Source organism: Impatiens glandulifera, chromosome 5 (assembly GCF_907164915.1).
Source record: "Impatiens glandulifera chromosome 5, dImpGla2.1, whole genome shotgun sequence".
Classification (NCBI taxonomy): Eukaryota; Viridiplantae; Streptophyta; class Magnoliopsida; order Ericales; family Balsaminaceae; genus Impatiens; species Impatiens glandulifera.
The window spans coordinates 47556779-47621918 of NC_061866.1; the positions used below are offsets into that span (position 1 = coordinate 47556779).

General features: G+C 28.5%; 7 protein-coding genes and 1 non-coding gene across 9 annotated transcripts in view; 4 read left to right on the forward strand and 4 right to left on the reverse strand.

Moving 5' to 3' along the window:
• Window positions 1-13186: 13186 nt before the first annotated feature.
• Window positions 13187-14461, reverse strand: LOC124938666 (probable BOI-related E3 ubiquitin-protein ligase 3). The gene is made up of 3 exons (XM_047479148.1): window positions 14320-14461; window positions 13867-14221; window positions 13187-13772 (listed from the first exon to the last, which is right to left on the reverse strand). The coding sequence occupies exons 1-3, from the start codon at window positions 14376-14378 to the stop codon at window positions 13194-13196; spliced, it is 993 nt and encodes a 330-aa protein (XP_047335104.1). The 5' UTR covers window positions 14379-14461; the 3' UTR covers window positions 13187-13193.
• Window positions 14462-25146: 10685 nt separating this feature from the next.
• LOC124938619 (60S ribosomal protein L27-3-like) lies at window positions 25147-25759 on the reverse strand. The gene has a single exon (XM_047479090.1). The coding sequence runs from the start codon at window positions 25692-25694 to the stop codon at window positions 25287-25289; it is 408 nt and encodes a 135-aa protein (XP_047335046.1). The 5' UTR covers window positions 25695-25759; the 3' UTR covers window positions 25147-25286.
• A 1475-nt stretch (window positions 25760-27234) lies between these two features.
• Window positions 27235-34554, reverse strand: LOC124940080 (peptidyl-prolyl cis-trans isomerase CYP59). Its single transcript, XM_047480562.1, has 15 exons — window positions 34254-34554; window positions 34009-34113; window positions 33722-33839; window positions 33328-33378; window positions 33008-33099; window positions 32801-32900; window positions 32374-32496; window positions 32204-32281; window positions 32017-32063; window positions 31883-31938; window positions 30584-30624; window positions 29047-29152; window positions 28154-28298; window positions 27661-28086; window positions 27235-27564 (listed from the first exon to the last, which is right to left on the reverse strand). The coding sequence occupies exons 1-15, from the start codon at window positions 34349-34351 to the stop codon at window positions 27453-27455; spliced, it is 1698 nt and encodes a 565-aa protein (XP_047336518.1). The 5' UTR covers window positions 34352-34554; the 3' UTR covers window positions 27235-27452.
• Window positions 34555-35791: 1237 nt separating this feature from the next.
• Window positions 35792-35863, forward strand: TRNAH-GUG. The gene has a single exon. It is a non-coding gene; the product is annotated as a tRNA-His (tRNA).
• Window positions 35864-41945: 6082 nt separating this feature from the next.
• On the forward strand, window positions 41946-43574 carry LOC124940288. Its single transcript, XM_047480796.1, has one exon. It carries the CDS (start codon window positions 42104-42106, stop codon window positions 43373-43375), a length of 1272 nt encoding a protein of 423 aa, XP_047336752.1. The 5' UTR covers window positions 41946-42103; the 3' UTR covers window positions 43376-43574.
• A 2168-nt stretch (window positions 43575-45742) lies between these two features.
• Window positions 45743-48621, reverse strand: LOC124939541 (NAD(P)H-quinone oxidoreductase chain 4, chloroplastic). The gene is given in 5 exon segments (XM_047480006.1): window positions 45743-45955; window positions 46137-46207; window positions 46210-46225; window positions 46228-46321; window positions 48617-48621. Coding segments are annotated over 5 exon segments (399 nt in total).
• Window positions 48622-51689: 3068 nt separating this feature from the next.
• LOC124938013 (methyltransferase-like protein 25B) lies at window positions 51690-58948 on the forward strand. Of its 2 annotated transcripts, XM_047478370.1 has the most exons (13): window positions 51690-51866; window positions 51986-52081; window positions 52551-52634; window positions 53109-53183; window positions 53994-54074; window positions 54509-54648; window positions 55401-55531; window positions 55607-55673; window positions 55827-56001; window positions 56474-56557; window positions 56659-56845; window positions 57245-57501; window positions 58587-58948. In XM_047478370.1, exons 1-13 carry the CDS (start codon window positions 51738-51740, stop codon window positions 58767-58769), a joined length of 1689 nt encoding a protein of 562 aa, XP_047334326.1. In that variant the 5' UTR covers window positions 51690-51737; the 3' UTR covers window positions 58770-58948. The 2 variants fall into 2 exon arrangements, with proteins under 2 accessions (XP_047334326.1, XP_047334325.1); XM_047478369.1 differs by lacking the exon at window positions 58587-58948 and having other exon boundaries at window positions 57251-57555.
• Window positions 58949-64717: 5769 nt separating this feature from the next.
• Window positions 64718-65140, forward strand: part of LOC124939542 (NAC domain-containing protein 21/22-like) — a 2098-nt gene continuing 1675 nt past the window's right edge. Inside the window, exons 1-2 of the mRNA XM_047480007.1 lie at window positions 64718-64963; window positions 65037-65140. The exon at window positions 65037-65140 is cut by the window's right edge and continues 168 nt beyond it. Coding sequence (XP_047335963.1) covers window positions 64750-64963; window positions 65037-65140 — 318 coding nt within the window. The 5' untranslated portion in view covers window positions 64718-64749. The remainder of the gene's footprint in view (window positions 64964-65036) is intronic.

Genomic DNA, 65140 nt, shown 5'->3' on the forward strand with positions numbered 1-65140 from the left:
TCTTATTTTATTTGTTAAGAAGATCAATTTTATTTAGGGGGCGACAAGAAAACAATGCAAAGTAAAAAGGAAGGAAGAACAATGGTACACAACAAGAAAACCAAAGAACCTTGCCACAATGTGCATGATAATAAAAACCATTGTCTAAGATTGTCGAGAAACTCCAAAACATCTGAAACAGAGAAGATTGCAGAAGTCTTAAGGATGCCAAGGAAATTACTTTCTTATTGAGACCAACCCCTTGACCACATTCTATTCAATGATCCCAAAAACCAACAATAAACTCAACATAGTTTTGTTTCATGTTTTTAGACAACATTCCAATTGAAACATTTCTCCACCTAGGCACCTACCTTTCTTCACTTAAAGCATCTCATTATTGAAGATATATGCAAGAGTGATGATCATCTTTCTTTCCTGATTTACATTTATTTTTCATTAGATGTTAAATTGCAATACATTTTCTGTAACAACAGATTCTGGATCATAATTGTGATTGTTTTCCAACTATCAATATTACTGCTGTCACAACCCCATGCTTCTAATGCATTCAAGGTTTCTTTGGCCCACTACTTATTTTTTTCCAAACTCATCAGATTTGTTTATTTTTTTACTTAGGCATGCAGATATGGTACTGTCAAATCATGAGCACATTGAATAGCCATTTCAACCCTACTGAATCCATGTAAATACAGATAAATTTTTTTTATCATTTTTTTACATTTCTCATTCCTAAGCTAACCTGACCTGACTATTAGTGTATACAATGGCATATGTATGGCCTTGGAGTTGTCTGTAGTCCCCATAGATGAAGCCAATCCATTTGTTGGCACCACCTTTCCACATCCAGTGGTTGTACAATCTTTTCATGAACATTGTTTTCTTTTTATGCATTCATCAATGTAGGCCACATTATTATCCACTTCTTGTACGTTTCAGATTGCTAGAAGTTGAAGTTGGGGTCCCTTCAATTGTTGAAGTTGCAGCATGGATAATATGACTGAACTTAATACAGTCATATACTATCATTAAGATGGTTAAAACTTAAAAGCTAGTTTCTTAACCAATAAGTGGTACCAATTGATTTTCAATGCTCATGCTTAGTTAACAATTGATTCTTTTGCTGAAATTATTATGATAAAGAAGTGTTACATCATGCCTTGGTGGTGGTGGGGGACCAGTTAGCAGTGTGTTGGAAATGGGAGGCTTGTGAATCAATTAGTGCCTTATTTAAGTATGTGAGCACACAGAATGGGCTCCATTTCAATATTCTTATCATCTCTCTATCTGGTCCAGTAACATTTAACACATTTATGTCATATTGTTGCATATAGTACTTTTTCCTGACACTTTCATATGTGAATTAAGATGGATGGAACCTTTGGACTCTTATAAAATAAAGAAACCAACTGTACTAGCTCTAAGGCTTGGCCCCCCTCCTGTTTGTTTATTGTGTATGTAGTGGAGTATTGTCTTCTATTATGATGCTTCTGAAAATACTTTTCTTTTACTTTTAATATACATTAAGATATAAGGTTTTTTCCCATTTAGAAGTTACTGGTCCTTTTGATGCTTGCTCTTTGAATACATGTTTTATTGCAATAATTTCACCTCTATGTATTTGCATGTATTATGTATAGAATATATGAAATTATTGAAAGAATATTATACAAAGAGTCATGATTGAGAACGGGAATTTAGTGTCCTGAATAGTATCGAGAATGAGTATTGGCACAACATTTTCGACACCATTAATGACACTAAATTCTCGTTTTATATCATTACTTTTATATAAATTAAAGTTTTCATTTTCTTGGGGGCATATGTTTTCTTTTTATAATATCAATGGATTATGTAACCAAAGATATTGGTGTTTTTAGTTATTTACAGTTATGTCCACCTTTAAACTTCAGGTGGGGACGACATATTTGTGTGAAGTGCTTGTTGTTCGGTTTGGCGAGAAAGCATTTTTGCGAGGTATTATTCAAACTTTACACCTGTGTTTGATTGAAATGTGAAATGATATTTCTAATAGAAGATGATTTTAAGGAGGAATTGAAGTTGATTAGGCTTGTAAACGAATCATCTAGATTATTGTCGGCTATAGGTATTATTATATTATTTTATATTCTATGGTTAGGAAAAAATAATTATAATTGCAGTAATACCCCACTAAAGCTATAGCAATAAGATTATGATAGGGAGGGAGGACCATTATATGATTCTTTCTAATCAAGAAATTTGGAATCGGAACAATACCATTGAATAATCTTTCCATGGTCCATATCAATGGTGGGCCAGAAAATTTCTGAAATTTTACCCATATTGTTGAGTTGTCCACAAACAAAGCATATGCAATTCAACATCATCTCAATAATATTTTATTTATTTATTTTTGGGATCAAGAGGAGGAGAGAGAAAGAGAGTTGATTCTTTGTCATGTCACAATCAAGTCTAGTCTTTTGTGTTTAATTTTACTGTTGGAATGTGCAACCTTTTCAGAAAAGGGAAAGGAGAGAAAAGATGGGAGATTTAAAACATAGTACATGCATGATGTTAGTCTTGACAGAGATCTGGTCTTGTTTGATGTGTGTTAATTTATTATCCTAAATTAATAATTTACTAAAATATTTTAATATTTTATTAAATATTGTGATTTATAAGATTAATTAATCTCAAATAATTCAAAAGACTTGGGTAATACTTTTATCTAAGTAACTTAATTTCAATAACTTACATGAGACAAGATTATTAAGAAATAAGATATGTCTTTGATTGAAATCCTCTTTTCTCTTGTATTTTGTTTAAGACCTTAATTTGATGTTGGGTTTTTTGGATTCCAATAATATATTATCTAATCTATCATTTAAATTATTATTCAAATATTTTATTATATTATTAGTAATATGCAAGGCCTTGTTCGATTTTGAGTTATTCAAATAATTCAAAAAATTTAAACATCACTTCATTCATTTTCTCAATCATTAAATTAATCAATTCATTAATTAAAATATCTTTCTTTTTAAATTATTATTTTTTATTTTATTTATATTTATCAATACCATTTAAATCTGTTTTACAAAAAAAAACATTTCCATTTACTCAAAATTATCACCGGATCATCATTTTTTCCTCTTTAGGGCTAGTTTGATCTTTGGTTATTAGGGTTTTTTAATAGATTTTGTCCTAAAAAAAACCTTGTTTGATAAAATTTTGAAAAAACTAATTTTTAAAGTTAAAAAGTCAAAAACATCCTTTAGTTTTAAATATAAATTAATTTTATATAATTAAATAAAGGGTAATTTTGATATTTAAATATATAAAATAATTGATTAGATAGTTGAAATGATCGATGAAATGATGTTTGGGTTTTAAGATAAAATCCTGGAAAAACCCATAAAACCAGTTCATCAAACAAGCCTGTTATTTCTATAATCTCAACCGAACAAGACCTAACTTGTTTAGTTAACCTATAATTGGGGGTTAATTATTACATAGGTATTGAAATGAGTGAAAATCAAACAATGCCTAAAAAACTAGCTAGGATTAGGAGGCCGACCAATACACGGACATCTCGTCTTAAAAAAGAGAAAAAAAAAAGGTGAAAGAAGAAAAAAAGGGCACTAATTAATTTAGATATCATTGATCATGTGTGCCCACTAGGCTCTCTCTATCTCGGTCCACTCAACCAAACAAACAAGATGATTATGATTTTGGTGGTTGGCTTTATGACTGAGTGGTGCCTAATCTAGACAACAGGAAACAAACTATTCAACAAATTATTATTAAGTGAAATCCCAACTCATCAAAGTAAAGATTAATTGGGGGTGGGTAGGTTTGCATCCATCTAAATTATTATTATTATTATTATTATTATACCAATATTACATGTGTGAGTGAGTCAGAAAAGTCAGAGAGTAAAACACAAACGGGTCGTATTAATGAACAGTCGACAGTAGTAGTACTTGTCATTGAAAATACATTTTAATTAGGTCCCCACTTACTTTGTCCTTTTAGGGTGTGTATAGTTTGATGATGCATCATGTGACCACACCGACGAAGTCCTTAATTGTTTGGATTCATGCTAAACCCCAATCTAGCTTGGCTTGGCTCGGCTTGGCCTGACCTGATCGAACTCCCTCGAATAGAGGTTGTCATAAAGGTTTTTGGTTAAGAGGTGGGTCCTATTATAGGACCCTCTATGGGAAGGTGGTGGTGATGAGGATAGGGGGAACAAATTAAGGAAGAAACAAAAAAATCAATTGTGGGTTGATGAAGTTTCTGCTTTATTGAGTGCCCCCTTTTTTCTTCCTTCCTTCCTTTCACAAGGGAGTAAAGAAAGTTGAAAGTAGTAGTAGTACCCATCATTCATGGACCCCCACCACTTTGATGATTCACTCCATAGCCATATAGCCATAGAAATGGACAAATTAAAGAGCTCATGATCTCTCATGCCTTGTTAACAGTAATGGTGTCGTATTGTATTCTTTACAGCAGCTGCTTGCCCCCACTTCCAACTAGAGCTGGCCCAATGAGTTGGATAAATACGAATTGACACGATTCAACATGATATTTGTACGGAACGACACAATACGATATTATCTCACTCGAGTCTTGGATTGACACTATACAAGCACGAGACGACACGGTCACGACACGATTGTGAGTTTATACGAGCGTAACACGATTACGAGTTTACATGGACACAACACGAATATAAACACTACACAAGTATAAACATAACACGAGTACGAGTATAAACACGGAACGATAAAAACACAATTATTATAGTTTTATTCAATTAATAAATTATTTAGTTTCATAAATTTTATATTTATAATTAAAATTAAACATAATAAAATATAATATTAAAATATAATATTAACTTAAATAATATAAATTAAAATAAAATTTAAAAAAATAAATTATATGAATAGAAATGTGAGTCTATTAATAACTTTTTCGATGTTACTTTTATTAATTACTTATTAATTATTTAATTATTTATAATTTCAATTATTGTTAATACATTAAATAATAAATATATGATAATAATTTTAATTTTAATAATATAATAACATATATTTATAATTTCTACTCACATTTACCATTTTCTTACTTAAACTACCCATATTTATATTATCATCTCTTTCAGTCTCCTATAATTGATCACATATTTAATTATTTATCATCAAATATTTTAAAAAATCTTAAATCACTCCAAAATTTTAAAATTTAATAATATTTTACTTAAAAAAATAATTTATAAATTAAAAAATTAAATTAATTTTATTAATTAAATAAATATCTAATTTATAAAATTAATATTAATTAAAAAAATGCAATAGTGAATAGTGCAATAGTAACTACTTTTAATAAAATTATATTAAATAAAAAATTAATAATATACCAATTTTTAATAATTTTTTCTTAAAAAATATTCAAAGTAACATTAATAATTGATTAATATTTATATATCACTAAATTATTTAAAAAAATATAAATTACTCTAAAATTTTAAAAATAAATAAAACATATTAAAAAACTTTATTTTATCATGAAAAATCTCCATTATTTTAAATTATATATAATAATAATCATATATCTAAATAAATATTTAGGTATAATTTTTTATCAACTAACTTAATATATATATATATATATATATATATATATATATATATTTAATTAAATTAATAACTTTATAACAAAAAAAAAAACTATTTTTATTTGAATTATTATTTGTGTGTTTTAAAACACATCTTAAATAATTGACATTCAAATTATTGTTCATAGTTAAAATTATATTTACACATTCTACATAATAAATAATTTAAAAATTTTAATTTATCAAATTAATTTAAATTTTCTAAATTTTCTAAATTAATAATTATATTTTATAATTTTTACTAAAAATATATAATATAATATATAAATAAATAATTAATTAACATGAGTTTGTCAAGGATGACAAAATCTAGTTAGAATAACACGAATTTAAACACGAGTTAGCACGACACGAAGAGTCCGTGAATTTTAATATTCTGAATGGGTTAAGACACGATACAACATGGATAAAATTGAGACACGACACAATTAAAAGTCTACACGACTCGCCCGAGTCGAATACGGACGTTTACTATTCCTACCTCCAACTGAAAAACTGGAATAATAGCGTGTGATACAACAAAGTGGGTAGGGATCTATAAGTCACTGGCCCTCTCCTCTCCTAGCATCTTGTTCTTTTCCTTTTTATACAATCCAACTTTCTTTCTTTCTACTCACAAATTCAATTCCAATTTTTGTACTAGTTAGTTTCCCTTTATTCTTCCCTTCACATTTTCATTCACCAATTTTTTGTTCTAGTGATGTGATTATTTATGTTTTCTTTTTAATTATAATAAAATTTCATTAATAATCTTTAAATAAAGTGAAAACCAAACATCCCAATGAAGCTATAGAGATGATAATTTCACTTCAGTTCCTATTTGAGTAACTTCTAATTTCCTGTTTTAAATGTTCCTACACTGTTTTTCTAAAATAAAAGTTTGACTCTTAAAATAATAATAATTGTGTTGGTTCTTGTTGCTTTTAGGTTTTGTATTTGAATAAATCTGTTTATTCTTGATTGAGCTTTTATGATAATATATTATTGTATAATTTTCTTTCTCTCTATTGTATATATTTTTGACTTATTCTTTCTTAATACAATATTGATTCTTATTGACTTATTTTTTTATTTTATTTTTTATCAAAAGAGTATATTTATTATGTATGATATTTTGATCCCATCTCTCTGTATACTTCTTGTTTGATGATTATTATTTGAATTGAGTTGGTTTGGAATATTATTATTATTATTATTATTATTATTATTATTATTATTATTAGAGAGAGTTGAAATAAATAAATAATTGTATTGATTGATCTTGCACAAAAGCAAATTAAATAATTAGTAATTTTGTATTGATTCATTAAAATTGATATGTATTAATTATTGTTCTAATTTGATTTGATGCAGGTTGGAGTTCTATTGTAGTAATTAATGATGAGTAATGGGTTGGATAAATACGAATCGACACGATTCAACACGATATTTGTACAGAACGACACGATACGATATTATCTCACTCAGGTATTGTGTTGATACGATACAGACACAAAACGACACGATCACGACACAATTATGAGTTTATACAATCGTAACACGGTTACGAGTCGACACTGACACAACACGAGTATAGACACGATACAAGTATAGACACGACAAGAGTACGAGTATACACATCAAACGACATAAACACAATTAGTCACATGACTTAAACTACTCACATTAACATTCTCTAAACATATTACATTTTTATTCTGATTAATAAATTATTTAATTTTATAAATATAATATTTATAATTAAAATTAAACATACTAAAATACAATATTAAAAATATTAACTTAAATAATATAAATTAAAAAAATATAAAAAAATATATAAAACTAAATTATATGAATAGAAATAATGTGAGTCTATTAACAATTCTCTTCTATATTATTTTTATTAATTTTTTTAATTATTTATAATTTCAATTATTGTTAATACATTAAATAATAATAAATAATAATAATTTTAATTTTAATAATATAATATAATAATATATATAATTTATACTTATCTTTCTCATTTTCTATATCACTAAATTATTTTTTTTAAATCTTAAATAAATTTTAGTTAATAATACATTTTAAAAAATATATATTTTATCATATTCTTATCTAATATTTTAAAATTTATAAAACTTCTCATTCATTGTATTAAACTAACTTAATATATATATATATATATATATATATATATATATATATATATATATATATATATATATTAAATAAATTAATAACTTTATAACAACAAATTATTATTTATAAAACTATATTTTAAAATTTATATTTACACATTTTACCTATGAAATAACCTTTTAAACAAATTTAATACATTTAATTTATTAAATTAATTTAAATTTTTTAAATTAAATCAAATTAATAAATTAATAATTATATTTTATAATTTTTAATAACAATATAATTTAATATATATAATTAATTAATTAACATGTGTGTTAAGACAAGATTGTGTTGACACTATATTTAGTCGGAATAATACAAAATATAAATTTAAACACGAGTTAGCACGGCACGAATAAACTCATAGACACGAATAACACGACACGAAAGAGTCCATGAATCATAATATTTTGAGTAAGTCAAGACACGGTATGACACGAATTAGATTGAGACACAACACGACACGATTAAGAGTTTAACCCAATTTGTCCGAGTCGAATATAAATATTTATACGCCATCTCTAGCTTTAATAGTAATCCTCAATGGAATATTCTTGATTAGTGTTTACATACATTTGAAAAAAAAAAATATTTTTTTTAAAATAAATATATAAATATTTTCAAATCAATTTTAAGTAGAGAGAGATAAACAACAGACATGCTCCCACTAGGCAGCATATATGTGACCAAATAAGTATAATCTAAAATAGTTAATAATTAAATAAAAATGGTAATCTCCAATTAAAGTTAATAATAATAAAAATAATAGAGAAGTTGAAAAAGTCTCTGGTTAGGGAATTAAATAATTAAAATTATAATAATTTGCACGGTCTCCATCGAATAAATCTGCTGATTGAATTGTACGAATGTTTGGGACCACCACCATCACCCCTTGTTTATTTAAAATATAAACATTTTTTTATTTTCAAAGAATCAATGAGGAATTGATATTGCTGTCATTGATGCCCTAATTATTTAATTCATTTATTTATATTAATAATATACATGACATAACATAAACGAAGAAGAAAGGTGGTCAATTTATTTTGCATTTTTATACCCAATATCTTGCCGGGTCTCTTGAGGTAAAACGTTTTGATTAATTATTATTATTTTTGTTTGTTAGATCAAATTAATTAATCAAAATGTATTATTAATTAAATAGGTTTGTTTAAGGTGATTTAAAATATAATGACAGGATGATAAAAATACTTAAAAGTTATGAAATAAATTTATTTATTTTTAAATAAAAAATACTTTAATATTTTAATATATGAATTAAAATAAAATAACATTTGATCAAGTTATAATTGTTTAAATGATTTGAGAGAAAAAAACCCTAATTGTGAACTAGCATATATAGATAGATAGATATAAAGTCAAATTTATCAAATATCATTTCTAGGAATATATGCCTTTGTTGAATAACAATAACCATAGTTTGAGACGTGCCCGTATCCTCGTTAATGAATATGACATATATTATTAATATTTTCTGTAAATAAAAAAACTATCGATCTATATATGTTTTTTAACTATCTCAATTAACTACATTTTATAATACTAAACTGTTTATTTTATTTTTAAAATAAATTTACAGTTTCTCAAATAAACTTTTATTATTATATTCATGCATATACACGGTTAGACCTTAATCCGTTGAGTATCATTCTTATTCGTGTCAGTATTGTGTCTTGACCCACCCAAAATATTATGATTCAATGACTCTTTTCTGTCGTGTTATTCGTATCTACGAGTTTATTCGTTAACTTGTGTATAAATTCATGTTTGTGTTATTGCGACTATATTTTGTCATTGTGTCAACACAACCGTGTCTTGACACACTTTTATGTCATGTTAATTATTTATTTATTTTAAATTATATTGTTAGTACAAATTATAAAATATGATTATTAATTTATTTATTTTAGAAAATTTAAATTAATTTAATAAGTTTAATGTATTAAATTTGTTTAAAAAGTTATTAATACTTAAAAGGTGTAAATATAAATTTTAACGTATAATTTCAGAAATAATAATTAGAATGTGAATTATTTAAAATGTGTTTAAGATATAAAAATAATTATCCAAATAAATTAGTTAAATTTGTTGTTATAAAATTATTAATTTATTTATAAAATATATATATTGAGTTAGATAAATGTAATATTTTATAAATTTTAAAATATTATATAAGAATTTATACTTAATTATTTAATTAGGTATATGATATTTATTATTATATATAATTAAAAATAGTTGAGATTTTTTTATGATAAAATAAAGTTTTTTTAATGTTTTATTAATTTTTAAAATTTTAGAATGATTTATTTTTTTTAAATGATTTAATGATATACAAATATTAATCAATTAGTACGATTTATAGGTTAAAATATATTTTTTAACTATTCACGGTCATAATCTTTTGAATTAATATTAATTTAATTTTTTTATTATATAATTTTTTTTTTAGGCAAAGTTTTTTATTAACTTATAATTTTTGTATAATTTTTGTAGTGATTTAATTTTTTTTAAATGATCTGATGATAAAAATTAAATATGTGATCGTAATAATTTGATAATATTAATATAAATGTGAATAGTTTGAGTAAGAAAATATGAAAGAAAATGAGATAGGTGGGTAAAAATTATTATATAATTAAAATTAAAATTATTATCATATATTTATTATTTAATGTATTAATAATAATTGAAATTATAAATAATTAATTAATAAAAATAATATTGAAGAGAATTATTAATAGATTTTAATTTTTATTCAAGTTTTTTTATATATATATTTTTTTATATTATTTGAGTTAATATTTTTAAAATGGTAATTTAGTATGTTTAATTTAAATTAAAATAATTGATTAATTAAATAAAAATGTAATAAGTTTAGATAATGTTGATGTGAGTAACTTAGGTAATGTGATTAATTGTGTTTATGTTATTTCGTGTGTATATCCGTGCTCGTGTAGTGTCTATACTCGTGTTGTGTATTTGTCGACTCGTAACCGTGTTACGATCGTATAAACTCATAATCGTGTCGTGGTCGAATTGTGTAGTGTCGTGTTATGCTTGTATCGTGTCAACTCGAGTGAGATAATATTGTATCGTGTCATTCCGTACAAATATCGTGTTAGAAAACGTGAATTCTTGTTTAATCAACTCATCGATCAATTTAAGACCTCTTAATACATAAAACGGGACCCATTAGGAAGACCTCGACAAGAGAGCAGCAACATCAAAATCTCTCAATTATTTTGGTGTTGTACCTCGTCATTAAATGCCATTTCTTTTATTATTATTTTCTTGTTAATATCTAATAAATATATTTGTAATTAGGTCACCACCCCCACATGATGCAAATAAATTAGTTAATTTTAACAATAAATTAATTATTCATCCTAATAATAAATGGATATATTTATTATTACAACCATTTAGTCAAGTCAGTCAGGCATCTTTGGCGGAAAATGAACGTTCAAATCCATGGCCAGTTCTTTGAATTTAGTCAATTTATTATTAAATCAGACATCATGAGATGACATATTGACATGTAACAATTATTTATTTATAATAAATATAATAGACAAGTTAAGGTAAAAGACATACAGACTGAGAATTGCAGAAATAATATTAAAAAAATTAGTAATTTCATATATATGTAATATGAACGTTAATAAAAAAAGAGTTTTGTCTTTATTTGTTTTATTTCAAATGGGGCCATTGTTATTTATTATTGAGGAAAAATAGTTTTGATTTCAACTATTCCATACAACCACCCACCACCGAGATTAAATAATAATTCATAATATTAATTAATTAATAAATAAATAAATAAAAGAAATGAAAAGGAGTGAACAGCGACATTTACGGGAGTCCGGCGTGTCAGGCTTTAGACAGCACGTGTCCTTTTCAAGAAGATGAGTTCATGCACGCGCTATTTGTTGGCGCGTTAATGATATAATGTCTATAATGGTGTAGGACCCACACACAGATGAGCCTGTGTTAAGATATCTGCCCGTACTGCCCGGCCCCAACTGTCCTATTGCCTCTTCACGCCTTGGTCAGTAATGACAGACCTCCCTCCTTACACTGTAATTATTTTTATCAGGAAGCCTTGTTTGGATTTATTCTCACTTAATTTTTATTCTTTATATTATAAAAATAAATTTTTTAATATTTTGAGTGAATTTGTTTGTTTATAATGATAGATTAGAATATAATTTATTTATTTTTAATTTGTAATATATATATATATATATTTAAAAATTACTTTTATAGTAAGTTTGAATAAATAAAAAATAATTTATTTATTAATTTTTGAAAAAGACTTCATTTCAATACAAATTAAAAGGAAAAAAAATTTTGACTTAATTTTAATTGAATAAATGACATCAATGAATAACAAAATAAAACAAGGAAATAATAAGCACAATTACATAAAATTAAGTCATTTTTAAATTATTTAAACTAGTGACGTTTTCATTACCGCACTGTAGGCGAACTCGTGGTAGCGTTCGTGGTGGTGCTTCAGGAATCCAAGTAATGTTTAATCTTTGACCAATAACAATTCAATTTCATCTTCGTATAAATGAGTTTTCATCAAAAATAATATCCTTCCAAACTTGTTCAGTATTATTTTGAACTTTAAAAAAAAAAAAAAAAAAATTCACATTAAGTTATATAAAAAATATATATATATATATATAAAAATTCATACTTTTATAATTGAATAAATAAAACTTTCATCTACTCTTTCATTTATGTTTGATTTATAATAAAGTGTATAATCTTTCCTCTATAATTTAATTTTCAATATAATGAAATAGAGCTTATGAATTGGAGACAAAAAAACAAATTATTAAATAAAGATAATAGATCTTTAATCGAGTTTGATTCATTCCAACTTCTTTTTTAAACCCTCAAATAAGGTTTTATTTAAATCTATCTTATTCTTTTCATTTGCATAATCTTATTCAGTTTCAATCAAAATATTTCTCTCTTATCCATTAAACACGGTTAATATTATATATAAAGACATTTCCTTCACTCTTTTTCTTTTCTTTTCTATTTTTTTATACACAAAGATCTAAAACAATTACATACCCCTAAATCCAAAACATTAATAGAAAAAAAATGACAGTAAATAATCAAAAGTGACTAACAATAGTAAATAATCAAAAAATTATCCATTTACAATTATAGCATTAATTAATCTTAATTTTTTTATTATCACATAAACAAATTACAAAATAAATAAATAAATAAATAAAAGTAGATTGTAAATTCCAAAATTCATTTCATCAACTAACTGAACAGTATTTCCTCCATTTCTGTTTCTTTCTTTTTAAGACAAATTAATATGAACGCTAGCGTTCTTTGTCGATTTACAGATTGGACAAATATGAACCGATGATCCACAAACGTTACACAAACACAGATGCCTGCAAGGTAAAAGCAATACAGATGCTTCATCCCTACCGCAATTCCTGCACATTCTATCGCCGCCGCCGGCGGGGAAGTTACTTACCGGCGCCGTACGTCGTTCATCGTCGTCTCCGGCGACTCCATTACTTCCACAGCATGATTGAGCATCGTCAAGTTCAGCATCGTTTTCTACTGTTCCGGCACCGTCGTACCGGCGATTGATAAGTTGTTGATTTCTGACCTCGGTTAGAACATGCTCAAGATTACTTCGTAAAGCGTTTGCAGTTGCTTCATTTGCATGCGCTAGATCTCTCCATATTTGATTCTCGATACATAATGATTTCACTTTCTCTTCTAACGCCCAATTTAATCTCCCGTATTTATCGATTTCTTCATCTCTAGATTTTAGTTTCTTCATGATTCCTTGCTCAACCGCTGCGAAGATCCTTGTTGTATATCTCTTTCTCCTCTCTTCAATCTCCATTTTCACTTTCTCCGTCTGCATTTATTCAAATCTAATATCAACAACGATTCTAAGATAAACAAATCAAAATCGAAAACGAAATCGAAGAAGAAGAAGAATGGAGACGTACGTGTTGAGAAATGAAGTGTTCAATCTCTAACTGTTGTTGTTGGATCTGTAACGAAATATCCTCACCGAGAAACGTGAATGAACCGCAACGGTTATTATTATTCGGCTGAAACGAGTATCCGATCAATGGATTGACTGAATCTCTAGATCGTTTTCTAGAACCTGGAAGATGATTATAGGTTAAGCCGCTGTCAGATGTAACCGGCGGCAATGAATCAGCGATTACAGAGTTATAAATCGGATGAAGATTATCAGTCGTGATTCCAGATAGCGGTGCTGGAGCACCGTATCCGATTGAAGCATTGTTGTAAACAGTTTGTTGATGATTTCCTTCGTTTACAGATATCATCATCTCTCTGAAATTTCAAATCAATTCAAATCTATAGATCGTTAGTTGAGAAATTACAGATGATAAGAAAATATACATAATCGAGTTGAATGAAGATGAATGAACCTGTTGTTCGCAACAAGATGAGAAGGAAATAGATTAAGATGACGAGCTTCAACCGCCATTAGAACGCAGTCTGGATAGATATACAGAGGAGGAAGAAGATGATGGAAAAGAAAGAAAGGTTGAAGAGAGATAATATATAGGGAAAGCATTTATAGAGGGAAAGAAGAAAGGACGTGATTTTTTATTTTTTATTTTTTATTTTTTGGTTTCAGTTTCAAGAAGTTATTATTATTTATTAAAATAAATTATTTATTTATTATTGTCTGATGAGTCTGACTCTTGACTGTGACTCTGAATTATGGCAGTGCTATTTAATTCATTCATAATTTATTATTATTGTTTTTTAATTTACTATCACAATTTATCTAACTTATATTTATTACCACATTCAGTTATTCTATATTAAATATAGAATAAAATATAGAATAACGCACTTACTATATAATATATATATATATATTTACACATCAAAATTTGATTTAATTCTCTTTTTAATATTAGATTGTTACCTTATTCATAATTGTGAGTGTGTGACAGCTGAAAATTTCAATTTTGGTATATATATATAGACAAAAACTTTTCTTGTTTCAATTTATATTATTTGTACATACGAGTAATAATAAAATATATTAATTATATTCAATAAAATTCAAATATTAATTGAAATTGGTTGTGTTTGGGATTTTTTTCATTCTATAAATCATGAAAAAAAGTTCCATTATTATAAGTTTGACCTTTATATAAGTATATAGAATTGATAACTCATTTACTTTTTTTAATTTTTGTAATTTTTGGATAACTGTTATAAAGTTTGAATTGAGAGTCTGAGACGACTTATATACGAAGATTAAATATTTGAGTTATTATCCGATTATTTTTTTAATAGGCTATCTTATTAAAAAGAAATCGTTGAACATTGATCATAATGTAACATATGTATTATTTGTTGTTTTATTAAATATTTATGAGTTAGTGAATTTGTTGGGAAATATGTTTATATTTTTTTTATATATAATTCTTTGTTGTTGTGGGTATAAATGATTTTTATATTTTTAAGATACATTGATTACAAATTCAAAATGAGATTTAAATAAATTAATTAATTAATTCAATTTAATATAAGATGGGTTGAGTGGCTCTTACCCCCAATATATGTTATTATGTTATATCCATTATGAGTTTATTTATTATGGTAGATTAAAACAATTATTTCAAAAGATGGAAAGTCTCGAATTTAACTTTTTATATATATGTTATGTATGACAATTTAGGCATTCATATAGTTACTTAAGTAATCTTTAAATTATTTAAATAAATCCTAATATATTATATATAAAATCACATTATATAAATATTGAATATGGTATTTATTTAATTAGAATAAATATTGAATAAGGCCTATTTATTTTTATTAGAAAAAAAATTACTAATTATAATATTTGTGGTTTGTAGAGGGCATTATGGGCAAGGGGGTCCTTTTTGGCAGCTTGTGCTTTTTGAAGAAATCCTACGTGGCCATTCATACGTGCTACAAAAATTAACGCTGCCACGTCGCCTTCTCTCATTTTTTTAATATTATATTTATTTTCTGACAAAGGAAAATTATCTTCAATATTTTTTTTAAAATAAAATAAAATTAAATATTTTGATTGATATGTATGTTTTCCACCAAGTGGACAAAAAGTCATTCGTCTTGAATCTTCGCAATCAATGTCCTCATTTTTTTTTAAATGAACGGTTTCTATTTATTTTATTATAAATATTAATTCATTTGAATTTCAAATTTTAATCCATTTTAATTTCAAGATATTTAAATATTTTTTTAAGAAAAAGTTGTAGAAATTTTGAATAATTGAGTAGGTTTTTCAAAAAAGGGATATATTATTATATAATAAGAAAAACATATAAAGAAATAAAAGTAATTTTAGTATTTTGTAATGAGTTAAGGATGTATTAATGAAATTATGATTTGGGTTTTCGGTATTGAAGATTTTTTAGAATAAATTTTGAGTTATTTTTAAAAAATTATATTAGATAATTTTGAAAAGATTTTTTTTTTTTTGATAGAAAAACAAAATGATTTAAAGAATAGTAATGTATAATGAAAAATATTTATTTATTTTCAATTTAAGAATTATTTTAATTATAATTTTTTAAACTATAGCTTAAGTTAGCACAATCTTGTAAAATTATAGTCAAATTTACAGATTGAAAAATGATTTTTATTTTTAAATGAGCTGGATAATGGATCTAATTAAACTGAACCACTAATCACGTTGATTTGTGTTAATTGGATATATAAATAAATAAGTATACATTATTTTTACCGTGAATACTCGGGAATTATCATTTTTTTAAATTTATTTAGTCAGATCTTATTTTAAGGCAAATAATATAAAAATATATAAAGTTATATTATCAAGGTAAATTACATCCTTAATCCAATGTAACTTTCACTATTGGTTTTCCCTCCAGAAACATAATTATTTAATGTAAGTATTTATTATATAATTAGTCTTAATTCCTTTCTGTCAGGAGACAATATTAAATTAACATATAGACAGCCGATTAAGGTTAATTATTTGTTTATTCCATTAAATTTATCTGACTTAGTTCATCCCCTCTTAGTTTATCTATGAATGTTATTTGTTTGTTTATCGGGTACTCGATTTCGTTTAAGTATAACGACAAAAAAACAAAAAAAAAAACACATGAGTTTATTTTATAACCCAAACAGTACTGTTTATGAAACTTTAATGATCTTGTATAGTTGTCATATACAAATGTACATGATGAATTAAAAATAATAATTTGTTTTGAATTATATTATAATATTAATTATCCAGTAAGAATAATCGATGAAGATGATGAATTGAAACGGCACGCACGTTCAGACACTATTCATACATAGTCTATTATTGAACTATGCTTTTTTTTTCTTCTTCTTTTGTCTATATATATAATATATAATTGTACTAATCTATGATGTGGTATTTATTTAATTTTATTAATTTTTTTGAACCATAGACCAAGAATAGGAAAGGGAGGAATCTGCTTGGAAATTGGGGTTGAGATGCAACTTTGAATAAATTATTTTAATAAGATACATTTTATTTTAAATATCTCAAGTTGACAAATTTTCTTAATAATATATGGTGTGACATGGAAGGAAAATATGTATCTAATTAAAATGTAATGATTTTTTTCAAAGACATATTTAAAGTCCAAATCGAAAACAATTTATCCACGTCATTATAATTTTACATCATAAAATTCAATTCAATAAAGTTAGATATATGGTTTATTCAAATAATTGAACCAATTTAATACCTACTCAAAATATATTAATAAAGTTACATTGTAATGTAAATGTAACATGGTCATGTACGATCTTTGGTATACTCGAACCACTTCACTCGATTCATTAGAATCGGCGATGGATGAAACCAATTTACAACCTTTTTTTCTTACTAACTCAATTAATTTGTTTAAAATTGTATTATATTAATATTTTAATATATTTTTAACCCACTAAAACAACTCAATCGATAAGAATAATTTAAAAAAAAATCAAATTTTAGGGATTCGATGCGATAATAATGTTAGGTATTGTTAGAGTATCATGTTATTAATGAGTATTGATGAGAATTGTTTTATTGACCCAATATTTTGAAAAGGAAAAGAAGAGTAATGGTAAAGTTAGGGATGGATTGAGAGAGATGGATGGGATTGATGATGTAAATGGTTTGTTTATTTGTGATGGAGTAGGGAGGTGGGAAAGTGAAAGGGAAAGTGCATGTATGCATTATTGAAGGCATCAAATGAAATGAAATGGAATTGAATTGCAAAGCCATTATCCAACACCAGCCCCCATTAAAAGGCATCATCCACCCAAATGCATGCAGAGAAAAATATTATAATTAATTAAAGAGAGGGTACTGTCACATGAATCCATATATTATAGTTTGAGCTTTGAGGGTAATAATAATAATTTATTTATGGGATTTGGTTCTTTCCATGTTTGGTTATGATGATCAATCAGAATCTGTTCCTATATGAGAGAGGAAAAGATAAAAAATAAAGAAAAGAAAAAGTACTGTCAGGGCAGGCAAGCCAATGGACAATGGCACAGGTAAAGTATAAAAAACAAGATATTATTATTCCCCACTTTTTAGGGCAAAATTATACTCATCAAACCTTATATTGACTTTCTTTCTTTTTTTCACTTTTTTACATGCATTCACCCACCCACTCACACTATTGTAGTGTAAGTATACATGTGATATCTGAACCCTTTTTCTTAACTCTCATTTCCACATAAAAAAAGTGAGAAAAAAAATGAAAGAAAAAGTTAATGTCTTGTTCCATATGGATTATGTGTAAGAATCCTTGTTTGAATGAAAAAAATAATTAAAAGAAGAGGATAGTTCTCTCTTCCATCTTGTCTGATGTTATAAAAAATAATTTATTTAAAATTTTAATTAGTTATAAAATAAAAATATTATTTGATAAAATAAATGATTGAAATATCTAAAATATATAGGTTTTTATAAAAAAAAAAATCCAAAAAATAATGGAGCCTTGGACAAGAATTAGTTGAATAACTTCATTTAGTTATTTAAATAATTCACCATTATTTTATATATATTTACTTTTTTTTATTAAATTAAAAAAAATTAAATATAAAATGATATTGTAATTCATTTGATAAAATTTCAAATAACTTATCTATAATAATTAAAGATCCTAAATAATTAAAGATAAAAAACAAGCTCTTTATGAATAAAACTAGGGTCTAACTAGACTACTACTAATATATTCATAGATAGGGCTGACAAGACTAAAACAAATTACTGCAAACTAAATATATAAATTATTCATATATATATATATTTAAATGGAAATTATTAAAATAGTAAACACAATGGAAGTGGTGGCCAATACACAAATCATCCTAGCCTAATTTTTTAAAATAAGATAAAAGGAAAAGATAATTAATGTGAAAATAAAATTTGTAATTAATTTTACTTATATTTTATATGAAAAATACGATTAAAAAAAATAAAATATAAAAAGGAAATTATTTTTGCCAATCAATATTAATTTTGATCATTTTAATAAGAGAATATAAAAAAGACTAGACATATTTAAAAAATAATATGAGAATTGAATTCAAATTTCATGTTTCATTGTGTGTTCCAATTAAATTATTTAAATAATTATCGAATTAAATCATTAAAATTATCATAGAAAATTATTTATATACCTCAAATATTATATCTTGAATGCTTTAGTAAATAGTTAGTGTGATTCAACCATTGAGAGGTAAAATTGATAATATTAAATTATTATAGTAATAATTCAGAAAATAAGTCAATATAACAAGAAATTTAAAAAAATCAATTGTATACTTGTTTGAGGAAATTGTTTTTTTAGGGATTTTTTCTTAAAAAATCTTGTTACATAAATACTTAATAAAAAACTATTTTTTTTTTATTAAATTATCAAAAACATCTTTATACTTTAATTTTTTCTATCTTCCTTTATTAATTAAGAATAATTTTGATATTTAAATATATAAAAAGAGTTATTAGATTTTTGAAATGATGGATTTGAAAAAAAAAAAAAAATCAAACTAGCCCAACATGAATCATAATATGACTGTTTTTTTCACATAACAAGAAGATCTGAGAGACTGTGGTTTGACAGTTTGTTTGTTTATTTGACCCTGACCGGCTGACCCTAACCCTGAGCCTGACCCTGAGTCTGAGCCTGACCCTAACCCTGATCCTGAGCCTGAGGTGTATGGTCAGAAAAAAGAGAACATGTAAACACAGTATTATTCAGTAATGGGAGGGATGTCATCTTCTGTTTTATTTTATTTTATTCATTATTTAATTGGGCAATAATAATAATAATAATAATAATTATTATTATTATTATTATTATTATTATTATTATTTATTATTGATCAGTATGGTATGGTCCCTTTTTTTTCTTCTCGGTCATCCCACTAATAAGTTTCATTTATCACTTGCACACATCTCACTATTTCTTTATCATATTAATAAATTATAATTTAAAAAAATCAATATAACAAAAACATTATTCATTATCATTCTAATGAATCATTTCACTAACTAAAATATTTTTTATTTTATTTTTAAATATGATTTTAATGTGTTAATATCTTTTCATTATTTTATAAACAAAAATCATATTTACAAATTTAATATTTTTAAATAATCCAAAAATTTATTTCACAAGACTACATATGTAAGCTCTAACTTCTTTTAATGATAAAACTTAGAACTTGTTTTATCTGAGGTATTTTATCATTTTTAATGTGTTTTTACTAAAAAAAATATTATTTAACGAAAAAATATGTTAAATAAGTTTTAAATTTGTTGAATTACTTTATTGTATTTTTTTAATTAAAATCTAAATTTTATAAAAATAATAAAATATTTTTAAGTAATGAATAAGATGATTTAATAAAAATGAATTCTAAAAATATAAAACTAAATTATGATATCTCTACATACTTTCAAATATATAAGCTTATGCAAAGCCTTTAAAATCATGCCAAAAAAAAATTAATATTAAAAAAATAAAAATAATAATCCAATTTCTCATTCAAGGGAAAGTACCGCAACAACAGATAACCTAAATGAATTTTTTTTAAATGTATTATTTCTTTTAATATTTAATAAAAATTACTTTATATTATAGTGTTAAAAGAGATTAAATATTTTATTTAGTGGTGTTAAGTTATTTTTACTTATTCGTTAAAAGTTTTAATATATTTATTATTATTTGAAATATAGAAAGATAACAATACTCCCATAAATCTGTGAACTTTTGTCTCTTTAATATAAATTCTTATGAACTAGGGTTAAGATATGTTTGATTTTATTTATATACAAAAACAAATTATTTATTAAAACTTAAACTGAATCAAATTAAACAGCTGTAATAAATATAACAAAGAATTGATTAGACACAATAAATACATTAAAATAAAGATGATAGACATAAAAACAACTTTAAACATATCAGTAGTGACATAAAGATTACAAATGGTTTTTACCATCACTCTGCCTCACCACATCAGAACATTTCAAATATTACTATTTTAACAATTCTTAATGTCTTTTCTTTTTTTTCTCTCCATGGACTTGTTTGATGTACTTAAAAATATTTTATTGGATATTAAAAAATTAATATATATATATATATTATTTGTTAAAAAATATGTTATTTGAAGGTAAATTTAATTCAATTTATTCTCATATGTTTAATAAGATTCATCATATACATATTTTATTCACTCCAATCTATTCCGTTGAAGTTAGTTAAAACATGTTTGATTATAATTGTTTGAGTTAGCTTTTACACAAAATTAATATATTATTACGCAAATGTTAAACGTTTATCTTATAATCTCAATCCTGCGTCCAGAGTTTTTAATTTGATAAATTATCATAATTTATATATTTTTTAAAATTAATATTTTTAAAAAATAAAATATTTTAATATTTTATATTTGAAAAAAATAAAAACAAGATGTAAATAGGAAACTTCATTTTTTCAAAACATACAATTAGGTCATTCCACTTAAAGAGTAGCATTAAAAAAAAAAAATTTTTTGTCAAGGTTTGAATCATTATTTATTTGATTGAATTTATAACTTTTTTTTAATAAATTAAGTTAAATTATTATTTTTAATGCTAAAATATTATATATCTCTATGTTACTTGTTAAAGGTTAAAAAACACTTTTTTTTTTTATAAAAATTCAACTATATGGCTTTGACTGGTTGCAATTAGCCATTTACATATATAGTTTAAAGTATTTCTTGATTGTATTTACAAGTGATGTTGATATTCTTGTGTCCAAAATATTTGCAGCTACTCTAGATTTTTATTTTAAAAAATATTAACTATACTAAAACAGACAAACCTACATATAATAGAAAAGTATTAGCTACCAATTAAACATTTTTGTAAACATGCTTAATAATTTTGAAGAAATTGTCAGAACAATTCATTATCATCTTAAACAATATACCAATTAATTTTTAAATCCATTGATGTGATTAAATGCTTAAATAACTTTTTTTAATTAGTTGGCCTAGAGCTATCATTATATCCTCTTGATCATTAGTGTATTTCAGTTGACATGATTAAGACATCCATATATATCCATGGACAAAACATATCTAAGCACCTCTCCATCAACCCTACTTCTTTCTTCTTCATCACAAATCTTATCTTCTTCACCACTTTTGTTTTTTTACAAATAATAGATACTTTTTTCTCAATCTTTAGCATATATTCATTTCCCTTAATTATCATCTTACCTTCCAAATATTCCATCAATTTCCTTTTTCTAGATTAAGGAATAATATATTTTATCTTCCTTCTTCATCTAAGTAAGTAATTCTAACAATACAAAGCCTCGTGAAGTCTATTTCTAATATCTTTTAGTCGACACCATCGGGTGAAGTCTGATTCCTAGTTGACATGCTAGAGTAGAGTTGGGCATCGTGCATAAACGTTCGTATTAGACTCGAGTAAATTGTGTTAAACTCTTAATCGTGTTGTGTTGTGTCGTGTCTCAGTCTTATCCGTGTCGTATCGTGTCTTAACCCACTCAAAATATTATGATTCACGGACTTTTTCGTGTCGTGCTAACTCGTGTTTAAACTCGTGTTTCGTATTATTCCGACTAAATTATGTCACTGTGTCAACACAATCGTGTCTTGACACACTCATCTTAATTATTTATTTATTTATTTATTTTATATTGTTAGTAAAAATTATAAAATATTATTATTAATTTATTTTAATTTAGAAAATTTAAATTAATTTAATAAGTTAAATGTATTAAATTTATTTAATATTTAAAATATGTAAGTATAAATTTTAAATAAATTTAATACATTTAATTTATTAAATTAATTTAAAATTTCTAATTTAAAATAAATTAATAATCACATTTTATAATTTTTACTAACAATATAATTTAATATATATAAATAAATAAAAAATTAATAGAGAGTGTCAAAACACGTTTATGTTGACACGAGACAAAATTTAGTCGGAATAACACGAAACATAAATTTAAATACGAGTTAGCACGACACGAATAAACTCGTAGACACGAATAACACGACACGGAAGAGTCTGTGAATCATAATATTTTGAGTGAGTCAAGACACTATACGACACAGATGAGATTGAGACATGACACACCACACGTTTAAAAGTCTAACACGACTTACCCGAGTCGAATATGAACGTTTATGAACTATGCCCGACTCTAATCAGGTGATTGGATTTATTAAATGAGATTATAAATAATGTCAGCGCTACAAAGCTATAGCCTAAGTGGGCATACTTCTTACTTTTGAATGTCTAGTGGGCCTCTAAGTCTTATCAACAAGCCCAAATCAAGCAGCCATTAATCCAAAGGCAGTTTATGTAAAACTGTTAAAGCTGTGTAATTTGTAAATTCAAATTGAATTAATTTACTTAAAATATAATAATAATTTTTAAATTAATTATATAAAAATAATAATTATCAGATTAATAAAAATAAATAAATATTTACTTAGAAAAATAAAATATATAATATTATATTTCTAAAAATAAAATAAAACAAACTATTTTTCTAGTAGAGGTTTTTATTATTCGGTTTTGAGTTATTCATTTCGCGTTTTTCAAATTTTATATTTTGTAAGCAAATTCAAAAACTATTCGAAATTGGAATTCGATTTATTAATATTTTTTAAACAATTTCGAAAACTATTCAAAATTGGAATTCATTTTCATGTACATGTGTTTTTTTTTTCTTTTTTCCTCTATGGAAAGAGGGGATGCCTTTCATGTACATGTGTTTTTTTTTTCTTTCCTCTATGGAAAGAGGGGATGCGATCTAGCTTCTCCTTCTTATAATAGTTTTCATAATTTAAATGATTGATTAAGATATATTAAATATAGAATTCCTTATTACAATAAGTCTTTGCACTTATCTAATTTAATATATAATAAAATATATAATTGTTTAATTATATCTAAAAAAAATTAAATAATAAATTCAGTTTTTAAGTTTGATATTCAAGTTAAAACCAACTCAAAATCAAAACAAAAATCGTATTTAAATTTGAATTAGTGTAAAAACAATAATGGTCTTTCCACTTATCTAATTTAATATATAATAAAATATATAATTGTTTAATTATATCTAAAAAAATAAATAATAAATTCAGTTTTTAAGTTTGATATTCAAGTTAAAACCAACTCGAAATCAAAACAAAAACCATATTTAAATTTGAATTAGTGTAAAATTTGATTTGAAAACCAATAATAAAATTCAAATTTGGTTTATTCTAATTGATGAAATATTTTCAAACCAAATTGAACACCCCTAATCTATTCCACTCCCACATTTGACAGCACAGAAGAAGCGAAAATGTATGCTGATGAGCAACAACATTGTAGAGAATGTTTTAACCTAAAAAAATGTGTAATAGGTTTCATGAAACAACCTCAAAGAAGAACCAAGGAATCTAAAGATGTTTGAAGAATAAAAATCATCAGTTTTCAAATGAAAATATGAAAAAAATGAATCCAAATAGTTTTCAGAATGAAATCAAATGGACTTTCCAAGATGAGTAATAACAAATGTTTGACCTAACAAGTTCAAAGATTCTTATAATATCATCCTCAAAAAGATTGTCTTTTAGGTTCTACAATGATAATCAGAAAAGAACAGGAATCTTTTCCATAACCCTAAACCTGAATCTCAATCAAGAACATAGCAAGCAAACAAACAACTATCAAGAACTCAAAAAGCACTTTGAAAACATTCCAACAGAACATATAAAGTATATATATGAAATGACTTACTTAGTCAAAACAAAGAAACGATAACATTACTGAAAAGAAATGAACCAGAAGATCTCAAAAGCGAAGCTTGGTGAAGAACCACCTATTCTTCCCAGTCTTGAAACGTTCCTCAAGCCGAGCCTTGATCTCTTTAGCAGCGGTTACCTTCTTGTCCCTGGACTGAAGAGCCTCGACAGAAACAACATCTTTGAGATCGACATCTAGAGTGTATCGAGTAGGCATGATGTGATTGTAATTGACGAGCTTGAGGAAAGCCTTAACCCTAGATTTCTTGGCCGTTTTCTTAGCTGAGTCTTTACGGATTACCTTCTTAGGGTATTTGGAGATACCGGCTACGAGGCAATGTCCGTAAGGGCGGTCTCTGGTACCATCGTCGAAGGGACGGACAATGACGGCCTTCCGTCCGGCAAATCGACCTTGAAGAAGCACTACGGCTTTGTTGGGTTTCAAAAACTTCACCATTTTTGCCGATTGCTCTCTTCTTTCTCTCTGCAAATTGGGCACGGCGCAATAAAACTGCAATCTTTAGGGTTTCTTGAACTTGTACTCAAAATGGGCACAGCGATAAAATGACCCGTTACGGGCTTGTTTGGAAACGGGTAAATCCGGACCAAATCTGTGTTGGGTCGGGCTTAGATTCTTGTTTTATATATATATTTTTTATTTTATCCCAAAATTCATGTTATTTAAGTTTTTAATTTTCTTTTTGAGAAAGGTCAATTTTTTTTAGGGTTTTAATTAGGGAAATTTGATGAAATGGCCCTCATAAGAGGTCTAATTCCAAAAAAGGCCCACGGTTGATAAAGTTGGCAAAAAGGGTCTTTTTGCCCTGTGAAAAGTCTGTAATACCCCTTGCGCGCCTGTTTTATCGCTCAATTACGAGAAATGTATTTCTCGCATTTGGTGCTCAATTACGAGAAATGTATTTCTCGCATTTGGTATTTCTCGCATTTGGTGCTCAATCACGAGAAATGTATTTCTCGCATTTAGTTTTTCTCGTCTTTGGTATTTCTCGCCTTTGGTATTTCTCGCATTTGGTATATCTGAGTATATATATTGAGATTCGGACATTTCTCGCTAGGGTTTCGAATCGATCTACAATAAACTACGAAATAACAATCTCCAATAGAAGACGCGATTGCGATGCATTGATCTCTGGATATCAGATTAACACACATACATGACGACGACTCAAGACAAGAACGCCTTATCATCGGAGGCTCCACTTGCCCCCGTCACCGTCGAACGCAATGTTCGCTCCGACCTCGACACCACAATTCCAAAGGTTTGTATGTATTCTCTAGCTAGATCTTGTTCTTTCAAATTATTAGATCTTTGAGATTGGGTCTTTCATCAAATATGCAGACTTGGCTAGATAGGTCAACTGGGTTTGAAGGAAATGGTTGGTATTATATGAAATTAGAAATTCGAATACCTAAAGATTCTTTATCATCCAAATATATTGTGATTTTTGTGCTATTACTAAGTATTAAAAATCTCAAATATATTAAAATTGTAACATAAAATTATAATTGTAATTAATTTTTTATTTATAAATTTTATTCGTATGTATATTATTTTTATATTTTAAAAATAAATTTTAATTAAAAATGATAATATTTAATTATAATTGTATGATGCAATAAAAATAATTTATTTTAAAATATTTAAACAATTTATATGTTTAGGTTACATTTTAACAACAATTAATCAAAAGTTGTCTCTTCTTTCTTTATTTATTTTCACTTATTTATTTATTTTTTCTAATAAAAATTGTTCTTCTTTATTTATTTTCGTGTTTATCAGAATCTAAAAAGTTTAAGATTGAGAGACTTAACGAGACTATTTTGAGTTTATTGGAATCTAACATTCATCAATTCAATTCCAATTTTGAGTTTATCGGATTCTAAATCCGAAGGGTTAGAACATAATAGTAGATATCGAATCAGCTTCCAAATGAACTAAACAAATGCATTACAAAACAGAGTATATGGATGGATGGGTTCCTTATAGATAAGTTGTCTAGAGAAAAGATCAAACAGGACTGAAATATATCTGTTGAGAAGTGACATTTTGTTTTGTTACAAATTGGTCTTTAGATTAAAAGAAGGAAAAACACACACACAAAAAAAAGGCTACAAAATATAGATTGTCCAAAAACCACAAAATGCTCCATTTCAATCCAACAATTCCTACCAAAATCTTAAATATTAAGAAGAATCACCTCCTACTTCGACGATCATGATCATCCTCCCTTTCTCGACTTCTCTTCCTGTAATCCCTATCACCCTTTGACCTATCTTCGTTCCTTCTGTCACGTCCATCATTGAATTTCTCACGATCGCGATTATTATCAACATCTCGGCTTCTCCTCCCATTATCACCTTCTTCTTTTCTGCTCCTGCGGCCATCCTCATCATCATTGAATTTCTCACGATCGCGATAATTATCAACTTCTCGGCTTCTCCTCCCATTATCACCTTCTTCTTTTCTGCTTCTGCGGCCATCCTCCTCATCCCTACCTGTCCTCCTATGTCTTTCATCATTTTTCCTGTCTCGATTCTCGTCATCTCTACTCCTCTTTACATACTCTCTACTACCGTTTCTGTTATTATCTCTATCTGAACTCCTATAATCACGTCGTTTATCCATATCTTTCTCTCTTTCTTGTACATCCAATTCTCGTCCACGGTTCCTATCACGGTCTCTATATTCTCTACTAGCTCTGTCACGTCTATTATCATCTTCGCCTTCTTTTTTTCTGAAATCCTCTGAAATTTGTTTTTCTCCCGTTTGTTTCTTTTCAATTTCATGGTGTGTTTTGACAGGACCCTCGTCGAATACCATTTCGTACCTGAGAATACATTTTGTTACACAAGGAAATGAGAAGACAAGACGAACAGTAGATATAAATCACTGACCTTGAGTTATTATCTCCACCACCACCACCACGCTGGGTATTATCGTCTTTTATTGTGTACTTTGGAGGTTGCTGTTGAGTTGATGAGTCTCCTCCACAATCCTTAGCTATATGGTCAAGTGCGCCACATTTGAAACATCCTTTACCTAGAATAAGATTTTGCAAAAACAAATTCAAATTAGTTTTTTTTTTTTAAACTAGAGCATAAGTGCAGAAGGCAACTCTAGGGTTTAGATAAAAAGGAATAATGACGTAGCAGAAAATAAAATCAGGTTGAAGAGCTTTTACTTTTCAAATGCATATAAGCCTCTCTCCAAATCAGACTTTTTTCCTTTTGCTTGGAATATTTACAAGTGTGAGATGCAGCACAAGGAAATGGAAAATCCATATAATTAAACCGTGAAACATAGTAATATACTAGAAAATGTTTTAACTTAATATTCCAAGGAGATCCACTACTGGATACATGAATCTGTTTTTGTATCAGAATTCGGATCCAGATACAAAAACAAATATAAAAAATTTAATTGGTCTTTGACTAAGTTTGGAAATCTCACCGAGTTTAGTTTACCAACGTTTATATTAAAAAAGTGTCTTCATATGGGGCCAACTAATGGATTCTCCAGATACAAAAACACATTTGATTTGTCCCCAACTAAGTTTGGTTTTCAAATATTTATATATTTAATCTCAGAATCCATCGACAGAAGATAAACAAAGCCCTAGAAAAGTAGCTTATGGCAGTCTAAAAGTGGTGTCAACACACAAAAAAGAGCTGTTCTTAAAAGCATAAATAGCAAATACGAGTTTGACCCCCAAGAAGTATCTTCATCGGCCTATTAAACAACTTCAAAAAAGGTTTATGAATTTGTTAACTTAAGAAAGGACATTTACCTTTACCCTTTTGGAGATCCCTGCGCCTGTAGTCGGACCACAATTTTGAAACACTTTGACTGAAATCTACATGTATCCTTCTGTCATCAATTAAAGCATTGTCCATCTGCCATACAAAATTGTAAGGTGAAGATAAATACCCTCTACTATCCATAATGAAGGCAAAAGAGATAGTCAACATATTTTGTTGACATTTATACTTTTTAGCTAAAATCATGATAGACTGCCCCCTTTATTAGAAATGGAATCTTATTTACTAATCCCTTTTGTACACTTTTTTCCAAAGGATCTCTCCCTCCCAGAGATTCCATATTCAAACTGAGCTCTTTATGTAGAAACCACAGAGGAGGTCTGAAAACCCCTCTGTTTTTTATTTTTGGGGTCAAAATAGGCAATAAACAAACAGGGCTTCCGGTCATTACTTTTTTTTATTTGGTCAATACTTTTTTTGGACCATAATCTATGCAAAATAGACCAAATAAAGTTCTTTTACCTAAAAATGTCCTAAATAAAATCTTGTACATACAAAAGTATTCCTTATCACTGGAAAAAAGTTAATTGTGGTCAAAGCCTTGTACATGAGAGAAGGTGTTGATTGTTTTTTTTAGACTAGACTTTTATTCCTGGAAGAGGCTAGAACAACATCACATAGCCATCGTTCTCAAAAAAAAAAACATCCCATAGCCATCGTTCTAAAAAAAAACATTCCATAGCCATCGTTCTACATAAAACACATCCGATAGCCATCGTTCTACAAAATACACATCCCATAGCCATGGTCCCCACTTCAGTCAAGGTGCTTTAAGTGAAAATCAAACTTAACTTCTGAAGTTCACGACTCTTACCAATTGAGCTACCTTGGGTGGAGAAGGTGTTGACTAGGTTGGTGAATCATATAGGTCAATTTGTAATGCTTGTACACTTTTTAAACACAATATAAGGTGTGGACTAGGTATAGTTATTTTCCAAAATGAGTTGTTATAATTCTTAACACTGGATAATTGAAATACTTTCAAAGTATAAGACCTATTTTTGGAAATCTTTTTGGGTAAAAGGATATTGTTTGGGACATTTTGAGAAGTTTAGGTTCTAAGTGGGGTATTCAACTTTTATTTCATGGGTTTTCACTAAAATCACAATGCAACAATAATATGAACCAAAAGAAGAGAATTTCTAAATTTATCTCGGAAACTCTCATGCCCCACTTATTGAGGTTTAACTTAAACTGTCTACCTACATGGGTTTCCATAAGCAAAAGGATGAAAACTTAATCTGCTTCGAGAAGTAGAATACTTAGTTAGCACCTAAATGGGAGCACCATCTATAGTTACAAGAAAAAATCATAATTAACATTATGAGTAATATGGCCTATCTTCAAAGTTTGCTGACAGTGATCCACAGAAGCCATTGCCTCAAAGAAGGTTCACATTTTACTGATAGCCATAAACAAAGAGTCAATGTGCTACATTTACTCACTTAACAATCGGGTTATGCAAGCATGCAAAATAAAGAAACAAACTTTTCACTTATTGCATACCTTAAAATATGCTTGCTCACAGGCATCTTTATCTTCAAACTCTGGAAGCACGAGAAATTAAAAGCAAGAAAACAATTTAGGTTGTAAAATAGAAGAGATCAGAAACTAAAGTATGACATAGAAGTAAATAATGTAGATAACAGCAGAGAATTTGCAAAGACGCTTAATTTTATTATGAAAACAACCATAAGGTGGACAGTCAGTTACATTCACATAATGATAAATTAGTTATGTGCTTGTGCCAAAAAACAACAAATTGTAATGTTTTCTTGGCCACAGGACTACCAACAAATATATAACACCCTGTCACCCTCAAGAATAAGAATGTTAAATGATACGTCATTCAATGGTATATTATATATAATAGAAACATGTAAAGCCCTAAAGAAAGATTATTGATAGGAGACTTGACCACAATGAAAGCTCAATTTCTAACAAAGGATTCCTAAAGCAAATGGAACTATCATAAGTTCATAACATAATCAAATCCCATATTATAGGATATCATTTTATCTAATACTTGGATTTGCAATGTCAACATTAACATCTATCACAACAACCACTGAAAGGCTGCCACATGGCTAGCCATCCACACGTCATTGATTCAACCTATATATAAGAATGAGAAAATTCAAGCTCAAAATAAATTCAACAGACGGAAAGAAAATCACTAAGAGTTGTAGACTATATAACCAATCAACCCCGGTCCAGCACTAAATATATGAGCACTAAGTTGTAGATTATATGGTAAGAATACACTAAAGAAAGAGAGCATTTAGAAGTGTATACAAAAATATATGAGCAGGGTATGATATAAAACTGAAAGAGAATAATAAGTGAACATGTCCAGCAGCAGCAAACATGGCCACAGGACGATGCAGTCCTATGTCATAACCTAGAGCTATGATACTGATTAGAAACGTGAAGAAATATTTTGATTTTTTTTATAAGAAGAGCTTCATTAAACTACAAAGATCACATCAACTGCACATGTAAAAAATAATTTTAATGATAAGTAACTTTACAATGAAAACTTGAAAACCTATATTTATAAGCTTTTTAAGATAAGCATAAGAAATCTGCAATCACAACCAATCTCATACATTGAAGACTATTATTTTATCTAGCAGACAAAAAAGAAGATAAATTGTGATGAAGGAGAATCCAATTGAGATAGAGAAGAAGACCTTGCAATTGCATAACACAAGATTATAGAAAATATGTTAGAGAGAAGTCATGAGATATGCTTTAGGATTTCAGAAGGCAATACGAAAACACGCAAAGAAAAAGGATGCTTACCAATGAACGAGTAACATAAACTGTCTCCAGTCTTAAAATCCCGTATAACTTCAGCACTGTCATTATGTACCATGATATAAGCAAAGTTTGAGCCCAAGTGAAAATGAAGAAAAGAAGAAACGTGTTTTACTCACGATATAACCGTTCCAAATCGAGAAAATATTGTATGCAAATCCTCATCCTGCATTGAGGACGATAAAGGAGAAGAACTAAGATAATATTCACATAAAAGCAGAAGCATCCAGCAAACAGTAGAATCCTTAGCAAAGCATTTAGACAACATAACCTATGGAAACCAAAATAAATGGAGCAAGAACTTACTTCTGTAACAGGATTTAGTTTACAAACAAACAACACGTTATCAGGAGGTTTTACTTCAGCTTCTGGAATATCTCCAATCTGTGATGTGAATGTAAAAAACATTTGGTACCTTTAGCCGACATGGATAAGAAAAAGTGAAGAGGTAAATTATGTTTTTCTGTAATACTCACAGTCTCAAGTACTACTGCACTGGAATGTGCCTCTTTTACACGAATTATCTCCTCAAGCTCTGCTGTACTTAATTGCTCATCCATGGGCACCCAGTCATCTTCAAGCCGCACAACATCATCAACCTAATGCAATGTAACCATGACATAATCTCCAGATAAGTGGATAAATGCAAGTAAGAATTTTGTATATAACACCTAGCCAGTACTATAACATTTGATTTAATAGTTAGCTAGTCAATAATTACTTCTCTAATAAATAGTTGATGACAACGTCTTAGTTTATATATCACAAATTAAGAAAGGTATTTATGTGATGATTCGACAGACATCAAATACATTAGAACTCAAGCTACAGTTTTCTCAGCTGACACTAAAATACTATGACATCTTTGATTTTATTTGAATGGTAAGAAGGTACTAAACTTACCTCATCTTTGGGTTTTCCCTCAGGTGAAGCATCCGGAATAAATTCAGTAAGATGAGGAGGGTCATCAAATGGATCATCCAAGATGTAAGTGTGCTTGATTCTGTAAATGCAACAAATCAAGTAGTCAGCCATACATGAATACAATATATCCTTATCGAGAACATACTTTAAGAGAGATGAACCAAACAGAAAAGAGTATATCAAGACCTAATATTTTTATAAGGCCTGGATTTCTCATCAACATAAGCCTCGTTTAGCCTCTCTAGGGTCTCAATCCCCTCTGCCACCTCCCCAAAGACCTGCAATGGCAAGGATTTTGTACAAGAAACTTAACTCAAACTATAGTTTTCAACGACCTTTAAGTGCACTTAACTGCATAATGATAACAAAATAATCTAGCATAGGCAATTAAAAGGCTATGATATACATCATTATATTTTGTTGGTGAAACCATGGTTCAAGTGCAAATACCAAGTGTGCAAAACATATATGCTATTAAGAAGATTGAAAAAGACAGGCAAACTCACCGTGTGCTTCCCATCTAGATAGTCAAGGTCGTCACGCAGAGTGATATAGAACTGAAAGCAAAGATTTGATGAGCTTAGTGTAAATATACATCCAATGTGTAAATCTTTGTAAGAATAAACTCCAAGAAAACCGTACAGTATATCATATTTGGTTGTTGTTTTGAGGATGTTGATTTTGATGTTATGTTTTAGGTTGTTTTGTGTGGTTTCGATTATGGTTTTGTTCATTCTTTTTTGTCCTTGTGTTTAAAGGACGCTTTGATCAAGACAAACAAACATATAATTCTGTTTCTTCAAAACAACAACAAAAACCTTGCGTCTTATTAATTCATGAAGCAAGAAACAAGGGAAAATAAGCTAAGCTAATTGAATCCAAAACAGAACAGCAGTTAACCTGAGAAGCATTAAGATCCTCTCCTGCACTAGCCATAGCAACCGTCCCCATTTTTTTATGCTTTATATCCAGTCGAATTTCATCCCCAAAAAAACGAGCCTGATCTCCAAATAAGAATCTGAAGATAGAAGATGTTGAATATAAATGAGAAACCACAGTGATGATTTCTCAACTCTGAATAATGAAGTAAGATTGGTATATGGGAATATTGTCATGGATCTTAGGAACATTAAATCAAAGTAATTCTAGATGCTATTATACCACTTGATACAGAAACTAGCTCTTACTTGTAAATGGAATCACCTCCAGACCCCGTTCCTGTAGGATCCCCAGTTTGTGCAGTAAAATCCTTTTGTACCGTATGGAACAGACACCCATTGTAGTATTTAATCCTGCATCAAGTACATATGTGATTTTTGTCATCCCTATACTATTTAATCCAGCTCAAACCCAGTCTTTAATTAGGGTATGTCATGAAAATAAAGGCGAAATCAAAATGCTAAAAGTATGGAATTATTAATTGCATTCTTACTTGCAAAGCTTCAAGAAATTTTTGCAGGTTAAGGGACAGAGATCCGTGAAAAGGTCAATGACTATATCTCCTAAGCTCGTCACAAGCAAGATGGACATTTTCGCCTATTTACGGACCTCAACAGCTTCTTCACAACGGCGATTGCAGCTACGCTCACAATCAGACCTTCTCGGGTAGTAGGTCCGGCGACTAGAGTGACTCGGTCTTCGTCTTCACGAACAAGGTCGGCTGTGCGTTTCGTTTAGGTATGCATGAGAGAAGCCGGTGATTCTGGCAAGTGAAGTGTTTTCTGGGGCAAATTTGGACAGTTCATCAAACCTAGGGGTGAAAGGTTAAAAACCGATAACCTTAGAACCGGATTAAATCCCCTAGACTGAAATAACAGCATAATCGGATCGGACCGGAAAAAAACCGGAAAAGTCATTGAACCGCTCGACCAAAGTTTGCCCTTCCAAAATCAATTTATGAGGACTATAAATCAATTAAAAACTATTATTTATTTTATTTGTTTTTTTTCATTGGTTTATTTTTGAGAGTCGTCTCATTGTTGTTCGAACTCTTCTTTCGCTTATAGGGACAAGAAAGTTATAATATTTTTATATTTTTTTAATCATTACACCTTTGTGAAGGGTATAGAGGTGATTCGATTAAAAATGACTCTACCTCTTATTTTCGAGATCATTAAGACAATAGTCTATTTAAGAGAACAAAAATCACGTAATATAAGTTGAAATGTGATATTACTCTTATTAAGAGATTCTGTACCATCTTTCTAAAATAAAAATAATTTAGTTAATTAAATGGTAAGATAATATGTATTATGCCTAGTATGTTTGAGTTTTTTGATTTAGGATAAGAAGGAGGTAACATTATCCCCACATTCATTAGTCATTGAATGTTTAAATTTTATATCATTATGAAATTTTTATTATTTTGTTACTTTAACACTTGGCCTTGTTGTATAGTGAGTTATTTAATCTAATCAACCTTTGATTTATTTATAAAGTTATGAATAATTGTGATTTTGAGGAAGTTTTTTTTTTTTTGTTAAAAATATTTAAAAGATGTTAATATATATGATAAAATTATATATGTTTTTAAATAAAGAGTATTTTTTTTTTATCATAGTTCAACTTTAAGTTATGAAATTTTTTAATTTCTTTTTTTTTATTTGTTTCAATCCTTCTAGGGTAAAAGAGCAGTTACCAATGAGACATCCTAAATAGTATTTTCTAATATAATTTGTGCAAAGTTTTAAGATTTTCGTTATCAATAAACAAACAAAAGACAATGAATTTATCTCAATTTTGTGCATTTTTTCGATTTTTATTTCTCGTCATCTTTGTTATTTCAAAGTTTAGGTATATTTTACTATGTTGGATTAATTTAATCATACCATATTAGCTGTAAGACTTTGAGATTGATTTATTGTGCATCTTAAACCAATAGTTCATATTATGTGGCTGTATGAGAAATCAGTACATTAATTCTTAAATTACTTTAATACATTAATACATTGAAATATTTTGAAAACAAATGTGGCTGTAGTTTAGTGGTAAGAATTCCACGTTGTGGCCGTGGAGACCTGGGCTCGAATCCCAGCAGCCACAATTATTTTTTTATAATTTTCTTTAATATCAAACTGTAACATTAGTAAAATAATAGTTTTAAGACTTATAAAATTAAATTTGACAAAATAAAAAGTTGTAGAAGTGAATAGTGATGAATGATGCTTGTTCAGAAGCTTGTTTTTTCTGAGGACAGATGAAACTGTAGAAGACAGACCTATTTGATTATGATTTCACCTTTGGTCAAACAAAAAATTACAGCATTAAATACAATGTTTGCTACATTTTAAAATTGGAGCAACCATTTTCATTTATTTCTATCATTTTTTTGGGTTAAGTTTTTTATCTGTTTAGGAAGAAGCTAATCCACTTTCTTTACTAGTTTGGGACTTGGTCTTAAAGACATGAAAAGCCCAACAGTTTTTGAATTTCCTTTACATTAATTGGAATAAGTTGTAAAAGAGATATTGGTATATGTAAGTTAAAAGAGTTTAATGAAAGATATATCAAAATCTTATGTTTAATTTGCATTAATAAATGATTTAATTTGTTTCTAAACTTTCTAAATTAAAAATAAATAACATAAATTAATTTATGAATTCGTTAGATATTTCAATTTTACACCATTATAAAATTCTTAGGATGGATAGTGGTGGATAATTATGGGATGATAATTATAATCTGTTTTGCGGTTTTTGATCCGAATTGCTTCGTTGCGACGGTTTTTTCTGGTATGACCGATAGTTTACCGGGAATGAGGCGATGATGACTTTTGTGTCCTCGTTCCGAACACTGATAAAACACAATTAAATATATAATATCACCAGTATATATATATATATATATATTATTTATATTCTATAAAAAAATATAATTTTTTAATATATATAATATTAAAAAATTCGTTTATATAATTTATCACACAAATTTTTTATTTTTTTTAAAAGAATATGATATAATGGTATCCCGTTGAGATCCTCGAAACCGAACGAAACAGAGATGGTAGTAAGAAAATCTTCGAAATAGAATGAACGAGGATAATAAAAAGATTTTCCGTCCTTATTCGTCTCGTTATCAACCATATTATATCCAAATCATACATAAAAATAGATCACTTATATAAAAAATTTGTATTAACGTTTCTTCATCATCTTTTTATTTTAAATTATATTAAAGGCTAGGTTAAGAGAAAAAAATGTTAAAATATCGGGTATCTGGATTGTTTGGTATGAGAATTAAATATAAAATATTCATTAGGAAATTATTAATTGGGAATAAGGAATAACTATATTAAAATCGGGTATGAATTGAGTGCAATACTATCCGGAGGATAGTGTATTATTGTTATCCCTGTTTATGAGTGAAATTATCTACAAAAATCTATATATTTGTAAATGCATTACTTTCAATGGAAATTTCCTTCATATTTTCACTCAATCCATCTGAATTTGTTTTCTTCTTTCTTTTCAGAATTATTGAGGACAAAATTAATTCACTAAAGGTGTTAAGCATACCTCGATCCCTCAAAGCTTCTACTAAACATACCAACATAATAAATGTCACTTTGATTTTTTTTTTTTTAATATCAATATTATTCAACTAATTATCACATACACAAGTGAAGCTTAAAAATTATAGTCCCCAAAATTCTCTAACATTCTTTCTATTTTGTCATTCTCTTTTAGTAAATTAGCCTTGGGCTTTAGGTTAATTTTTTTTTATATAAAATCAATTTTCAAATAATCACTTATTATCACTCATATTACTAATTTCATTAACCAAAATATTAAAATATCATTTATTTTAAATTATTAATTTTTATTTTATTTATATATATATTAATATATTTTAAGTCTTTTTACTAAAAATAATCATCATCTATCAAAATCATTCACCATCGTTATTTTTTCTCTCTTTAGGTTATTCAAATAACCCGAATCGAAACATTGCCTTAGTTAGGGTTTTAAATCTCCATGTTACATTTTTTCAGATGATTTAACAATCATCCATTTCTTTTTCTTTTTTCTAGGAATCCTTGGAAATTTTGAAATGGAGGTTTTGACTTCCACCTTTGATCTTTTAGCATATGATCAAATATACTACACTACTTAAGAAATGTGCAAAGAGATGCATTATTTCAACAACATTCCTCTCCAAATTGAGTTTATCCGGGTTTTATGTATGAGTGTAAACTGGGATGGCCTAAAGTTTAGATTGGCCTAGGCAAAAAAAAAAGAAATTTGTTCTTATTTTTTTTTTTAAATTGCTATATTTTATATTATATTAAAAATATATAATAGTTAGAGTGAGTTAATATAGTTTATTAAATGTGTTTTCTATGATAGCAAATTTCAAATTTGTAAAAAAAAAATTATTAGAGTATCCGGGATGAGCGGACTTCACCCAATTGTCGGCCCTGAGGGTAAGTAAAATCAACCGAACAATTTAATCTGAATAGAATCTGTCTAAACTAAATTGAAAACCAACCGAATTGACTAAACTTAATGGTCGGCTGTTTTTGAAACCGCTAAACCGAACCCAATTGGTCAGTTAGCAACCGACTGATCATGATAAAAATTTAAAAAATACATAATTTAATTAGAATCTGTCGTTTATATTTATTTTTTTACAACAAAGTTTAGGAAATTGTATTGTTTAGCAACAATTTTGATACACGAACATTGATCAAGAAAATCAAACGAATCAAATTAAACTCATAAATAAACTAAAATAGTCAATTTTAGATTTTTTCGAATGACTCAACCATTCAATTTTACATTTAATTATATAAATTGATTGAAACGAATCTTAACGCTTAAATTCTATCCTTACGTTAAGTCTATATATTTTTCGACAAAACTATTTAAACAGTAATTTTTAGTATTCCCCAAATATATATATATAATGATCCTTAATTTTTAATGTGTTCGGATTGTCGGGTCGAGAGTTCTGGTTAATTTGGATATATATGTTAGAGTAAATGGATACTTGAGTCGGATTGTGGATTGACCCGCCCATATATACTTAAAAAGGTTAAAAATAAATTCAAAACAAGTACAACTTTTTAACCAACTACGCTAATAACATTTTATATTTTAAATAAACACCAAATTTGATGAATATGAGACATTTTAACAATATAAGTTCAACTTTTTAACTAACTAATGTATAATATAAATCAAATATTTGATTGAAAATATAAGGTCACGAGATGAGAGGTTCATTCAAAAAAATATAAATCAAATATTTGATTGAAAATATAAGGTCACGAGATGAGAGGTTCATTCAAAAAAAATATGTGATAAAATATGTGAGAATATAAGTTATTTACCTAAGTAAATAAAATGTGAAATGAGAGCCTTCTATTTTTATTCGTGATTTATTAAGAATTTTAAACATTAAATACATATTATTATTAAATTTATTTTAATTATATTTTTATACGTGTGCATAGAACGAAAATTTTCCTATTTATAATCTTCCTTTACATTAAAAGAAATTACAAAAATATAACATTATTATTACATTAGTTTATTTATAAGTATATATTAGTCCATATAGCTAGTATAATATACATAATATAAGTAATTCAGTATATATCATTCATTCAATACAATTCTTTTATATTAAAGCATTTTTTTTATTATTATTATTTTATTATTATTTTTTTTTTTTTATTATTATTTTTTTTTTCTGAGCACACTAAATCATAGTTTTCCATTGTCGAATGGTGCTTTCATAAATTTATTACTATATTTTCTTTAAAAATAATTTTTTATAATTTTTTAAAATTCTCTTGTTAATGTTCTTATTTTTTTCAGCTAGTGTTAATCCAACATTCTATTCTAATGAGATTTTATATTTTCGTTGGTTTCATTTAAGGTGACACACTATCATCCCGTCGTTGAATGGATTACAAGACTTAGAAGTAATTTCATAATTTGTTGTTGTTGTTTCACCACAGCATTGAATGCCCGTGAGATTTTATTTTATTCGTTGATTTTTTTTTTTTATAAAATACATTTGTAATCGTATCGTTGGATGAATCTCAACCCTTAAGAGTTTATCAAGCTTGCAGATTATAACATCAATATTTCACATTCTTATCTTCAACCTCAAGTGTTTAAATCATTTTCATCTTTAGTTTGATGAGGAATGTTAATATAAGATAATATAAATTGTGATAATATCATTATTATATTATATTTTTATAAGTATAATGTAATGTTTATATAATAGATAAACTTATAACTTATGTAACTCAATATATAACATTTTAACAACAATAATATCTCAATTTTACAATCTAAATCGCAATAGTGTATTTTTTCATTTTTCATTTTAGAGTATTCATGGAGTGGTGATCCTAGGCGGTCGCCTCATTGTCGACCCCTAAGTGTGAGTAAAATCAACCGAACAATTTAAACTTAATCGAACCGGTCTAAACTAAATCGAAAACCATCCAAATTGACTAAACTGAATGATCATCTGCTTATGAAATCGTTGATTGGTCAGTTTAGTGGTTGTCGAACTGCAAAACCGACCGACCATGATTAAAATTTAAAAAATACATAATTTGATTAGAACATATAGTTTATATTTGTATTTTAAAATAAATCTTAGGTAATATTGTATTATTTAGCAATAACTTTGACGGACAAAAAAATCAATTGAACCAATTAAGTCGATCAAATCGATCAAACCAATATTTTAACTAATCAAATTAAACTCACCAATAAACTGAAATCGACAATATGAGATTTTCTCAAATAGACTCAACAAATTATTTGTGCATTTTAGTATATTAACCGATCGAATCGAACCGTTTACACGTATAATTTCTGTGATTACATTAAGTCCATTTAATTTATTTTGTTTTATGATAGAATTGTTCAAACAATATATTTTAGTATTTTCAAAATTGTTAAAATCTTACTTTACACCTAAAAGAAATTACATAAATATAACATCTAAAATGTTATTTGGTGGGTCTAAAAAAAATACTGTTAGAATTATATTTAATAATTTTAAAAATATAATAAGTAATTGTATATTCTTGATTGAATTGAATGTTTTATTAATTAATAGTGTAGAAGATTTGTCACCCAATTGTAGGATACTTCCAAGAAGCACATCAATCACCCAGAGTTCTCTCTTCTTCAAACAGGCGTATTATGCGTTTGACTAAGTTTCCACCTGTCACAATTTCATTAGTCCATTTCTATATATTTCTGTAATATTACTATTTACTATTAACTATTTACTATTTACCCTTACTTCAAACCAAATAAAATTGACGAAATGACCCTAAAAAGGATCGGTGCATAAAATGGTGATCACTTCAAAATATTTTTATGAAATTATTCCATCGCGTAGTGCGAAGGCAGTGTTTTAAATGACAGTAGGCGGTGGCGGTGCGGTAAGTGACTGCCTATTGTCTCGGGTGCTTAGGCGGTCCGTTAAATATAAATATAAATATAATAAAGATGTTCTATAATTATCATTTTACCAAAAAACCAAATCAATATTCTCTAACCTAGTAACATTTAACAAAAATAAGTATATAAACGTGCTGAAGAAGAGGTAGATGATCATGGGAGGCGAGGTGAATAAGATAATAATCGAAAAAGAAGATAAATGAATAGGAGATAAAGTGTTTTTTTTATTAAATTTATAAATATATATTAATATTAGTAATTAATTAATTAAAAATATTAAATAATCTGACCGCCTCATGTATAGGCGGAGCGGTGTTGGACCGCATACCGTCTCGGCGCCGTCTAGGCGGCCGCCTCGGCCGTCATTTAGAACACTGCGCGAAGGGCAGAATCGTCTCGCGATGAAAAAACATATTGGTTAGTCTATAATTGCATTACTTTAATGGTATCGTCGCGAGATAATCTTGCCCTTCGCGAGACGATCTTGCCCGGGTATTCTGGACTTTTCACGTGTTTTTCTGTCGCAAGACATTATGCCATTCACATAGAAAATTTCGTCATAATACTTTAAACTGACCACCAACGCAATTAATTTTTAGGGTTATTTCGCAAATTTTCCCTTTTCTTCCCCTTTTAAATATATCCTTCTTTCTCCCCTCCCGTTTAACATATATACAAAAGAAAGAACAACTGCAATCATCTTCAATCTCTCTTCTTCCAGATCGATACAGAATCAACATTTTACTCAATTCAATCTCATTTCAACGCATTTTACTCTATCAAAGATTGTATAATCTTCATATTATTACTGTTGTTGTTGTTACACATTGCATGATTGTTGAAGATGGCATCGGCTTGCGTTAATAACGTCGCCATTCCGTCGGAGAACTTTCTTGACTGTTCTGTTTCTTATGGATGGTTGAATCCTCGGATCTCCTTTGGCCGGGAGAATAATAATCACGACGACCATACATCATCATCATCATCATCCAAGGGAGGAGGAACAGCAGCAGCTAATGCATTGCCGCCATTGAAGCGGTTAGATCCGGATGAGGTTTCAGATCTTCAAGTTACAGATAAGGATTTATATGATTTTGAGTTTAGACTTGAAGATCCTGTCATTATGCTTCCAGCTGACGAACTTTTCTCCGACGGTAAACTCGTTCCATTGTTGTTTCCTGTTTCTCGACCTGTAGTAGAACCTTCTTCTAGGGTTCCTTCGACGCGGAGGTCATTGGTTAAGGAACCGGTTGAGATAGATCCGTTTCTGTTCTCTCCAAAGGCGCCGAGATGTTCTAGTCGATGGAAGGAGTTGCTTGGATTGAAGAAGCTTTCACTTAATGGTAATAGTAAGGTAGATGTTAATAATTCATCTTCTCAATCTACTGGTATCAATAATGGCTCTAAATCTCGAAGGCTTTTTCTTAATCGAAGCTCCAAACCTTCATCTTCTTCTATTGAATCGTCACTTAACATTCCTCTGTTAAAGGATTTGGATAGCCATTCCGTTACTAAATCCTCAAGACGATCCCTCTCGTTGTGTTCATCTTCCTGTCAAGATCATGATGACCTCCCTAGACTCTCATTGGATTCCGATAAGCATATTCTAAAGCAGTCTTATTACAACAGAATTTCAAATGCTGGTTCCTCTAATCCACCTCCGAGAATGAGATTGCTCAAACAGAGGCCCATCCCTTCAGAAAATCAAGCTTCAGCTAGAGTAGGACGAAGTCCAGTCCGTATAACCCCCGAATCATCGGTGACCCTGCGAGGCGTTTCAATGGACAGCCCGCGAATGAACTCGTCAGGAAAGGTTATCTTCCAGGGTCTGGAGAGAAGCTCGAGCAGTCCAAGTACCTTCAATGGTGGGCCACCAAATAATAATAATAAGCAAAGGGGAATGGAAAGATCATACTCCGCCAATGTTCGAGTCACACCATTTCTGAATGTCCCAGTTGGTTCTCTATCAAAGTCCAGTGTATTCGGGTTTCAGCTCTTTCCTACAACACCCCAGAAGCGCGACGGTGGTGGTGGTGGTGGGAGTTATTCTTCTTCCACAGGAGGAGCGAGCAGAGGTCAACAACAACATCAGGTTAGTGGAAGGATTCGGTTTTAACTTTCATTCTCATGTAGAGAAAAAAGATGGTAACTTTGATTTAACATAGCTTTCTTTTTCTATTTTTAAATTTTATGGTATCTTGTTCTTGTTGTTGTTGATGATGTTGGTTGGTTTAGATTTGGGTTGAAGCAAAACAGTTCATGAAAAATGTTGGTTAGATCCATTCCATTTATTATCAAGGATCTTTAGCCTTTTACTTGTTGTTGTTTGTGCATACATGCAGGAATCACGGGTATATGATAATTATTCTTCCTTTTCCTTATGATGCTATAATGCTATAGAATTCAGATCAAATTTCTCTTCTTCTTGCCCTAGCCAGCAGCCATTCTCACACACACGACACAGTCTTTGAGATAGTAGTAGAGTGTCATGGTTTTTGTTTGTTTGTTTGTTTGTTTTGTGGGGTCTCTTTTTCTTTAAAGAATCCATGTTTCTTTGGGGTAGCTGCTGGTGCTGACACATAGCATGTTAATATGTCACAGCTGTTCTTTATGCAGATAATAGTAAGTACACTTCCGTCCAAATCCAACCATGACCACCACCATCCTCACCTTCATTATCCATTTTGGTTGTTTAATAGTTTAAGTCAGACGATTTCTTATTTGAATGGTGGCTACCAATTACCAATGTCTTGTTTTTGGTTATGGGCTATTTCTAAATAACCTTAATAATAATCTGTTGAATGATTTTAGTCTAGGTGGGTTGGGGAAAGAGTAATTTGTTATGTAGCTTGATCTCTTGCTTGTTTCCATTTTGCACATCAACTAACTCACTCTCATGTCTAAATCATCATCCTTGTGGACCTCTATGGTGGTCCCATTGTCCATAAAATTGAACTTCTTCCCTCTATTCTGGTGCATTATTATTAGCTTAACTGAAATTTGTACTCTTTCTTTTAAATTTCTACACCCACTGGTTATTATTTGGCAGTAAAATAACTTTCTGTCAAATGTTTTTGTGGGGATAGAAATAATCATAACAGAGGTTTATACAAAGAGTGTTTATTATTTGTTATTAATGATAAAGTAAGCATAAATGAGATATGGGGTTTTTGAGACAGGATTCTCAAAAAAAGAGAACCTTTTGGATGTGAAATGATGGGTTTGTTTGACTCCTCAGTCTTTGAACACCTTTTTGGGACTGATCTTATTTGTCCATTCTAGGTCGGTTTTCCCTTTTCTTTAGATTCCCCATGACAACCACTAGACCCACCCCCACCCCACCTTACCACTCTTCTTCCTCTTCCTTGTGCTTTCTTTTCATTCAAAACCTTGAATCAATCAATGCCCACCCAATCAAGTGATTATTTGAAACTGTCTATTACATCATTTGGACTAGGTTCAATCATCCATTTTTTTTTTTATGTTTTCCACACTAGGGCTAGGCTCAATAACAAATGTGGATTTCTTCTTTTTAAGTCTTTGTTAGGATTTGGGATTGGGTTATGAAAAAATGGGTGATAAGATTAAGAAATTTAAAGGGTATTAATATTTAATAAATATATCTATAAAGAGTATTTTACTATTTTAGTTGAGAAATAATTGATTAAACTAATAAAGGGATAAGTAAAAAATGATAAGTTATTAAAAAAAAGGTATTTACACCCTTGTCTTGTTAGTTATAATTTGCAATGAAAATTGGAATGCCTAAACTTTTTTCATAGAGATACAAAGTTATTTTCAAAAACATAACTTATTATTACGTATACCTTTAATTAACTTTTACTCAAATAACTGATTTGAAAATAAACCATAACTATACAAAAGATGTATATTCTATATTTCTACATCATACTTAAATAGTTTTTATGTCAATTGGTAGTCACTTACAATTACCCACTCCACTACTCTATGCTTTAATTTACTTATTATATTATTCATACTCTAATAAACACCTTACTTTGAGAAATAATATTTATACATTTTAATCTTCTTCCGCACATTAGACTAAATCGGCGAACAAGCTCGGCTTATTGAAAAGATGGAAGAAATTGTGGAAAGAGTCGGAAAATCGAAGAAAATGAAAACATTCAATTTCCCTATAAAAAACGACTAATTAAAGGAGTACAAGGAAGCAGCCCATCCTCCAAATTTTTGATTTACTTTTCGTGTTGAATAAAAAATCATGTTATTATGATAGTTTTTTTTTACAATCACATAAGTTAATGATATCTTAATACATTTTTTTAGTTGTAATTTAAAACTTGCGACAAAATTGTGTAATAAATTGTAATATTCTCTTTTAAAAAATCATCTTCAAGCTAATATGCCTTCATCCACCTTGACCATCTTCCGTTCTTTCGTTTTAGAGTGAAATTAGAATAAGGAATTCAACCTGCGAAAAAGAGTACGAGGCCTTTTAGTGTTATCTGGACTTCATACGACCCCTTCCCACCTGAGAGCATCCGAATAAATGAGTAGATCTGGCTTGGGGCAACGAAATCATCTCACTCCTGCAGCAAATAAAGCTCCTACCCCGCCAGAGAAGCGGGGAATAACTTAAGGGATTGATTGAAAGACGTGAACCGAGAGCGGGCTTAGAAGGCTTCTCCAAATCCCACGGATGAAGCTGAAGCACCTGGTTTACGAATCAATCAAAGGAGCCACAAACAAAGGCCAAACCAAAGACTGTTTCAAAAGCATCCGAATTAGCATTAATAGACGTAGAAAGCCTACGGGCTATTAATGCGGTATATTTCCACAACTTCTCACGATTCGATGGCATTATCTTAATGAAACATTAAAGAGTTCGTTTTTGCCTCAATAATTGTAAATGGATCGTCTAACTGGAAATGATAACAGAATGCATAGGTCATTAGAAGGAGTTCCGGCGGATAAATAGAGTATACCACCTTACTTATTATTTCCTCTATGAGGGAGAAATTAAATGGAAGAACCCGAAGATATGTGCAAAACTCTCATTTTGGTTAGCCAAGGAAAATGACTCGTGGTAAAGACAAGATAGACATCATTTATATTTATTTTTAAATCTAGAAAACTATCCTAATTTTATATAGAGTTATCACTCATAATTTCAACCTAAGACGTGTTTAATATTCATCAAATTTTAAATATATTTATTAAATTACATTTCATATTTTGAATTTTGGGTTTTTGTTTGCGGGTGTAATTTTTTTTTATATAAAATGATTTAAAAGTATTAATATATAATGATAAATAATAAATAATAATTTAAAATATATATTATTTTAATATTTTAATTAATAAATTAAATTATGTAATTAGACTAAGTGAAATGATAGTATTAAATTTGAGTTATTAAAATAATTCAAATTGAATAAAACTTTAAACTTAATTTTTTAAAAAAAAAAGTTAAACTTAAATAATAGACACTAGATAGACAAACAATTTGAAATGAAATATATTGAGATAGGTTTGTGAAATAACGACAAAATTGTATAAAAATTAAAAAATAATAAGGATGAGTAGTAGTAGGTAGCAGTAATATGTAAGATGTCGTTTTGTGATGTCTGTTTGTATTTGATCGAGAGAAGAGAATCATTTTGTCACGGCTATATGTTCTCTATCAGGGTTCACGATATACATTTGTTTTTAAATCAAATATTATATTATTTTTATTTTATTTATTAAATTTAAATCCTGACTAGACACTTTCTCTTTAGTTCAAATATAACCCATACTCACAAAATTATTACACCACCCCTTTAATAAAAGATTCACATAATAAAAGTACACTATTTTCAATAAAATTGTTTTTAAAAGTTAATATGATTTATAGGACTTGTTCTAAAAGGTTATTTGAATAAAAAATTGATAAATTACGGGATAATTCCGGATAAGTTATTTGATAGATAAAATAGAGAGTCAAATGTTTGATTTTTTAAAATTATTTAAATAACCCAAAAACGAATAAGTCCTTAAATTAAACCGGAGATATTTGATTTTTTTTTTTATAGATCTAAACCTATCTTGTTAGGTTAATCTGAATCATTCATACTATTAGGTTATATTGTGATAACATGTTTCAGTCAATAAGTTTAATTGCTAAAAATATTTTTTTATTAGGTTTTGTAAATAATTTTATATAATAAAACTTATTTAAAAACAATGAAATGTTTTATTATTATAATTAATAATTTGATTTTATGTGATTAATGAATAAATAATATTGTGTAGTCAAGTGATCTAATTTTTAAATAATGTTGTTTGATGTTTAAGTTTTTTAATAAATAATCACATGTTGTGAGAATGCTGTTTTTATATTAATAAATAATATTGTGATTATTAATAAATATAAATAAACTTAAAAAATAAAATTATGAACTGTCTCATGCCTGCAAATTGTCTCATAAATATACAGAAACAGCGTGCATTCAATGATTTATCAGAGACCACAAAATCTGGGTCAGGCACAGTAATATCGTGCCAGTTTTGTTAAATAATTTATTTAATATTTTAATTTAAATAAGAACTTTCAAATTCTATATTGTTCACTGTTCATGGCATTTAAATAAAAAAAAAAGAAAAGAAAGTTTAGTTTAAATTTATATATCTCGAAATTGTAGTTTTCTTGTACACATTTTATATATATATATATATATATATATATATATATTTAAGATGCACTATTAATAACGGTTAGGGCGGATCAATGGCCGTATTGTACTGGTTTAAACTCAACCTAAAAATTTATGTTTGGTTTTTTATTATTATTAATATATTTGTATTAATTATTTAGTGATTTTAATATAAATATTGAATTTTCAGGCATTATTAGGTTAGAGTTATTTTAATAACCCAAATAAATTAAATATTATTTTATTCATTATCGACCCAATGATTGGTCTGACCCAGCCCTATGATAGAAAAACGTGAAAAAAAATTTGACCAGTCTAATTTGTTTTTAAAATTATTTTTAGTGAGATTTAAATCTATAACCAAATAAAAAAAACTTATTTTTCATCCTAAATAATTATGTTACAAAATTTTATGTTAAAATAATGATTAATTTAACTAAATAATCTAATTTTTTTTATTAAATGAGCTGTCCGGATGCATGCATTACTCGTGGGTTTGTTGGGCTTAATCTAGATTGACGATTACTCAAATCACTAATCAAAATACTAAAATACCCACTATTTTAAATTATTATTTTTTATTTTATTTATATATTAATATTTTTTTAAGTATTTTTATCAAAATAAATAAATCAATATCCTTCTAAATCATCGCTAATCATTTGTTTTTTTTCTCTTACCCCATACCTTACAAGTCAGTATAATTTTTTTTGATTTTTTTCACTAACTATCCTTCTTATACATGACACTTCAATTAATGATATTATAAAAAAATAATTAAACTCCTAACATTGATTATGCAGGAATTTCGTTACTTTAATTAGCCTTCCCCCTGAAAAACAAGATTATTCAACATTATTTAATTATATAAATTTTGTATATATTTTTTTCCCTCATTGGTTAACTTAATTAAAACCCTACATATTTTCTTATAATAACAAATTTGATATACTGTATTATATATTGAATTGTTAATATACAAGTTGATAATTATTTAAATATTACCTCCAATAATTAAATCGGATCAATTATAATAAAATAATATAATTGAAACAACAGTCAACTAAGTTGAAGTGACAAGTGAAAATGTGAGAATGATAATCACGAGAAGTCGTGATAGTTTTTAAAATTTATTTTTTAAAATAAAATTAACTATTCAAACAATTTTTTATTAAACAAAGACATAAAAATTTAATTGATATATCCATAAAATTGATTCTTAATCATAATATTAATTAATGTATTTAAAAAAAATTCAGTTATTTGAATAGACTACATCCCACTTTAATCATTTTAGAAAGAAAATACATGTTCCACTGTCTGCACTTCCACCTTAATTGACATATTTTTTTAATCTGAATAAATTTTACATACAATTTTCTATTAATATTAGTTTAATACTATAAAAGCATAAAGCTCAATCAATCAACTAACCCCTAATTTTATACTTTCATAATTAGATTAAAAAAAGTGTTAACTTTCAATTAAAATGATAAAGTTTTTGTTTTTCATAACTATTGTCGTTTTCAAAGATTTTTAATTATGAAGAACATGATTACCTAGATAAATAAAGTAAAGTACTAGTATAGTACTCTATAGAATTTGTTACAACTTGCATAAATAAAAGAAAAAATAATCGTACGTATCTTATGTCCTTTATGACTTTGTCCTTAGTATCACACACAACCACACCATTCACATTCTATCACGTGACTCTTGGAATCCTCACTTTATATATATTTCAACTATTATTTGTTTCATTTATTAATTAAATTAAAAAAAAGTTAACTAATTTTTTTAAAGTTACTTTACTTAGCTAATACCAATTATAATTATAGGATAATCAAACATTAGTTACATTGAATTGCGACCAACCCCTTTCAACTAACTCGAGTTTGGAGTATAAACGGTAGATACACTGTCTCATAAGTAGTGTCTCTATATGTGTCACAATTCAAAACTTAGTTTATTCTATAATTAATGTGAATCCCATATTCATGTGTAATTTTTCTCAGTTTTGTACACATAGGGACACTACTTCTGAGACAAAAAATCTGTCACGTCACGTATAAAAGCGAGTTGATTTGGTCTACACTAAAATATACTCTTAAAGTTGGTTGATTTTTTTTTAAAATTGCAATTTCAATTTATTATAATACCCGCTTGGTTGATTCAATTAGGCCTTGTTTGAGGAAAGGATTTTTTGGGTTTTATCTAAATTTTATCAAAAAAATTATTGTTTAATAAAAAATAGGAAAAAACTTGTTTTTAAAATTTGAAGACTAATTTGCCCTTTAACTTTAGAGGATAGGGTGTAGGTGAGAGAATGATGATTGAGAGATGATAAAATTAGAGTATGATTTTGATATTTAAATGATAAAATTATTTGATTTGATGATTGATAAGATGTTTGGGTTTTGAGATAAAAATTGGGTTTTATCCCAAAAACCCTTTCATCAAACGAGACCTCAGTTTCATTTAGTAGATATAAATTTATATTTTTTTATTTGTAAATAATTAAATCTTTATAGATAAGAAAATTAGATATTTTTTTGTCTTTGTCCTATTGAGTTGGCCTCTAGGTAGATTGAGGAGCTCTACTAATTATTTTAAGATGGTTCTCTTTTAGGGCGGGTTTGTCCTAGTCTGTATAGCCAACTCTGGTCATATATTATTGATAAATAATAGGAATGCATATTAAATTTATTTTAAAAACAAATATATCAACTATTTTTACATACATTCTGAATCTGGGCATTTAATCCCTATTAATATCCGGAAAGCTTCAAACCTAATGAGAAACTTACCATATTTTTTGCTATAAGTATTTTTATTATTATTTTATTATCATGTCTAACGCCTTTTATCTACCTTTAAACATTTTCACTTGATCATAGTTTTAACCTTTTAAATATTTTTTATTTGATAAATCTTAAGTTGAATAGGTTACAATTTTGATCCATTTGTCATCATTTTAACTTGACAATCTTTTACACATTTGATTATAATAGCTTAACCTCGTCCAAATTTATTTTGTCATGGTAGATACATATGCATTCACCCTAACACAATTAGCCAAAATCTTGATATGCAACCCAAATTTGTTGGGTTCTCTCCCTCATAATAATAATAATAATAATAATAATAATAATAATAATAATAATAAAACTAAAAAAATGATTTTTTTTGAAAACATTTAAAAATTAGTTTGGGCTTTATTTACCATTATAGCCGCCTCGTTAAAATGGTGGCAATAAGCTTCTTTACTTAAAATCGTTGACTATTTGTAAAATTTTAAAATCAAGAGTTTATTTAAAATTGTAAAAATTTAATTTTAAAAAATAATAGTTATATATTATTATTATTATTTATATATATAATTAATTTTTTTTATATAATAATTCTTTTTAAAAATTTATATATTTAAATATAAAATTAATTAAAAAAATTATATAAAATTAATTATTTTTATTTATTTGAATACATAATAACTTTTTCAATTTATATCTATAAATTTATTTATTTTGACTTTAAAATTGGTATAAAATTGTAAAATAAAAAATATTTATAAACTTATTAAATTTTATTTTTTAAATTTAAAATTATAATAATTTACCTATTTAGGAATTATCTATAATAAAATGGTAAGAGTAATAATGTAATATAGTTAAAGCCCGTACGAGACTTGGGCTTTATTTACAAACATCAGCCGCCTGGTTAAAGCCCAAGTTAATCAGCTGACAACCGCCGCCGAGGCAACAATCATTCTAACAGTCTGCCGTCGGCGGTTAGCCGGAGACGATGGCCAGCTACAATCTCGAGTTCTCGTGCGATACAGCAGAAAACACCTTAGCATGGATACACTCTATAATCGATTTTCTCGATTCTTACCGTTTCTTCCTTGAAGCTCACGTCGTCAATTTTTTCAAGGTATTTCTTTCTCTGATCGACAGTTTCTGTGTGGATTCTCAGGAGTTATGCTTGTATTCTGTAGATATTTATGTATACGCTTGTCTTAAATCAAGTATTCCATGATTATGCGTTCACAGGATAGGCTATGGGAGAATGTTGACAAGGAGTGGATTGATTGTCTTCGAAATGAATCGTCTGAGAACCTTGTCCAGATTCCTTCCGGTGTTGTGCAGGCACGTTTCTCTTCCATGTTAGTTTTTAGCCTTCGTTTTCTTTCTTTGATTAGCTGCAAATGTAATGCTATCATATTTGGAAGCTTAACCTGCATGATCAACTGTCCCTGTCAATTGTAATCAATTTGAAGCAAAGTATTAGTGATTGTAGGCTTGTAGCACAATGCTTTGGACCAAATTAGGTTTCATATGTTCCTCAAGAGAATCTCTATGCCACAAATCAGTTTGAGCTCACTTATTTTTATTGAGGAACTCAATATCGGCCATTTGTACGATCAGCTTCTTTTCTGTTTCATATTCCAATATCCATCAATACTGCAATTTTGAAAATGAGAATCTATATCTCTATATATTTATTGGTTCTTGTCATCATTAAGTAATTGAAGTGGTTATTTTCTGCCTTATTCTGCTAAGATCAAGTCTGACAGAATTGCTATTAAACTTTATATTGTATTATTATTGGTGCTAGGAATATTGGCCTCCTTCACTCAAGAAATTTGTCCTTACTTCAAGGTCTCTTGCCATACGTCGAGAACAGGCCAACCTGAGTAAGGTATATAATGTGTTGTTTTAACAAATGTTCATATTTTGGTGTCTCTAACTGTTGTCTATCACATTCACATGTTTTTCTTCAATCGCACTATTTTGTATGTAAGTTTCTATATGCAGGTTTCCTTTGGCTATCCCCCTGTTTGTCTATGTGGAACCAATTTTGGATAAGTCTAAGACTATTCTGTTTTCATGATTCTCCTGTACACATGTGTGTTGTGTTGTCCATCTTCAAACAAAATAAAATGTTCTATTCAAATTAGCTGAAAAGTGCTTTCAAGGTGAAATCCTTTTTTTTTTCTTCCGATAAAAGAAGGTGAAATACTTAATGTGACTAAAGATGACTGAAACTAGTATTGCAAAAAAGAAAGAGTAATTCCATCATAATCAGTAAAGGATGTGATTTATAGCATTTTTTAATACTTGCTTGTAGTGCATTAGCCTTTTGAGCTCACATTTCTTGTCAATTGAACTGAAGGTGCTTCCGGATATGCACTTGGCTTCACTTAATCAAGTTCTTACGCAAGGCATGAATCCGAAGAAAAAACATGAAGTATGTATCAAGTTTATTTCTTTTCCTTTCATGTTACTTGCCGTCAACTTTCTTGTATGGTTCGGTTTCAACTGAAATCCATTTATGCCACTTATAATTTTGTTTTTCTTTCATATTTTGGCTGAATGAATTAGCATCACACAATATAACTTGTACTCTTCTGCTGAGTTCAACTTCCTTGCTAGGTGATTAATTGTAACAGAGAGCATGTCACATGCTGTATGTAGTTATCAATATAATAAAAAAAATGAACACAGGATTTTTATGTAGTTTGGTTACAATTTATAACCAAGTTCTAGTAGTTTTGAGCAAATTGTAAAAAAATATTGTTTGATAAGTTAAATATTAAGGCTTATTTGGGGAGAAGTTGTCTCTCAGAAATTGCTGTTATCAATAATGTTATTTTGACCCATACTTTGATTGATAATGAAACTAATAATCCAGTAACATTAGTTATATAATTCTTTTTCAGTTTTATTTAATATTCTGTGCATATTTTCAATTATAAATTCACTTCTGATTAGAATTAGAATCAATATTTACCCTAAAACATTAACCTCTGAAAAATTTATCCACATAATAAAGCAATGCATAGTACGAGCTGTTAGCACTCCAGTGTTTTTTTCTCATATGTTAAAAATGTGGGGAATTCTTGTTAAAAGACACCATATCAGGTCTACGTTGTATAAATGTATATTCATCTTCATGCTTGACATGGTAGGCCTGCTCCTCTATTTGCACTGGACAGCTTGCTCGTGTTGCTTATGACATATCTTACTTGACTTGTGCACATATAATTTGCATGAGCAGGTAGAAGTTCTGGCAGGTGTTGTCAGTTGCATAGCAAAAGGTGTTGGTGCAAGTACAGTAGTTGATGTTGGTGCTGGCCAGGTTCATTCATCTTTTTTCTCCATGTTTTTTGCTGATTTATTCATATGTTCATCTCCTTAGCTTGCTGCTGACATACCTCTTATAAATTTTCTTTTAAAAGCATGCTATAATAGAGAGAAAATTCCTATTACGTGTCTCTCATTATTAATATACCCACAGTTTAATTTAAAAAGGAGAGAATTCCTGTTGCATCTATTTACTGTGAATTACTTATTGGCAACACAAAATGAACTTTATGTGATATGGGCGATAAAAGCAATGCTGATGTTTTTGGAGTTGATTCCACCTTAAAAAGGGTTTCAAACCTGTTGGTTCATTATCACCATTGATCAGGAACATAATTTTTTTTGTTTTGTTTTTGGGGTTTTATGTTGCTTGCACCTTCCACATACAGGAGGTTAGTATATTTACACTCTGCCTCTCTGTTTATCTAGGGTTATCTAGCCCAAGTTCTTTCCTTCGAGTACCAACTTCCTGTTATAGCAATAGATGCTTCTTCTCATCATGCAAGAGTAACAGATGCTCGGGCTGAGCGAATCAAGAAACATTATTTCTCCAAATTGCGTAAAACCGGGTATGTCTGGAGTATTTTGAATACTGTTTGTAACTTTTCAATCCACTGCTTTTGCTGGGAGACTGTCAGATTTTACGGAAGGATATCGCTGTAGGCAATTAAAATTACAAAAGTATATCTCTTTTAATCATGTTTATTATTTAATGATTTGGTAATTGCATAAACTCTTTCACCCAGAGAATAAACTCTGGTTTGAAAAATAAACTCTTTCACCACTTATTCAAATAATTTAGTATGAACGTAATATTGCCCAACTGCATTCTGGAAATTTGCATGTGCTACTGGTATTATACAATGTGGCCTAACTGATAGGCTGAAATTTGTATTGGCTACATCTTTCTGCATAAGCTCCTGTTTCGCAAATTACCGATCTGTTACATTTGCATCAGTTTAACCCTAGAAGCCTAGATCACCTTATTTAATCTTCTAGTTTTATATGCATTAGTGATGCACACCCTAAGAATTGTTCATTTTATGATCTGCTATATCAACAAAGTAAATATTATTTTGAACTGCTAGATCAACAAAGCCTGTTAGTTGAGTAGTGTTTTTTAGTCTTATGTTTTTGTTTGAACTGTTGTTGATGTATTTTTGAAGGACTGGACAGTGTAGGATTTCCGTATGTTTGTTTTTTTATGATTTTGTAAATTTTTTTTATCGTTGTGCTTAAACGAGTTTTTTTAATACGTAAGCACAAAACATTATTATTCTTTTGATGATTGGTTGTCCTAACATAGTTTATCTTATATTAGATCAGGAAGCCATTTCAACATACCAAAAACAGTAACCTGCCAAATTCTTTCTACCGAAACCTTGAAAGCTCTTAGCAGGTCGTCGCTCCAAAAAGATTTAGCGGATCTAGAGCTGGTTGAAGAATCCGCAGGTGAACATTCCCTATAATGAAGAAATATTGGTTTTAAATATTCTTATTTGGCTTATTCTCCATTCTTCTTTGTAGAAACTGAGTCATCATTGCTTCTTGCTGGTCTTCATGCTTGTGGAGATCTTTCAGTAACGATGTTGAGGTTGGTGTCAGTACAGTACTTACTGCTTCTACATTACCAACCTTTTAGAGTCATAAGTGAACGGGTGTTTATAGAATTTTTGTAATACAGAAGCCTTCAATTTGTATTTTTCTTACAATAGTTGTTATCTAACTTGAAATATATTTTTTTAAGGTCTTTCTTGGACTGCAAGGAAATAAGAGCTGTGGTAAGCATCGGTTGTTGTTATAACTTGTTGTCAGAGGAGGGATCAGAAAGTGCTGACTTTCAATGTGGATTTCCCATGAGCAAAGGTGTTAAATCTACAAAATTTTCATTAGGAAAGAGTTCAAGAGATCTTGCGTGTCAGGTATTTCTAGAACTACCTATTTGAATGGTTAGTCTCTTCGACTGAACATTCTGTGCACTGGCTTTATTTTCTGGTTTATCCCTAGGCCTTGTTTGATATGTGTTATTGCGACTAAATCCCAAATAACTCAATATCCCATCAACAATCTATTCATCAATCAAAATACCAAAATACTATCTCTTTTTAAAAATAAATTATTTTTTCATATTATATTTATACCCCTAATACCTTTTTGCCCAAATACAAACAAGGTTATTTGAATATAACCACTTGGTTATTTTCAAATAGCCCTAGATCAAACAAGGCCCTGGACTTCTGGACCTTACGATCCCTCAATGTACCTCCATTTGCGAATATCTTAGAGCTTGTTTGATTTTGGGTTATGAATTCAAAATCTTTTGATATATTTTCTATTTCATTATTATTCTGCTACAGCTATCTTATACTGGTCATTTTTTGGGCTCTTAACCAGAGTGCAGAGCGATGGAAAGGCTTGGGAATTGATGCTAGTCTCCATAATTTTAATTTACATGCTTTAAGAGCTGCTTTCCAGATGGTATTTGCTCTTCATACCCTTTTCCATGAATTATTAGTTTACTGAATATATTAACCCACTGCTTTTGAGGTTTACTAACCAGTCCTTCAGTAATATTGAAGGTTCTTTTCCATTATTATCCAGAAACTCTTGAAAAGAGTCCTATAGTAGGACGTCAAGGGAAAGCATTACTCCGCCAACAACATAGGAAGGAGGAAAGCACAGACTCCATGAACTTTGTAGATCACAATATCCTCAAGAGAGGAAATATTGCAAAAGCAAATGGAACTGGAGAATACCACATAGAAGGTATACACTTTTGCTTCAGGAAAAATGTTACAAAGTTCATTCAATTTTTGTAGCATCAGTTACATTCTTAAATGTATGAACATCTAAACAGAAGACATGTGCACCTAGATGTGTTTTGGATTGTGGAAATAGTCAAATTGGGTTTATTTTATTTTATTCTCTTATTTATTTTTATATATTGTTTAAATATTTTAAGAATTCTAATTCATCTTAATTGAGGAAATTAGAATAAATTATTGTGATATTTTAGGGATTCTGATTTATCTCTCCTACAATTGTATAAATAGGTATTACCTTTCATGAGAATAATATATCAAAAACATTTCTTTCTCTTTTCATTCTAAAATTCTAACACTTGCACATCAATCATGTTTTCTCTTTGATGATCAATTGTGGTAGGTACAGGGAACGCTGATGAAAATCACTTTTCTGATCCTGTTCTCCTAGCATCAGCTTCTATAAAATCTGGTAGCATGGCGGGTAAAACTTCAGGGGCATTTTCAAATGGTTCATCTAATCAGATCAGTATTAATGAAGACACCAAGAAATATTTACTATTTGAAGAATTCAGTGTGTCAGCATTAAGTCGTCTTGGTTTTAGTCACTTAAAGGAAGTTGATTTTTCTCAAATATGGAAAGAAACAGAACCTTTTGCAGTAAGTTGCCTGATACTATGTCTCTTTATACTTTCATAAGATAAGTATGGCAGTCTGCCCTGATATTTATATAAAGTTTTCCACTTATAATTTTTTTTCATTGATTGTAACTAGAATAAATGCAGTTAGTAGGACCCTAATGTATTAAAAATTAGACGATTAAATAAGGTAGGAGGTATTCCATTCCTAACTAAGGTAATATAGGATATAATTTCATTATTAAAATATAACATTTCCCCTCAATATTATTCAACCTGGTATGAGAGTAGCGTTCTTGAACAGCACCCAACAACCTTTCTCTGCCTCCTCAATGGCTGGCGTAACTGTTGGTGTAGGGCAGCAGGGCTTCAATGAAGATCGCCGCTGCCCCACTTTATTTTCTATGTTTATCTTCCAGCCATCCCAACTGCATGATTGCTGCATTTTTTGCCTTCAACTTCTCATCTCCTTATTGGTTTTTCTTATGAAGTCATCTCATGTTCCCCCCCCAAAAGTCGATCTCATGGTCTTAATAGCACAAGTAAGAGAATTGTGTAAAAATATGACATTTCCTGTTTCACTGGCGACTTAGTAAAACTGCACATCATATTTTCTAACTTGCAATTGTTAATAGTAGGGGTGAGCAAATAACTGATTTACCCGAACCCTATTCCAATCCAAACCCAAATTGTGTTTATTGGGTAGACATTTTGATTTGGGTTCAATTAGAATTATCCAAACCAATCCATACTCTAATGAGTATAATGGATTGGATAAATTTAATTGGGTTGAGTATGGATTGGGGTTTGCTCACTTCTAGCTAATAGTATCTAATATGTATGCAAATAACAACAGACTAAGGGATTGAAAAACAAACTCCCCAATCCATACTAATGAGTAGAATGGTTTGGATAGATTTAGTTTGAATTGAGTATGGATTGAGGTTTGCTCACCTTTAAGTTAATAGTATCTAACATGAATGTGGTTAACTTCCTACAGATTTGGTAGTGACATCAATTAAGTAGATTCTTTTGTGAAGTTATATTTGATGACATCACCATACTGTTGGTATTTGTTTTCTAACACAGTTGATTTCTTCTATGCAGACTCTTATTGGTCCTTACTGGTCTCTTCGCACCGCATTAGGACCTATTATTGAGACCATCCTCCTCCTCGATAGATTATTGTATCTTCAGGAGCATGACAGTTATCTGGAAACAATGATATTACCAATTTTTGATCCCAAATTATCCCCAAGGAACATGGCACTAATAGCTAAAAAAATATGATTGATTTGTATAATGAAACATACCAAGCCAACCCCATCCAACATATGTTGAATCATAAAGCTGATGGTGCAAGAGTTCTTAAGGCTTTTTGGCTGTTCTATCTTTGTATGCTAGATTGGACATTTTATTTAGACAAAAAAATTAAGTTGGTTGAAGCATGCAGATGTGTTTTCCTTTTATGGTGTTTTTTGTGTGATTAATTGAAGAATGATGCTAACAGTTTAGGATGAATTAAGGAGGGAGGTGTACAGGTCAAACAAGGCATCTACAATTTCTAAAGTAGCTTCTTTACACTGTTAGGGATATTACAATTAATTTCATTCCAAGGCATCTATAGTGAAACAGGTATTTTCTCTATTTCAAACCTGTATCCAGATGCATAATCGTTTGGGATAATTGTGTGATGCATCGTACTTTGTCTATGTTATAAACGGATAGAAAGGCGGAATTGGAAATAAATGGTGTTCCAAATAGCCCAATATATAAATTATGGGCTCATCTGAAAACACTTTTTGGAGCTGGGTTTGGACCAAAAACCTCTGATAAATTGTCTTGAAAATTATATTTTTTTTGTCAAAATATCTCATCCGGAAGTTGATTTAGATGAGATAATAATATAACTTAGGCATATTCATAAATATATTGTCGTCCAAACTCAGCTGCTGTAGTTCCAGAAAGTGTTATATTTTTGAAGCCTTTGGAACATGTGGCTCTATATAAAGTCAGAAAATGGAAGAGTTTGGATATCATTTGACCTCCCGTCATTAGAAACTGGCACGGCTCATTGACACTGAACTGAGCTTTGAGAAAGCTACATATTAATATGCTTGTGATTGACTGTTTGTCGTTTTGGACAGCTATTAATAATTCTAGTGGCTACAATTGGGGGTGGATTTGACATGATGTTTAAGATAAACTTTGTGTGAATATAGTGCTTAGACTGTTCAAAGTATCTAATGCAAATGTACAAAAACTCCTCCAATTTCAGTATTTTTTGTCAAAACCTGTACTGTTTGGATTGAATGGGCTGTCTTTTTCATTGTCTTTTAGATGATAGGTTCATTCTTCTTCTCAGGATAGTGTTCATGGGGATCTTAAAAGTTGACTATTCCAATCTTAATATGTGTTGTTAAATCACAATCAGTACCTGAGCTGGATCTTTCCACATCATGGCCTTTTTCTGTATGTATGTGCATTAGTAATTTGAATTTGCAGCATTTAATAAATACCATTTTTACAGTTTCACTTTCAAAACAATTTTCATCTGTTAATTGCATAAAGGTGGATAATTTGAATCCTGATATACTAATATGCATATTTGTTATGGAGGAGGACTCTGAACCTGTTTTTACTCATGCATGGTGCAGCTGACTCGACTACCTTGTCGAATCGATGGTATGTATTTACTTCTCAAATTATTATTATTATGTTTTTCAAACAGTAACTGCTATGCTCTATATGGATTTTAAGGGTAGTACTTTGGGGTTGTAGTGAATTATGGTAAAATATACGTGAAAGTTTAATTATTTAGTGGTACAAAACTATTGATATGAAAATTGCATAATTAGTGAATAGAATCAAAAGTCTTGGGGGCGGTGGGTGTAGAAAACTGCTGATTATGCATAAAGATAAGTAGTAGTAGTAGACTTGTAGAATAGGGGCATTGTTAGGTAATTTTTCCTTATTGAGAAATTAGGTCTATGCTGGCCCTAAAAAACTGAACAATAATAGTATATCATTTGAACCAAGTTTTTAGTCATGTTTCTTTCCCTAGAAAGTCAATTCAGCCCATTCCCTTAAATATTATTGTTCATATTCTTTTATTATTATTAGAAATCACATTCTTTTAGAAATAAATGAATGTATACCGTCATTTAAATAATTAAGAGCTTGTTTTATATAGGGTTGTTTAGAATAATATGGGTTATTTGAAAAACATCTTGATTGATTAAAAAAAGAATTATATGGGTTGGGTTAATTGAATTGTATTATTTTAGTTGATGATTTTATAAATGAATGAGATTGATGATGATGTGATAAAGGCTTTGATGGTTATTTTCAAATGTAGGTTAAATAATTATGGGAACTAAATACATATAAGGATATTTTTATTAGTTTAGTTTATTATGCAATTGATGTGACTATTTTAGTTTTTGAATGACTAAGGGTTTAGTTGATTTATTGAGTAAGGCATCTTTAAAGAAGAAATAAAAAAAAATCTGAGATTTTTTTAGGTGTAGAGATTCTTGTATGGTTTTGCAAATAGCAATCAGAGTGGGGTCATGAAGTCGTGTGCCAGGAATGGGTCTTTTTTGTTTTCATCATAGTTTGCCAAATATTTATACTAGTGCTAAAAACAGTTTGGTCCAAAAAGAATATCCCTTCTTTCCAAAATGGGTGGGTGTGGGGTACAACTAGATAGATAGAGGCGGCTTTGTTTTTGAGCCACCACCTGGCCCAGTGTTATCCTTAGAAAACATTATTATTATTGTTATTACGAATCTCAGTCAGAAGACATGGAAAACTAGAACATGTTATGGTCATCTTTTTGCCACTTGCCTTTTTCATCATGGATGGAAAAAATAAAATAAAAATCAGGTCAGGTTTGGCCAAGGCTATGACTCCAAAAGTAGCACTAACACAATCAATAGAGACGCCACAGATTTAAAGCACCAACTGAAAAAGGCAAAGCTAGTTGCACCCAAAGGATCAGTTTTTTTGGTTTTGTTTTGTAAATGGTAGCTCAAAGTTACTTTTAGAAGGTTGATTACCTCAATTACTCTTTCATATGGGTTTATAATAATATTAAAATGTGTCCCTCAAAAGATATAGATAAATGATTTTATCAACGAGACTAAAAAGGTAGGGTTCGATTACAACTGAAAACGTTTTGAGTTGAAGCGGAACGTTTTAAGTTGAAGCGGAAACTAGACTCCAGGTGGATTGATCTAGAATTGATGGAAGACTTTCTTCCTGTAGAGCTTGTTTCATATTTGGGTTTTGAGGTTTTATTTTTTAATAATTGTTATCTAAAATTTAACTATCATTTTATTAATTTAATCACTCTATTTATTTATTAAAATATTAAAATAATTTTTTTATTAACTCAAAAAGATACTTTGGTATATAAATTTCAAAAAACTAAAACTAAAAATATTATCAAATAAAATTTTAAAAAATCTAATAAAACTAAAAATTCCAGCTCCTCAAACGAGTTTTCATTTCATGAATAAAATTACATTAAAATACAATTTCATCTTTTCATTGATAAAACAAATAACTATAGTAAACATAAAAAAGAGATATAAGCTATAACTATCATACCCTTAGATAATGTAATAATCAAGTCACACAATGCAAGCTAAAATGTTATCCGTGATACTCTAACTTATTAGCCCTATCTTTAGATTATGCATTTTTTTTTTCGACATCACAATCACCTAACTTGGATTCTTGGCATTTTGTTGCGTTTTATAGTCCGATCTAGTTTCCGATTAAGATTCTTGTTAGAGACTGATTCACTTGGTATTTTGTCTCAATAGAATTTAGGAGGGGTTATTGTGACACTTTGAGAAGTCCAAGAAGAAAAAAAATAATGTAGAGTTAAAACTTAAAAGATAATTGAAACCAAGGAGCTATATAAAATATTTGTCAAACTAACTACTAATTATAATTATTATTATTTTTAAATAGTTAAGATATATATTTAGTGGGTAATAAAATATTTTATTTTGGACTAGACTTTACCTGTTCAATACTATGTACATCCGTCTCTACTCGTCAATTCTCACGTAAAAAACAATTTAAATTTAAGCATGGCTAACTTATTAAATTGAAAAAGAAAATGCTATAAATCAAACCAAGTTTTTAATTGATTAATGTCAACCTGAAATTGAATTTTCTTAACTATCATTGTTATTCCAGCTTAATTGATGTCACTAGACAATTTGTTTTCCTCTATCAAGCTTTGATTTAAAATCTGTACAATCTCATAAAAAATCAGTATATAATTTGCTGATTTTTTTTTTTTTACAAGTTATAAAATATATTTAAGGTATAAAAAAACAAATACATGGCCTAATCCCATCTTCAGATGCTAAAAAGAATAAATAAATAAATGAAGACTAAAAAGGACAAAACTAAAGTTGTAATTCTTTATTGGCAATAAAATAATACTTTCATGATTTTCTTATTAAAAAAATTAAGGTTACTAGTTCAAACAAGTTAGAATTTTGATAATTATAGTTTATTTTATGTACAAAGGTGACTTAATTGCCAGTCTTTCTATATTAAATCTTACATACAAATTTTTTATTATCAATTTTAGTAAGAATGAGGATTGAGAAAACATGGAGATGATAAATTTGAGAAATTCTCATTTGACCAACTTATGGTGAATTGAATGGATACAAATGGGGGTGTACCTTTTTGGAAAAAAAATACATAATCTTATTAAACCAATAAAAATGATCAATTAAATCAAATTAAGTCCCACAAAAAAAAAACAATAAAGGGACGATAAGGATTTCTATGAGAGAATAATAAAGGGACTACTAATTGAGTTAATGAATAATTCAACACTTCTAAAATGGTGTGTTTTTCTTTTCAAGATATTCCACTATTATCTAAAATTAAAATAATAGTAAAGCCCAATTACAACTATCATAATTCATAACAAAAAATAGAAAAAAATGATAAGAAAGAAGAAAGAAAAAAACATTTTAATTCATTTGTTCTTATCTCCTTAAAATAAATACAAATTCTCAAAGATAAAATAAAAAAGACTCAAGCAGATTAATTTCAAGATATTAGTAAACCATCCCATTATCAAGAAAGATCTAATCTTCCCTTTTCATGTTTTTTTATTGTATTCTGCTACTTTATTTTTATATTTTTACACAAGCTTGAATAAAACTAGTTCTTTTTAAAGGTCACAATTCATAAATGTTAATTTCACTTTCTAGATTTGAATTTTAAAGTTTGAAGCACTAAGATATTTTATTTATAGTCAAAAATCCTATCAAATTGGAGTTCTATCCGAATTTGATCTTTAACTAAAAACTAAATTTATAAATATATATCTAGTTAAGTTATATTAAAAAAATATCTTCTCGTCTAAAGTAAAAGCTTAACGAGATATTTGAAGAAAATAAGTGTTTTTTTAAAATCAAATCCAAATCTAACTCCAAAACATGTTTTTAAAAGAACAGTTAGGCCTTGTTCGGATTAGGGATATTTGAATAACTTGGAGAGATAGAAAAATAATGATGTTGGATGATTTTGAGAAGATGATGATTATTTTTGGTAAAAAAACTTAAAAGGTATTGATATATATAAATAAAATAAAAAATAATAATTTAAAATAGAAGGTATTTTAGTATTTTGGTTAATAAAATGAGTGATGTGATTGGTGAGAAGTGATTGATTGGAAAACTGATTTGGTATAGATTAAATAAAAAACCTTACAAGAACAAGGCCTTAAAATAAAATAAAAAAATCTATTAAGAGATTTGAAAAAATAACACTAATAATAACATCATTTTTGGAGATAACCCAAACCTAATAAAGTTTACAAAAATATCATTTCGGACAGAAATATCCTTTCGCGTTCGCGCGAGATGTTCGTGACGCGAATGAGTATATAGACTGAAAATATCATTTTTACGAACTTTATCTTGCTTTGGTTATTTCCCAAAAATGGGTTATTATGAGGTAATTACGTCAAAATTTCCCAAAATCAGTGTATCCACACATAGTTCTTTAAAGATTGAAACTTTAAAAACTTGGAAAAAGAAAAGAATAAAAAGTTAGTGGTTTGACTTTTAAAACCAAACCCGGTTTAGGTATATATATATAAATTATTGATTTTGTCTTCCCTTCCTTTCCTTTGTATATATATATATACATTATATTTGTGACAATCCTCTGTTTTCTCTAGATAAAAAAAATAAATATATAAACACAAATCTCTCTCTTGATCATGATGAATAATAATAATAATAATAATAATAATAATTTGAGCACTGTTGAGGCAAATTTACCTCCAGGATTCAGATTTCATCCAAGAGATGAAGAACTCATCTGTGATTACTTGATCAACAAGATCTCCGCCACCGCCACCGCCGCCGCCACCGCCGTCTTTCCTCATATGATAGTTGTCGATCTGAACAACTGTGAGCCTTGGGACATTCCTGGTAGGTTAATTTCTTCTCTTTTGAATTAATATATAATTAATAATTGATTTGATTTGATTGGATTGGATTGCAGAAAGTGCTTGTGTTGGGGGAAAGAATTGGTATTTCTACAGCCAACGCGATCGAAAATACGCGACCGGTTTGAGAACAAACAGAGCGACGGTTTCCGGTTACTGG

Coding starts and splice junctions, on each gene's coding strand:
- LOC124938619 (XM_047479090.1), bottom strand. CDS start 25,694: ATGGTGAAGTTTTTGAAACCCAACAAAGCCGTAGTGCTTCTTCAAGGT.
- LOC124940288 (XM_047480796.1), top strand. CDS start 42,104: ATGGCATCGGCTTGCGTTAATAACGTCGCCATTCCGTCGGAGAACTTT.
- LOC124938666 (XM_047479148.1), bottom strand. CDS start 14,378: ATGGCGGTTGAAGCTCGTCATCTTAATCTATTTCCTTCTCATCTTGTT. Junction 14,222..14,319: donor CATCTTGTTGCGAACAACAG/GTTCATTCATCT, acceptor TTGAAATTTCAG/AGAGATGATGATATCTGTAA. Junction 13,773..13,866: donor AACACTTCATTTCTCAACAC/GTACGTCTCCAT, acceptor GAATAAATGCAG/ACGGAGAAAGTGAAAATGGA.
- LOC124938013 (XM_047478370.1), top strand. CDS start 51,738: ATGGCCAGCTACAATCTCGAGTTCTCGTGCGATACAGCAGAAAACACC. Junction 52,082..52,550: donor TTCCTTCCGGTGTTGTGCAG/GCACGTTTCTCT, acceptor TATTGGTGCTAG/GAATATTGGCCTCCTTCACT. Junction 54,075..54,508: donor TTGATGTTGGTGCTGGCCAG/GTTCATTCATCT, acceptor CTGTTTATCTAG/GGTTATCTAGCCCAAGTTCT.
- LOC124940080 (XM_047480562.1), bottom strand. CDS start 34,351: ATGTCCATCTTGCTTGTGACGAGCTTAGGAGATATAGTCATTGACCTT. Junction 32,282..32,373: donor GTGCAGTAGTACTTGAGACT/GTGAGTATTACA, acceptor TTCACATCACAG/ATTGGAGATATTCCAGAAGC. Junction 28,299..29,046: donor GGATCTCCAAAAGGGTAAAG/GTAAATGTCCTT, acceptor ATCTTATTCTAG/GTAAAGGATGTTTCAAATGT.